Raw genomic sequence first — 66,317 nt, forward strand, 5'->3', positions numbered from 1 at the left:
AACAAGTCGTTTTCAGATTTTCTTTCCTTCTGGGGTTTCTTATAAACTTCAACCAAACCCTCTCGGGTCGAGATGTCTTTAATGCATCGTTACATGGTTCACGCCTTTAGCAATTATTTCTGATGAGACGGATCGATATAAGTCTATTTCTTTACATGAGCATACGTTGTTCTTCAACATAATTTGATCACCTTCAATGGTTCTTTGTGAAATTGATATCGGTGTAATGAAATACTTTACTTTTACTCTTGATTATCAATTAATTTGCTATGGACTTTACATGAGACCGCATTTAGTCTCATATAATATATTGTGTAGGTTGGTAAAACAGCTAAATATTTCTAATTATTCCTTTCATCTGTTAAGCATGTAATTTAAAGTTAGTACACTGAATACAATATATTCATTCACATATAATATCAAAACGAATTGCAGACCGACACATCCACTGCTTGCACTGTACGAAAAGAAAGTCGCACAATCATCCGTTCATCTAACTACTGGTTTGACTTTAGTGCTCAAGACGTGTGTGATACCGCGTTAGCCCTCCTACCATTACGGAAATTGGTTATTCATTACGTCGCTGCACTTACACTTGCACATACTGGTATACTACTACTACTACTACTACTCCTCCTCCTCCTCCTACTACTACTACTACTACTACTATTACTACTACTACTACTACTACTACTTCTACTACTACTACTATTACTACTTCTACTGCTTCTGCTACTACTATTATTACTTCTACATTGGATACACAGTGAAATAAAGTATAAGCCATTTATAATAGCAATATATCATGACAATTAGAATACTTGTTTTTGTCAATGGCAGAACTGCCATATCGGTAATTTCGTAACCTAACCATACTATGTTTTAATTCCTTTACAATTCGTGCTAAAACAAATGCACGATGATAACATCATTTGATATTCATTTATTTTAAGGAGTGCATATGTTGTTATGTTTACTTTTGCACTAACTTGTGTTCGTCGAATTAAGATACTATAAAACTCTAATTCTGATACGTATGTGTGTATGAAGAGAATATTTACAAATAAAAATGTTTATGTTACAATACGTTATGCTGTTGTTTTCTATTTAAATATATATGCTATTTTGTTTCTCTTATGATATTGTATGTTATAGACCCTTTTTTCGTTTTTATGTAATGAAAACACTCGACTTATGGTGTCCATATAATAATTAGTTTTGTTTGCAAAGACCAGGCTGTTTATTGCAAATTCAATTTATGTGATATTTCTAATAGGACAAACAAAGGCTCAGTTTCAACTACTGTGAGTTATATATTCATGTTAATCGGTGGGTTATGACGTTTTGTATAGATTATGATAAGGGATGGCAACGCATACCGATTTTGGTATTCGAATATTCCGTCATTCTTCCGAACGAATATTCGGATATTCGGCCAACATCTGTTGGAAAAAATCAACAAAAACAACTTTGTTTACCGTACCATTACTCCATACATTCTACTTTCGTTTTTACCGGAAGTGACTAAATATTGACACAGCGTTGCCGTCGTTAATTCGAAGTTGATTTTGTTGATTATTTTTTAAAAGATGTTGATCAAATATTCGTGAATATTTGTTTAAAAGCTTAATCGAACAAAGGAATCGGTTTTTTTTCTTCATTGAAAGGGAGATGGATAGGGGAATCGGCGAGTTGGAAGGTAGGTGGGTGCATTCCTGCGGGAATTGAACGGTAACAGCCACGTCTAGCTTCCAGTGTTAATACCGTCAAATATTTCAAAAATTTCATATACATTTGATAATTTTGGGTGACTTTTGTTTATTTTTATATTGAGACTGTTTAAGAGAAATTGTTAACATTGAATGATAAAAACTGTTTTTAAACTTTTAATATTGTACATCAACAAAAGAACGAGAAACATAATATTTACATGACGGCAAAACACATACATGACAGAACAGTTAGATCTAGAAATAATTTAATCTGAACTTAAACTTATTATTTACATTTAAACAAAATCAAATTTATTACATACGGACAAAACACCAACGATAGATACTGAAACAAGATGCCACTAAACACTTGATTGGAGAACGCGATTTACCTCAATCAAAAATCTTTTGCATAAGTTCTTATTTGTTTGTTAAACCAAGTCGGCTTTTCCTTTACTCATTTAATCTTTCATCATTTTAAATGCAATTCGAGTCATCAGATCAAGTGCGGGTCGGAGTTTATATTGCCAACGCGATTTGCATAATTTTGACACAAAGTGACTGTGTTTGATCAATTAAAGTTTCTTAAAGGTAGGCAATTAGCGGGATTAATGACACGTATCGCGCCTACCAGAATACAAACAATGATACGAGGAACAACTTTTTTGTACAATGTTTGATGCAAATTTCACGAATACAAAGTCTTTGAAATTACTCGATTTCTTTGATTTTTTTTCTTTCGAATATTCGATTCGGAAAATAGGATTCGATTATTCGTTGCGGAACCAAATATTCGGATAATATACTAAAATGTTGTATAACATATGACTGGCTACTCAATATATTTCAGTATCTTTGAGATAATGCCTAGGGAATACGTTACATTCTGGATTAATCAAGGCTTTCTCAAACTGTCAACAATGAATCATCCTGTAGAATTCCCAGTGGGAAAACAATTTACCATACACGTTAACAGTTTGGACTGGAAAGTGATCGTTTCCTTTTGGAATCTGCATGGAAAATGCGTGTTTATCAATGAGTCTAGTTCTTTACCAAATAGTACTGGCAGTTGATATGCGTTGGCTACGAAATTTTATGTTGCATGTTTTATCGACCAAATCATTACAACTCACGTTGTATACTGGATAAGTAAGAATCTGAACAAGAAAATAATGCAATATTATTTTTAATTGCAATATAGTGTGATATTTAACCACTGTAAACACCTGTTATTATATGTATGTGGTATTTATACTATTTTAGAATTAAATTTAGCCTCTGGGCTGCATACTTTTGAAGCTATGTGTGTATGTGTGTATCGTAATGCTAGCATTAACGAATGGAACTCATAAGTCACTGTTTTACATATTATTTATTAATACAAATATCAACTGAGTGTCTGCAGACATTATTTTTGATTAAGGCTTCAATCAGCATCCATTTCAGTTAAATGCGGTTTAAGTAAACTGTACAACATGACACACATTATTTAGCGACATATGCATATGAGTCTGATCATACACCGATCCACTAACATATAATTGGAACCATCTTTGTCTCATATAATTTTCTAACGATACTCTTGTCAGATGCTTTAACTTTGCGAGTAAACTGAACGCCGATTTGACATTCATCCACTGTAAAGATTACCAATATATATATTGTTAGCATATATAGAGAATACTTTGTTAGTGTGATTGTGTCCTTAAATTTATCCCACGAGTGAAGAAAGGTTTACATGGCGAGGCTTGCCAAGCCTTGTATTTGTAAGCCTTTCTGCGACGAGAGGGATAAATTTAGGTACACAATCACACTAACATAGTATTCTATTTATCCTACAAGATTTTTTTTAATTTAATTTATTCCTGATGCAATTAAAATAGTAGTCTTTATTGATAAAATAAAAGCAAAAAACACATTAAATTTACTGACTTTAAAATTGCGTAGTAATATTAATTGTGATCTTTCCCAAATACCCGTTTACGGAACTCGAAATAGTCCTTAAAAAATTCCACGCAAAAGAAGAGAAACGAGACAAACTATCGATAGACTCCTCGATTCAATTTTAATCAGCTTTCCAAATCAAATGTAACACACTCAAGTAGAACACAGAGTGACAGACGGTTGTGTTCAAAATACAATTCTTGTTTTACCACTGTAAAATACCAAACATAAAAATGGCTGCCATTTTGAAATTTACAAAATGTGTAGACACCTACGAGAAGCATGATTCAGCATTTATCCACGCCGATATTGTTAATTTTAGTCTATAAACAACTCTTCTTTTTACTCACTTTTAACTTACTGAGATACAAAGTAAAACATCTACTGGTTATTGTTCTACTCACCGAAGTTGTGTAAAAACCATGTTTATTTTCGTAAAGTTGAATTGCTTCCATGACGAGTTAAAATTCTGGACACATTTCTTCATCGCAATCCATCTTTTCCATGTTAAAGCACTGGATGTAAGCAGGCAATTCTTTGTGGATAGACATTCTGTGATCGACTGACAAAGGAACGACTTATTCATCAAAGAAATAACCCTTTTAATGCAATATCGATTTCCTTCAAAAAGTTAAAGAAAAATTCACTGACACTTTACAAATTTAATCCATCATTGTTCAGCAAAACATCACGTTACTCAAGTACATTCGACATTTATACGAAATCAAAAATGCAGTCTAACCAGTTTCATTCCAGTTTTATATCCCAACACTGTTATTCACATTGTAATATGATAATAATCCATCGTAAACACACACACTAATCGTTATATGCTTAAAAAATATTTAACTGTTAAATAAAACCCCTCCAAGTCCGAATTTATGTTGTCCTTAAATCAAAAGCGTCTAGCTAGTTCGTCATATAAATTACGTCACACGAGATACGTCATAAATTACGTAATCAATTGAATGAAAATAAAAGTACGGAAAGCTGGTTCTTCATGAATTTTAGTGAAGGATAAAAATAGTATGATTGTATGACTCAAAACATTTGCCCATCTATAATTTAGTATAAAAGAAAGATATATATTATAGACGTTAATACACGGCTGAGCCGGGCCGGGCAGTGGTAATCGGCCCCAGGTCGCAAACCAGGGTTATGCCCCCTGCCGACCGATATCACTGCCCGGCCCATCTCAGCCGTGTATTATCCTCTAAATAATCCATCGAAAAGAGTGTTTACACACACTTGTTAACTCGTTAAACGACTGCGTACCCAATGACCTGAATGACGCAATCAGGGGTGAAAGGCCAAAAAAGTAGTCCCTATGTACATGTTCTTAAAATAAATCGGATAAAAAAATAACCGTGGAGAAAACCTTATCTTTTCTTTATGAGTCGTATTTGTTCTATAAAATCATTTAGCTGTAGGATAAAAAACGATAAATGAATCGTTAATTATCACAGGCATTTCATTAATCCATAATAAATATATATACTATAATCAATCGTTCATATGATTGCTATGTGTCATATTTGCCGAGATTTACAGTTTATTTGTTATTCTGTCCGTTATTGTTGTTTAATGATGTAAGCGACATTTGCGCATAGAAAAAGCAATCGTAAAGTCCGACACAAGTTTGTTTAAAAAGTATACCTTTTTTCTTTTCCTTATTTTCAATACTTAACTATTAAAAATACAATAAAATAAATAACAAAACACAGCGTGTTTTATTTAAAGGCTCTATAAAGGTGACAAATCCAATTATTATGCATATCAAATGGTCTGATTTTTACCGGATTGCAGTTACTCTTGCATAAAAACTGCTAATAAAACAGCTTAGGTACAACGGTGTCAAGAATTATGGAAGATAAATCCGTTTCATAATTGGAAGAAATGTTTACATTTTTGCAACTAACGTGATGTGTAGCCTCAGAGCGGTGACATATGCTAAAAATAGCCGAAAGAAAATTCAATTTTAATTCAATTTTAAACAACTTTTAACCAGCAGAAAGTAACTTATTAGATCACTACAAACGTTTTAACCATTTAGAAGATACCTACTTTGTAGGTGATACCGGAAAACGTTAAAAATCATCGTTTTATTTTTGGTGACCTGAGTCACTTTCACTTTCTCTTTTCCGAGTAAACAGCGATGTAAATAAACTTATTGTTTGTAAACACAATTGACTTGGAGGACACTTTATTTTGAGCTGAAAACAAGTTGTATTGCTCATTTGTTTATTGTAATGTTCAATAGCATATATATATTGTTTTTTGATAACCTTTATGCATAAAATATGAAAAAAACATTTAAAAATCGGTTAATTATTACGGATCTTCACCTTTATAGAGCCTTTAAAATTGAATCAATGTAGAAATAAATGTTGCGATATAACATCGAGAGTTACAATTTCCACAGGGAGTATACTCGAATTTCCTCACAAGTCTCCTAAGAAACTGTCAACGACTTTACCGTGGAGGTGTACACCTTACGGATCATTTAGTGTGCCTGGAATAACAAGGCCAAACATCCACTATAATTATCGACTGATATTGACACGGGGTTAAACACGCATTAATAAATAACAACCGCGCTAATCTTCGAGGGGCATACTCTGTTACTATTCGGCTTAGAGTTTTGGTAAATAGGCAATTAAGATGGTATCAATAAGGGCGCGTGGCGGCTTTCATCTTTAAACGGGGAATAATGATGCCATATAACGGCGGCGTGGCACATTGCCACGCAAAAGGGTATTCGAAACTTCGAAAAAAAAACACTACCTCAACTTAATTCAACATTATTCGCCTGATGTTCATTGTGTACATTTTCAAAGGCAGGGTATGATGTGTACGCAATGTCAAATCAAATACATAAGACGCAAATGATAACCAAGTATTTTCGAAATAAACATTTAAGATATGTTCAGGCATTATAGCTTGGTAATAGAATAGAGAATAGACATAAAGGTAATTTCTATAAACACGGTTACAACCTCAATACCATATATAGTAGTTTTGGATTCAGTTTGACAAGTAAAGCCCGTATGGGAAAAAGTGGATACGCTTCTCCATAATTGTGAGGGCATTTCTGTGATAAGCTTTCACTTATATCAAGTGAACATGTTCGATCTATGCAAGTTTATATAAACAATACACTAAGCCACAATTTGGCTCCAGTTTATACTGCTATGTTAACAGAATGTCGTGAAATAAGAATAAAAAAATAACATCTGCGCTAATGAATTAATCAAACATAGACGTGTCTTCAAGTTAACGGAAAATTGACATCCGTATCAAATGTTCAGTAATATGTTGACATTCCCTCCGGTATGTAATTCACGATCCAATGCAAGGAAAGATACATTGCTACATCAACAATTTAAATCTTGCATAACAAAAAAGAATACTGGTGATGTCTACTTAGTGTTTTACATATACATGGAGTTCAGCACAAAACGTGTGGCCGGGCCAAGTAGACAATGCAATGTATGAAGGGTGTACAATGTAACGGATGGTACGTCATTAACACAACATAATATTATAAAAGCTTTCACCGATAACACAAAACCGCCGATCTCTCTGATTTGTAAAGCTGTGTCAAATGATAAAGAATGTCGCTTTTTGTGCACTTTAACACACACTAAATATCATGATACACCCTCTAACATTTTTTAAGGATTCATAATCGATAGAGCTGACATATCACAAAGAAGATAAGGTGAACGGTATAATGATACGGTGAAAGGTCGATGGTTTAGAATCAGAAAACATATTTGTAGTAGCTGATGATACATACGTGTTTAACCTGTTTAAACACTTCTATGTTGTCCTCAAACTATCATTACACGACATCAAGGGGTCTCCAGGGAGGTTGATAGTGGTTATACATTCGCAAAACTGCAACAAAGCATGTAGATATTGGTACCGTCTTGATTTCTACTTACGCTATATGTGGTTGGATATTTTGGTAACGGTAAGAGTACAATGTGAAATTGTTGACCACAAGCAAATTTATCACACTGTTAGGCGACACAACACCTGGTCTTAATGAAGTTGTGAAGGCATCGACCAAATGTGTCTCAGCATGCTATAGAAAGCCTGATACAAAAGAAATTGTATTACAAGACAAATCCTTAGGCCAATCAAAGTAGACTAGTCGGGTAAGGTTATGTTATTGCAAGTAACTGTGCAGCCAACGACGGAAGCGTTCTACGGAAATGTGAAACGTCCTAACATACAATCATGTATATTGTAACACGCATTAGATGGAGACCCAACAGATCCGAATCAATTTGATTAAGGTTAGCAGCAGAACAATGCGTTATACACCCTTGTATCAACTACAGAATCATCATATGTTTATGAAGTTCCATACACTGTACTTGTTCAATTATGTTTCTGCTTATGTAACTTAGCGCGACTATCGTCTGCTTTATTTTGTGCTTGTCATCAAGTTTAGTTCGACATTGCATTGCATTACTCAATAAAGAATGGCCTTTAGATTACTTACGTTTTCGATGAGAAAGAAAACAATTGAGACTTATTGTACATTGTGTTACAAACCACGTGAACTGAACTTATATCTACATTAGAACATCACTTTTTGCTTAACAACCCACATCATGATCTAAACTAGTACGTATACTACTTTATGTCAAGATGTTTTACCAATTTGACTTGATCGTGACTTTGGTTAAAACAGGTTTAAATATACGCATTAGTATTTGTCAATTGATATAACACGTAAAATATGACATAACGCCGATAAATGTTCACATAAAAACTCATCAATTCGATAATGTTGCTGTAATTGTACACGCATTTCTTTATGTCCATGTTTTTTCCGTATTATGCATATACATTATCAAAATTCGTTTTAACAGACACTTAGTGTAAAGCTAATTGCTATAATGTTAAAATAGTAATTTCTCTTACGTAGCCTTTTTGATTACGGCAGCAGTGGTTGCTGCTATCATTTTCATTAAGCTTTTATGAAACATGTTTACACCTCTGTATACCTATGTTATAGGTCAACAATATCAAAATGACATCATAAAACATGCAATAATGTATTTATATATATTTAACTAAATTGCACTGATATGGCAGCCATCCTGGAAGCCAACTAGAATTGTAATAAACCCACAAGAATTCAAGACAGACATCTGTTGGATTTGTCATCAGACACATGTCTCCGAACAATGAAAAGACACTTATTAAAAAATGTACACTTTTCTGACGGACTTAATGCATTTGAACTTTTGAAATAGAAATATTACTTTAATGAATGGATAACAAAATTTCCACTCACTTGTTGTTAAAATCATAGTTTCGTGATGACTACTAATGATACATTTTCAAACAAAAACAAAAACTATATGCATTTCAAAAAGTTTCATAAAACAACTGAATTCAATGTTTTTAATATATGTACAATTAAATATATTTACTCAAAAGTTAAGGCTGTGAACGTTAAAATATGACCGATTCAATCATAATGCAACTTCGAAATAAAAAGAAAAATTAATAATGAGGCGTATTTAGGTGGGGGGCTAGGGGGCTAAAGCCCCCCCAGCTGGCTGGCTAGATACGATTTAAAAAAATGAGCCCCTTACAGTTTCAATCCACTTGTGTATTTCCTGTCATATGCCCCTAATTAAGCCATAAACAGCTGTCGATTTGTGTGATTAGCCCCCCGGCATGTGTACAGACGATCTAACGCTCGCCAGCTAAACTTCACGCTTCATTGACTGTTAGTGATAAACTGCGCTATTTTATTGGCTGACGGAGATACATTCAACTAATGAAATTCATCGATACATTTAGCTATAGTTAAATGTTTACAAATGGCTGCCCCATGGGACTTTGAAAAACAATATTTCAATTTGTAGCAATTAAAGAGTTTAAACAAACGCAACGGACATTCATAATTAATTTTTCGGTAAGTTTCTTTGATGAATTTAAATAGGTAAATGTTTATAAATGGCTTCCGCATGGGACTTGTGAAAAACAATATTTCAATTTGTAGAAATTAAAGAGTAAAGACGAATGCAATTGACAATCATCATTAATTTTTCGGTTAGTTTTTTTGATGAATTTAATTGGTATTTGCTCCTGAGAGTTATGATCCTTTTGAGTAACAAGTTATTGCCATTGAAATTCAACAGCACACTTAATGAATGGCAATTAATTTGTTTTGTTTTTTACACATTGGGCTAACTGCTTTGATGTTCATCCAGTTGTTATGCTCCCGGTAGGGTGGCATATAGCAGTTGAACTGTCAGTCCGTCTGTCGGTCAGTCTGTGCTTCCGTCCGAAAACATTAACCATAACTTTTGTAATATTGAAGATTGCAACTTGATATTTGGCATGCATGTGCATCTCATGGAGCTGCACATTTTGAGTGGTGGAAGGTCAATGTCATCCTTCAAGGTCATAGGTCAAAAAACAAAATCCAAGGGAAGTAACAAACCTTAAAGGGAGATAATTTCTATTTTATATCATTTGGCAGGTACAGATCATTTACACAAGGAAAGTAATATTTTTTTAAAGGGATATAAAAAAAATTATTGAAAGCGGTGCAGTAGGGGGCATTGTGTGTTTCTAACAAACACATCTCTTGATGAAATTAAAAAGGACTCAAAAATAAAGAATTACTTGGCTAGTATGAAACTAAATCATTTTCAAAATGAAACACCAACAGGCAACAACTGAATCCATTAGGAACAAGAAACAAAAAACTAATGAACCAACTGAAAATGAGTCTGTTGCTGCTATCAGGTACTTTCTAAAAAATTTGATTGTGTTCAAATTGTACTTTTTAATTTAATGAAAAGAAAATTTATTGAAAACTTTGAATTGAATTACTTATCTTCGATTACTTTATCTATTTTCAGCTCTCCGGCACCCTCTTTAGTGGTTTGGGAGACATTTTGTTTACCACTGTCTGTCTGTCTGTGTGTGTGTCACACTTGATGTCTGAACTCGAGTTCTGTTTTGTTTTACATTCACTTTTATCATGCAAAATGCTGATTAGATGGCAGGAAATTGCATCATTTCAAGGTGCCATTTCCAAAAAAAAAATGTTGACTGGAGGGGACACCCCTCCCGCACCCTCCCCATGCAGTTGAGCCCCCCCTCTGAAAAAATTCTGGATACGCCTCTTATTATTATAATTTATTCAGATTTAATGAGGGACTAGTTTTAAGCAAAGGTCGCGACAGTATTCATATTAATGAAATAGATTCATTTGTCATGATTACTTTCGAGATGCTTTTTGCGACGCCGTATTGGTGTATACCTACTCTAGCAGTACAAGTCGTTAATAAACAATGCGGGTAAACTAATGTGCAATTTAGAATAGTTATTAATCGCTTTGAGAACTAAAGCCTGTTGCGGTTCCTTACACTGGTTGGTAAACTATTTTAAAGCTGATTTCCAACAGAAACTTAACACTTTCAAGTAACCATTTAATACATGTATGGGCATTAAATTAAAAAAAAAGCATTACCAATATAGTTAATTAGGCAAGCGCACGTTTGTTTATTATCGCTAGTACGTGCTAAACCATATTTAAGCATGTTGATTCGAAGAATTGCCATAATACAAAAATTTATATTTCTAAAATCCTTACCTTTTTATTGTTTAGTATTTTCCTCACACAGTAACTAATAAACGTACGAGTTATGCTGCACGTTACACTTTAATAAACATAATTATGAAGTTTGTAAGGACCTATTGATAACTTTAGCATGATTCAACACGTACGGAGAGTGCTATTTGGATTTAAAATACATAGGTTATAAACCGGTGTCAATAAATACAGTCTTTATACATCATGTACAATATGATTTACTCGCTTTTTGCAAGGAGTGTACGTTATGATCAATGTTATTCTACGCATGTCAACGCGTGATTATTTTAAATTGTTGAATGAAACCAAACATGTTGTTTGGTTTTGTGCAAATGAAGTCTGTTTACCTCTTACCAACTACATCACCGAGATGTTGTTAACAAAGTAAATGTAAACAACGTATTATGTTTCTTCGAGGAATGCTTTGACGTATTTCGTGCATACTTAATTAGAATTACCGAATCTTTAATTTCCGTCATTAACCTCCTACACGAGTTCACTCGTATTTGTCATACAAATCAGACAGGTTTTTCAAGAAAATGCTGTGCTAGATTATTTTCTACATTGAACTAAATTGCGTCTTATAATAATCCTGCTATCGTCATAAAAGAGTCGTTACCGCGTTGTTATATCGATTACAATGTTCCCCTAGCGGATGCCATATACATGTAAGGCATCAATATAATATTTAAGATCACTGTAGAAAAAATCACTTAAGTTTGTTTTAAAGCGAGACTATACGATTTTGTCAAATTTTTATTTATTTATATAAAATGTGTTAACAACTTATTCAACATATATTTCAATATAAATTAAAATAAAAGTTAAGAAGAACATGTATCAAAAATTGCGGAATAAGCCAGATAGTTAATTATGATATCGAAAATGGCTGTACAGACAAATTCGCCAGCATGTAAATCATGCATGTACGATATGAATCTAAATTTAGTGTAACGGTTCATTTTAAAATACTGAAACGATATCTATTCAAACGACACACAAACACTAACTAAAAAGACGAATGCTTCGGTAATTGTAGGAAAATATGTACGAAATATCTTCGTCACAATCGGCTCTGGGCGCTAATTTGTCTTTGCTGCATTTTATGAAATTCGTCTTCAATGTGTATTTTTTCTTGCCTATTTTATCAATATATTACAAATTAACACATAAAAAAATCGTATAATCTCGCTTTAAATAACTAAACGATGCAGTAGATCGAATAGATTCCCACACTATCTGCAGTTATACCGACGTAGGACCTTTACAATAAACCCGTATCTACCGCGCTTTTTAGCATGTACCTGTCGTGCAGAGTCAAGACGTTTGGAATAACCGCCAGTGGTCGAATGAAGTGTCTTTACTGGATATCGAGCATCTCGGCCTGTCATCAAGTGCTGACCAGATGCCATAGTAGTAAGCTTTCAAACTTACGCTGTTTGTGTTTAATAGTTATGTGCGTTTGTTTAATAAACAAAATATCCGTTGCACTTGGTTTATGTTGTTCCTTTTTTGGACGAGGATTACAAATATATGTATGTAACATGTTGATTGTGCAGGAGTCTGTTGTTATTTGTTATAATATGTTGCATATGTTCTTGTTTGAATATATGCCCTTTTTAAATTTCAGTGGTCAACACTGTGAACGTATCCCTTTAAATATAATTATGATTACATTTGTATCAATTAGTCGCCACATTTCACTCTCATTACATTTATTGCCCGTGTGATATTGATATTTATTATAGCATACAAAGAGCGTCAAGTATAAACATAATAACTTTTATACTGCGACTTCAAATACGGTATTACAAACTATTTCAAGAAAGTACGTTCCTTATGCCTCCACCCACTGATGCTAACTATATATAAACTATACCTTGACAATGCAGTTTGGTGATCCAAAGTTCTCTGTGTGGTCATTAAGAGACTATTTTATTTAATTGGACTTAAACGGAAAAAGCACGTGCAGTTTTACTAACATGATTCATTGCATCTTTAAACGTTATAAAGCAAATACATGTATGTATTATACTTACTGGTGAACTACAATTATGATATATATTTGATTCTAATAAATGATAAGTCCCTATTTTGTCACGTAAACAGTTTTGATAGCAATAAATGCATTTGAATACACATTTAACGTTTGAAATGTATGTTTTCTCGCCTACGTTTTACACTATGAATAGGGCGCATTTAAACTATTGACAATACACCATTAACAGACTCAATAACACGGTTATATTACGCAAAACTGTTTTGATTAATCTACATATAGTGTTTCACACGAAATAAAATAACGAGCAGTAAGCCATACATACGTTAAATTGTGAACGTAGCATGATTGAAATCAAACACATCGGGAATGTATTAATGTCCTTACAAACAAACCATATACAAAATGTACATAGCCTCCGATTTTCCAACAGTTTTCATCTTAAAACAGATTTAAATCGAAATTTAACAACTTCCAAGTACCATATAGTTTGACAATTGTCCATTATAGTTTCGTTCTGAAAAAAAACAACTTTCCATTATTTAAAGTAACAAATAGCATCATTACGCAAAACCAAAGCTGCAACATTTTAGTTCATGTTCACTTAACTTACAATCACAAAACATCTTAGTAAAATGTATTTTTCATTCCATGAACCGCCAAATTTATATAATTTGCAGTAGCATATGTTTAACTATACTAACGCTTTACGTGGTATTTTATTTAACGATTGTCAATAAATTGCGCAAATTCTTTGCATATAATTCAACACAATGGATTACAATAACCCATTCGCCTTTTACTGACCCTTGCACTTACACAGAAATAAAACTACACTTGAGGCGTTTATACGAATCAAGTCTGCAACCTTTATTGAAAACAAAATGTGTATAAATTGTGTGCTTAAGATAACGATTATCAAAACAAGATCGATGATTATATAAATGCATTAGTTTCAATATGTTAGTTTGTACAATATGTTTGACTACACAAAAATATGCTTTTTGTTATGCGAATACAAAAACTTGGTCAAAGATAACATTTACCATAATTCGCGAGATGCTTTGTTTACTTTGCATTTATTAATTTGAAGTCGTTATTATCTATCATGTGCCAAAACTTTTTATAATACATGGAATGCTACACTAAATTTGCATAAACGCGTGCCAGTATTGTAAAGTTACTTTACATTATTTAACGTCTCAATTATTTATTATTCGTATGGATGCGTATGGAGGACGATAACGTTTCTTCTGACGCTAGCGCAATCATCTCTCTAACCGACAAAACGCGCTTCATCGCATTGTGATTGTATTTGTTTCCACACTTATATTGACACGCTTAATGAGTGCTACGCATTTATTGATCACATGCCAAACTGAATAATATTTGTATTCAAGTCCACTTCACATGCAACTGCCTTCCCATCGTGAATAACCTAACGAATCTTTTGCTGATAACACATTCACGATGCAAGAAATTACATTTAAGTCTAAGTTTGAGGTGGGTCTTCCTGTATTATACTGTAAACCCAAATGCTGAGAAAGGCCATAATAGGAATATTTAGTATGAACCACCTCACGCACGCACTAGGATCATTTCTGGTTGTCGCGTTGATGGGAAATTGTGCTTGTGCTGAATAAATAGTTCAGTAATGACTTCGAAGAGGTTATTTTACGTTCCTTTCTTTCTTTGTGTATTGTTATGTTTACTCTACACTTATGTTAGTTGTGGTAAAAACAAGACAAATAAATTACATCGCTAAAATATTGTTTAGCAGTTTCTTCATACAATAAAATGATAAGACGGTAATGAAAAGCCATCAACAACTTAAAATTCTTTGACGGTAATAACATGATAAAACATATGAAATGTTATCCAAGTACATTATTGTGTCCGTATCATCTGCGAAATATGTTTGTTTAGAAATGTTTCGAACAATATATCGATATAACAGTTGTTTCAGGACTTGAATAACATCACTCCTGTTTAAATATTTTGAAACAAATCAAATCCACTGTATCAGAGTTTCAAGATAATGATAAGGGAATAAATGCTACTTATGACATAACAGTATATTTGTATTAAAATCTTAGATTAATGATTCCAGCATTTATATGAATTTATCTCAGGTTGATGATTCCAACGATCAAATTATGAGATTGTTAAATTACAACACTAGTAACTATGATTACTTGATTAACTACATTTCGCATATTCATATTTAACTTGCATTCGATATTAATGCAAGGTATACGACCTATTTAATATACAGTCTATAAATATTGTACATTAAACGGAATTTGTTCTTGATAACTTTCTCTTCAAAGCGTTTTGATGATCTAACGATCGTTAATCGCATTCAAGGCAATGAATCTGATTAAAATGCATCTGTTCTTCGTGAAAGCATATCTGTACGTTTGAGAGAGTCATATTCTATGAAAATATTCCATATGGCAAAGTTTCCAAAAATAAAGTGTAGCTTTTTTGTGTAGAACACTATTAATTGATTAGATTTTACACGCAGCGATGTGTTTGTGTTTGGAATCAACAACACACAGTTGTATATGTTATTTTCTATCTAATTATGTAAGAAGACATTCACTAAACGGTAACATTGTACACTTAAATTATTTTCATTTCAAAAATGAATACTTAAATCTCATCGTAATGACCTGTTGAACTGTTACTTAACATATTCGTTTTATTGCCGGTTGAACACAGAGAACCGTTGAAACGTACCACATTAATTAGATGGAAGTCGAGAAAAACATATTCGCATGTGCATCAAATTCCCATCCAAGTCTATTTGATGGGTTATCAAAATGCTAGTTATTAGTATGTACGTTAGTACAACAGGTAATTGCTTTTTAAACCCAAACTGTTTTGCTATGTGGTGTTTACGCGTCAATAATACGCTGATAAAATTACATACAATTGAAAAAGAATCCTCTTGTATAGCTATCTAGTATGCGGCGACTATTACTTTATGTTTTACAGCAAAGAAATGCATTATGGAATAGGTATTTAATAAGTTGAAATCATTTCTAATTTTCCAAACCAGAATTATTTATTTGATTGCTTTATAATGCTTATATTCTCGTACATATTTTGAACAACGTGGCCTAAAAAACAAAAACCTGATATGCTAAATGCTTGAACTAAGGCGAGCCTCGGTTGATATCATGTCGAGAAAATGTTCGCGCATTGCATGCTTTTTAAATATATGAATACCAGCCTGTTTAATGATGAATTCGTTACGGCTTATCAGCAATCAAACAATACGCACTTTTTATCGACCCAAATAATTGCATTTTTTGGAAATACGTAGTATGATGACTTCAATCGAATGTGTTCGATTTTATTAAACCCCGGCGTACATGGCATGTAAACGATTTTTAACAATACACTAAGAATAAATCGTAAATAAATGGTAATTTATGGGGAATAAAATACAAGTAAATTTTCTTTCTTACTGAATAGCCTTTAACAATAATATAAATAATTGTGTGTAAACAGTTATATAATTAATTGTGTACTTTGTATCGAGGTTCAAATAAGAATACGCATTAGATGTTTTGTTTCAGTTTGTGTTATATTAATCTTTATACAATATCAGTATAAATGCGTGAACAACTAGCCCATACACATACTATGCTATAAATTATATTAACGCATAATATCAACTGACTCTTTGTAATGATTGTATAAGCAATTACTTCAAATAAAATTGTGATTTATAAAAATTATATACGACCAATACAACTTCTGACAAGCTGAAACTCTTCTACACATGTGATAATATAGGCATCTACATAAACCATCTTTGCACTATTTGTAAAGAAATATTAATTTTCATCATCATTAAAAATATAAGAAAATAATGTACATTACACTTAAAAAATAACACTATATACTAATATTTCAAACACACAAAACTTCATCCGAATTAAGTACACACTTGCAGAAATATAAAATTGATTAAATATCGTACTTTTAATGTTTCTAAACATGTGACAACTGAAATCGTAAATAATAGAATTGCATCACATCCATATCCACAAATTAAATCCTGACTTTCCTACAATTTTGAGAAATGCGTCTTTAATAATGCGGTCCTATTAAAAATATACATCTAATCATTGTCTCTTTTATTTTGTCTTAAAGTATTACTATTTTAGCTTCGCAAATTACATTTAGCATGATGTTACTTGTTTAACATGAATCCCTTCACTTTGAATATAAATCAACAATGCATACATGAACACTAGTAGCATCATACCCCTTTGAATGCTGGGAAATTTGTCTTCTGCTAAAATGTCGTCTGCTGAATTTCTAAAATTAGCATTTTCTTCGATTTTTTTCAAAGAATACTATCAAAATAGCAAACAGTTTGGATCCTGATGAGACGCCACGCTCTGGATCCAAACTGTTTGCAAAGGCCTTTAAAATTCGGTTCCAACACTAAAAGCATACTTGAGGCAGACCATATAACATCTTTACAATATAGTAATATGCCGAACAATCATGAAACACGCAAACAACTAATACTAAATGAATCGCATATAACTATATTTCAACTTAAATGTTTCGAACCCATGTTCTTTTACATGATAATCATGTACAAGCCGATAACGCTTCGGTGTTTTCATGTCACTAACATCTACATGTAATTGACTGATCATGTATTGGACGAACTAAAGAAGTACACAAAAAGCAACAACACGAAGCTCATCGTAAACAGCTGCATGCGATACATTAAAGACTCTTATTTTCATAGGTAAGATATTCCCTAAATAATGCAAATACTATTTTCAGAAGACTGTGTGTTTTAAGTTCAGCTGAATATAAACTTTCCATTAGAAAGTAGTCACTGTTTGTTTTTAAAACCAATGTTTTATCAATACACACTTCCAAAAGACAGAAGACCTTTTGCTTTTATATTCGACGGATTTATAAAATCAACGTAATGGAAGTAGAACAAAACAGACGACATATGTATTAGGGGTTGCTGAGAGTCTTGTAATAATGCCGAATAAGCATGTCGATAACAGTTGTATGAAATTCAATCAACCATGCATAATACATTACAATTTAATTATATTATTTAAATGTTTTTTCCGATGAAAGGAATCTATTAAATTCGTAAGATACATTGACTCTTCCAGCATTTTTAAAATGATGTTTAGAAAACTAACCGATATTCTAAATAAGAACCTTGCGTCCAAATTAATACTCCTTAACAAGTTCTACGCAATAGATTCCAATTTCTGGAAAATATGTTTTGCAAACCAGATGACTTGAAGTAGGTAAATTATAACAGTGTGACGCATGTACCAGACACGTGCGTACTGTCTGCGTATAAACATAAACGTATTTTGAGACAGAATGTTTTTTGTTGAAAATGTGTCTATGGTTTGAATAGAATGACACCATATTTACGGAAAACAATGTCCTAAACACATCCGTTTTCAATCACTTTTTCCATTAAATATGTGTTTACAAACCGTCATAGTCACCTTTGTTGATTTGGCATACGTAGGAATTTATAAGCATATTAATCGCGGTTTGTAGAATTGACAAACGTGCAGATTACACTAATAGTGTGTAATCTATTTCAAAACAAACATGTAATCGGAAAATAAATTATCTATTTATCCGTCATACTTCATTACGTCAAAACCAAATTAAGAACAAAATGCGTATTAAAAGTTTAAGATGTTCACAGTTTAACTGTTAATTCTGGTTGCACATGCACTTATTTAAATAGCATAATGTACATTACGTAGAAAGGATAATTAAAAATGGGGTTGTCTTGTTATCATTATTATTTATTTTTATAAATCACTTAAAATTAATTGAAATATAAGCATAAACAGTGCCGCATATTATTCTTTTTTGTCCATAATATTAAGTATAGCATAAAGCGTTAGTAATGTTGTTCTTAAAATGTATTTAAACAAGTGAACTGAAAACAATGTTAATATGCGTAACCAAATGACAAAGTCACTATGAAATTACGTAGGGTGTGCAAACATGTGATTTAAAAATAGTTTTATATGGCACAATATAAAGTATTAAATTATAAACAACTGCTTATATGATAAATATTTTTAATACAATTAAACGCATTCTATTAAAATGTGTTTACTATAACTTCCATTTATCTTTGTTGGTGATGTGTTCGTTAAAGATCACTTGTTATATTTAAATAGCATACAACCGTGTAACTAACCGACGTAAGCAAATACTTCAGTGAGATATGACAAGACTTGATTGTTTACGTGGAAAATCCAGTTAAATCAAACCTACATAAGTGTATTTCATTACTTATGAATAAGAAAACGTGTCAGTGATCGAATAAAAACAATTGTATAAGTATATCACCGAAATATATTTTATTAAAGCAAATAAAAAATGCATGGTTCACATATATTGATTAAATGCGCTAAATTATATATTGCTACTAAGGTCCCTCACTGGACATTACCAAACGATGTTTAACTGGAAATATTTGCGTTTACAAGTTCAATTTTGTGTGATATGACCTTCAAAATACATGTGTAATTTGCGATTTGCAAACATTCTTAGTTTATGTATCAAATAACAGAAATTAAAATCAATTTATAAAGCTGGATCATCATCTTTCCATTGGTATCGGGACTTGAATTTCCCTTTATTTATATAATATATTGGGACTTATAATATAAACAACTTATCTGCAATAATTGGCATGTGTTCGCAGACAGTTTGCATTACATATGTTCTGTCAATCAATTAGTTCTACTATACTGTCAGAAATTACTAATATGATACTAGTCAGTGAGGAATGATGAGTGAGGAATATGCACTCGAAACATTTTCTCTGCCTGCATCGATTGCTCACACGTTATAGAAATGCAATATTAAACACGGCTATATTTTTTTCTCTGCACGATCTGTACAACTGTAAGTCGCCTTTTGATGCCATCCCCCGTCGAAGAAGAAGGGGTATATCGTATTGCTGGATGTCGGTCGGTTGGTCTGTTTGTATGTCGGCCTGTCGGTCTGACGGTCGGTCTGTATGTCGGTAGACCTGTTCGTTAATAATTAATATTAAACGTATTGACCAATTGACTTGATGCTTCCGATGTAAATTGGCCTCTCTGGTATAATACCCCTTTCAAATTGCCGTCACAAGGTCAAACATTGAAATCAATTTCAAACTAAGATTGAACATTATTTACGATCAATAACTTGTGCACGGTTTGAACGGATAACTCGATTTGATACTTCTCACGTGCATTGGCATTTACCAGTAGATCGCCCCTATTAAAATTGGGTTCACTAGGTCGAATATCAAGTTCATGGTCGCAGAAAAAGTTTCAGATCAATAACTTGTGAATGGAGGGACCAATTTAATTTATAATTCCAATGTGCATTGGTGTCGGGCAGTAGATGTCCCCTATTGAAATTAAGGTCACTAGGTCAAATGTTAAGCTCACTGTCACACTTCAACTGAAAATTAATGTGCATCTAACAAATGGAATCCCCATACTAGCTTCACTTTGCGCGATATATTCGAATCAATATTTAGGGACATGAATCTTGTGCATTCCGACTGAGTAGGTTGAATTTTAATTAGCATCGATAAAAGTTTTACGATAAATATATGTGTGAATTTATTCCACCTATTATTTTTATGATGAATGCGGAAATTTTATTGGTTTTAACACTTATAATTAACTTTAATAGCATACTTACTTTAAGGTTATGGATTACATTATTACAACGACGACACATGCATTATGAATGGTGATATATGAAACGAGGCTAGCCCATTTTCTTGTTGTAAAATATTAATATTATAAAGCATTTTATGTTTCTTTTATGCCTATCAACAAATCGTGTGCCAATTGCAGCTGTGACGTGTTTTTATTTTAACATACCATCGGGTGTGGACCGAATACACAAGCTTAAAATGAGATTTGAAAATATTTAAATAGTTGTATTTTGCATTCTAGTAATGAACACAATAATAAAACGCATCGATTAACTGGCCTTTCTGATTTGAATTTCATTTTGTATTTTCCTTCCACTTCACACACGATTTCATGCATGCTGAGTTATTGTCGAAACCTTTCAGGGAAATGATTATTGAACACATGAGGCATGGACAAATATATGTGTCGGGCCCACAGGAACTTTTATCATCCGACGTAAATGTATTGTTGAATAATTAGAGAGAGCGAGTGGGTGGGTATGGGGATAGACAGAGAGAGAAAGAGAGAGAGAAATTATGGTAACAATAAACAGCCGAAACAGCACACATCCATGCTTATTAATTACAATATTATAAAATGCCATATTATAATATGAATACATTAAATTATATAATATGTTTTCAAGTCATATATTTTAGATAGCGCGTTACATTGCCGTGTGTGGCTCATTCCGGCTTGCATGTATGCCTGTGTTCCAACATCTTCTAGTTTTACGTGTGACACGTGCATTCAATAGTTTTATAATAGTGCGAGTGTGTTGTTCATTTGTTGAACTTTTATATAACATTCAATCTTTTTTTTAAGTAGTACATTGTTACAAAAATGTTTAATAATGCATTATGTGCATATCCGAATCAAACCGAACTTCATGTCGAATCGATTGTTTCTTTCATCTTGTGCATGGCTGTACTGTTCACATGTTAGATATTATAAAACATATATTATTCTTTAAAAACAATACAAGACTTAAACTAAAGCATTTTAAATTAATGTAAGGGTTGTGTGGTTAACTGAATATGTTAAGGACCACAGCTTACATAGAAAGGGTATATACATGGTAAACAAGTAAAATTACTTACTTATCGTCTTATGCATTCGTGTGAGTAAGCATGCAATTAAATGGGTATATTTCCGAAATATCATCTAACATCTAAACAGAACATTGTGGTATAACACGGCTATTCCAAGTTATAATTAAACTAGGGTACACTATTTCTGTACCAATACTTAAATATCATCAATCGTCCTGAATGAATTAACCGTTTCAGTACTTTTAAACAGACGGGACTTTATATAATAGAAATTGCTTGTTCTCTAGTTCACATCGCCCTAAGTTCAACTATTACGATTGTAATAATAATCTATTGAGATTTTGTCTATATTAATTACATTTGTTTTATTACATCCGCCTCAAAGCGTGTTATTTACTAAACGACATTTCACGATTGATAAATGTAATGATTAGTTCTTTATAATGCGATGCAAATTAATAACATACACCTGCGCTCCGCGATAGCGTATCTTTCTATTAAAAATAATAAATGAGAACACGCCGGGTTAAATCGTTATTTAATATGGGTCATAATTTCAACGCAGCTGATATAAATGTGTCCATGTTGGATATGTAAAGTATTATTGTTGCATACACGCGTTGTATTAACACAATTTATTGTGTCAACAACAGCGATTTTTAATTTCTGTATACACACGTTTACTGTTTTTTTTTGGCTAAATATCGTGATTAAATTACACCTGCTACATTACAAGTAAATGCGAAAAAAATCTTGAAAATGAGTTTCATGTTTCAGAAAATGTAATTAAATGACTGTTATACAGCAGTTGCAATCCAATTATCATCAATGTTAACTAAATGTTTGTTGTCTGGCGGAATGGGTAATAATGATTTTGAAATACATGACCTTGTGATCGAATCCTTGACAAAAACATGCATTCACTCCGCTTAATATATTTTGTGAAACCTGTCAAGACAAACTATAATATAGTTCAGCTTAATATGCAAAGGTTTAAGTAGTCCGCTATATGAGTGAAATCATGCAAGTTGATTACTCCACATGGTTTTTGCACTCCGTTAAGAGATAGTTATTAAAAGAAATCAGCTCTTAATGGACAGTATGCACACATCCTATCAATAATGTATTCGATAATATGGCGAACCGGGGTAACATATTATACCCACCTCTATGTACATATCCTGCTATCTGCCATAGCATAACAATAACATAAAAGTGATATTATGCGCATCTAACAGTATATGCTATGTTTATAGGTGTATATCGCAACCGTTATCTATTTTTGGTGTTTTCACTTCATATACACTTATATTTGTTAATGCAACATCAACATACTAAAACAATATCCCGGAAAGAGAAAAATAATGCATTTAAATATCAACCGTACTTTCGCTTTGACATCTTACGACAGAAATGATTCGATGTACGATGTGATCTAAATTAAGTTTTAGTGCAGATTCGTTCATACGACACAAAGACACACTTTTGTTGAATATAATATAAATGTTTTATAACAACTGGTAGCAAGATGAGTTGTAGATAATTGGTCAGTAACCACATTTTAACAAACTCTTTTGACCTGTTAATTCTTTTCAGCTCAATTTAACAGTGACAAATGCACATAATATCGCTTTAAAGGGATCTTTTCACGGTTTGGTAAATTGACAAAATTGAAAAAAGTTGTTTCAGATTCGCAAATTTTCGTTTTAGTTATGATATTTGTGAGGAAACAGTATTACTGAACATTTACCAAATATAGCCACTATATGTATCTTTTGACGATTTGAAAACCTAAAAATTATATAGCGTTGCAACGCGAAACGATTGAATAATTAGGCGAGTTCTGTTGTTGTCTTTTGAATTTACGAAACTACGAAGATTGCTTATATAAGGTATAAAATACTTAATTTGTGTTTACCTGGCGGAATAGCCGAGAGGAATAATGCGTTATTACTTCAGACTAACTCCAAGACTCCAGGGGTCACTGGTTCGAGCCCTGGTACCGGCTACTTATTTTTCCTTTTTTTAATTTTATTCTTGATTTTTACTGGAGCTTTTAAGATCCAATGTTTACATTTATCAATATAAAGCATTTAATGACAAACTTAAAAATATGCCAAAATCTGTGAAAAGGCCCCTTTAATATACACACTCGAAAAATGTACCTAAGTGACTTTTGCTCGCAACAATATTATCCACCCTTGTACCCTACCAGTTGAGGGATGATCAACATGCGTCGATTAAAGGGATCTTTTCACGCTTTGGTAAATTGACAAAATTGAAAAAAGTTGTTTCAGATTCGCAAATTTTCGTTTTAGTTATGATATTTGTGAGGAAACAGTAATACTGAACATTTACCATGGTCTAATATAGCCATTATATGCATCTTTTGACGATTTTAAAACCTAAAAATTATAAAGCGTTGCAACGCGAAACGATTGAATAATTTGGAGAGTTCTGTTTTTGTCGTTAAATTTTGTGAAACTACGAAGATTGCTTATATAAGGTATGAAATACGTCAAGTATGTGTACTCGACGGAATAGCTCAGTAGGCTAAGGCGTTTTTACTTCAGGATTCTGGCAGGACTCCAGGGGTCACTGGTTCGAAACCTGGACCGGGCAATGTTCTTTTCCTTTTTTAAATTTTATTCTTGATTTTTTACTGGAGCTGTTACGATCCAATGTTTACATTTATCGATATAAAGCATTTAATAAATAAGTTAAAAAATGCCAAAATCTGTGAAAAGGCCCCTTTAATATAATCATTATCAATGGGTAATATATATTTGTAATGCACAGTATATAATCCACGAGTGAACTCCATAGTACCATTGTGTACATGATACACCATGATTTATGTGCCATGGTGTATGGCACCGTTCTGTTTAAATACGATTTAGTTTTATCAATACATTTGTCTCTGTTTTGTTTGCAAGACATGTAGATAGAAACACACGGTGGACAAGCACGGGCTGATCTCAAATAATGTGTATATAATCGAAGTGTCAAATCAAATCAAAATGCTATTTCTTATTTTTCTTCTTCTTCTTTTTCATACTCTTATTCTTCTGATTAACACTCACTCTTAATAGAATAGTTTGTGCCGGCAATTAATATAATCACACACTATGCTACAAATATCTTCATATTGCTACGGAAGTTTACTCCGAGAGGCAATAATTGGGTAATACAAGGCGTGCCTGGCGTGCTTAATTGACGGTTTACACAGATTAGACATGCTTAAGCGTTTCGGTGCCTCTTTACGTACTCAAATAATGTCTTATATATTTTGTTATTCGTGTATTATATATATATGTATGATATATGATAACTTGTTTAAATGCTGTCGTTACTGATATATATATATATATAATTGCGATGATTGGTATACGTCTGAATATGGTACGTATACGTCTTTGTAGGGTATTGATACGTAATTGTGGAGTGTGGTACTTCATGTTATGCGGACAAATTTGTATACGGTGTAGTTAAATCGTTCTATGGCGCGAAAGTTTATTGATGCGCACGCAGTTAATTCGTTACATTATGGAAATACGTCTGGATATGGTGTTAGTGATCTAACGCGTTGCCCGTTTTGCTGGTGTATGTGTATGCTAATGTGTCATATTTATTTTAATAAAGACACAATGCTGATTCATAGCAGTCACTAAAAAGCTTTACAAAATGTATTGATGTATGCTTTATCGTTTAATGTAGACTTATATTAAATTATATAATCTATTATTTCAAACTAAAGCAAGTGGTGCAACATCTTGTAAGAGTGAATGCAATACTCTAGTGGTTTTCAGCAAGTGACTACATTTCAATAAATGCTAGCAATGCCAACCAGATCAATTAAAAGAGCTGGATAAAATGCATGCGAATGCATTCCTTTTAACTCAGTTAACGTTTAATGCACGTGTGTGCTTGCCAAATGTTTGTATATGTTTGGAAACATTCCAAACATTACGTTAAAACAAAAATCTGGTCTCAAACGTACTTTTCAGATTTCTTAATCAAGTTAGATATATTATTTTCAGACACGTCCACAGTGCGTGGGTAGTGTATTTCTTAGCAATGAGTCCCTCAGAATGTACGCATCACATGTGTTAACATAATTAACGGCGATGCGTTTGATCGCACAAATTAAATAAGACATGTAAATGTATTAAATTAATATATAGTCGTAATCTTACAAAGACGTTTGGAAACTTGTATTATGTAAAACCATGTTTTAATCTCGAATTCGTGGATGATATTAAACGGTTGTTATAGGTTGCATTTAATTGATAAAAAACACGAATTGTATGTAATGTATGTGGTTTGCAATGGTCGATTCCATTCACATTTCGTTAGTGCACTCAAACTTATAAACTTCAGACCATTTGCCATTTTTTAAACAGTGCCTAAACTAATGTATCTTGTGTTTTCCGAGTAGCAGTTTGAGTATAGAAGTGGATGTTGCGTCAATGCAAGTAGAACAGAAACAAAGCCGGTTGTCTTAAAAAACTATTTCTTATATAATAATCAGTAATTTGTGAGTTAACTTTCCTTTTTTCTCAATATTTGATGGACTTGATTCATTAAATTTGTTTCAGTGATAAAACGTGAGTTAATAATACGTGATTTTTTGATAACTTTTATAAAAACCTAATTATTACACTTGTTTTGACTTATGCATTCAACTGGTGTTATTATGTATTATTTATGGCTTAATAGAAAGTGAATGCCCAATAGCTTTTACGTGTTAAGATAATGGTTGTTGTAGTTTAACCTACTGTAAAGGCTTTAATTAATCTAACAACGCTTGACTTCTTAAATGGCATGTGTTAAACAGGCGCAAGTGATCCTTACCGCTGCCCACGATATTTATAACGGAGAGAAATATTGGGAAGACCGCCGCGAATCATTTTTTATGTAGCTCTGTGTTTGTCAAAGGTAAGAAAATTATGAATGTAAGCGTTTATTAACAAGTCATTATTGATAACAAGAACGTAAATGCCGACGGATATAAATGAGATTATTAATGCATATAGTCGGTGTTGTAAGCCAGTGATATATATGCATGTACAATATTCCACACACACAAGCTTAATTGTTCCGACTAGCTTGATTGTTACGAAGGAAAATGTATAAGCTCGGCGCGATGTTTAGTTCCCGTCTTTTCACGGCGTTTTCTTCTGATGGAATAAAAAACAAATCATCGCGATTGGACGTCCCAATATTGTGTACAGTGTTAAATAAACCATTGTTACGACGGCATATGAAGACATTCTGGGCTTTTTAGATTCCGATTTTCTCGGTGATTGATCGTTCAGATTGAAGACCTTCAGAGTTCCACAAAGTTATGGAAGACCTTTATTCAGACCTGTGCTTATTTGCATACTGGGGTTGTGTGTGTGAGTTTAAAAGTAAAAAGTTCGGTAAGAAATGGCAATTCAGTGTGTTTCTTTATAATGGAATGAACTTAAGAGGGGATCCCAAAAGCTTTTCATACAATTGTGTTTTTTTGTACAATTTGTGTTCGCCTCTATAAATTTCTTAATGGAACGATATTGCCTATATTTGCTTAACACATGGTGCAAATGAATTAAAGGAAGCTTAACATAAAATTATATATTAGATGCCACAACAAATTCGCAAATAAATGAAGACGCATATTTAGTTTAAACCTATTTATTTTACCTCGATTGCATCGAACGCCTAAGGCTTATAAAACGCTCTCGAGTCCGTTTCCTGGGCCTAGAACCAGTAGTTGGTGTCTTTGGGGAAGATCTAAAGAACGCTCCCACGGTGGGGATCGAACCTGTGACCTCCCATCGCTAGGCGGACGCCATATCGATTACACCACAGCGTCCTCGCCCATATTTGACTTCATTCATTTGGTTGCTTGTCATTAAATCGCATCAACAACAGTATACATCTGGGTCATGTATACTGCATGCAACTAAGATGGTAATATGGCAAGATAATAATGCTAATCCTACTATCGTACAGATATTTAAGCGAGCATTTTCCCAGCAAGCTTAAACTCTACGTAATTCAGTCTGATGTAAATGTATCACGAAAGGTGTATTTTTTATTTCATCCGATGATGATGACAAACACAAAATGATAATTAAAAGGATACTTGCTAAGTAAATTGTGAACCATCCGTGTAGTCCAATAATAATCACACGCGCCTACACGAGAGGCGAGCATCAAGAAAACCGCGCGAGTCTCAGCTTAAAATCAACATGTCTTTTTTCAACTCACTTATTTCATAAACAGTGAACTGCAATTCTGTTGATACAGACTAATAACATTCACTTGTTACCGGAGCCGCACAATTAATATCGAACAGTTCTGGTTCATTTCTGATTGCACACATGGTATATTTTATCCAATTTTAGCAAGGCATTCACATGTGTTACTTTATCATATTTTATAGACGCTTAGAAAATCGTATCATTGTAGTCTTCATTGAATTACTTAAGGTTCATGTATAGGCTTCATTTTGAAAAATGTGGGACCCCTAGCATTGAACTCAAATTTGACTAAAGGATGAGTGCCACATTGAAAATGTATACATATATGCTTGAAAGGATGTTTTTCCTTCAAACTGCTACCAATTTTGTACATCAACGTATCATAACATCCACAAAATCTATCAAACTACAAAGCGATTTTAACACTAAAATATACATTATTTTCAAAAATCTGAATCATGTTTATTCCACGTATTTCGGCGGAAAATTATATAACTAGTGAATAGTATCGAAATTGACGAGGGCAAGTTACGCTTAAATAGTAAAAAAAGTTAACATATCTAAAAATATCAAAACTCGAACACATATCATTTCATCACCATGGGGGCAGCCATTTTTAAATTAATAAAATAGAAAGAAACATGCTAAAAACTCACTCATCGCTTAATTGACATTCCAAACGGTTGACGATGACAAATGCATTGGATTGTAATCTTTCCTTTGATGTTTGCAAACTGCACGATCAGACCTCATAAACACTCAAAAAAATAACTATGTAAGAAGCATTTCACCAATGTTTACAATCGTTGTCGAATCACTGTACTTATATTATTGCGCATAAAATAGTACGCTTACAGACTGACAGAAAGATCGATACATAACTCCGTTCAATTCATCACGGTATACAATTCTATCAATAATATATAATAATACATCGCTTTAACAATCTAAAAGTAGAAATAATTCTTTTAAACGGAGTTATTAATAACGAAAGTGAAAACAACGGAAGTTGGAATGGATATTCTGTAAGATGCACTTCGGCTACAGAAAAACAAAACAAATAAACTAAAAAAGACGTGTGGGGGACAATTTTCAGCTGGAAAATATTTGCAATAGGGTAAGTGATGATATCTCTGCGTGGTCATTTCTGTTATTTAGTGCGATCTCTTGCTGATTAATGTTAATAGTTGTTTTACTAGTACAACACAATTGTCAAAATAAGTACATGTGTTTTCTTAGGTATGTGTATACACATACCCGGTTTTCTCACCACTGCACGTGGTTTCGACCGATTTGTTTTTTCACGTTTTTCTACGGATCACAGCGATGGCCACGCTTTTAAAATGGGTAGAAGGAATCGAACTATAAAATCAATAGTTTTGCCAATTTCTTTATTCTTTTACAATTTTATATGTCGTCTGCAATGTATTTCAATTTGAGATGGTGTAAAATTTGCAATTTGGTTGAGAGGTAAATAACAAAATTGTTAAGCCTTTGAAATATAATTGTGACTCTTATTATCCACCGTACCTGGATTTTTAAAAAGTAGTTACGTTTTAGTTATTTATAGAACTTTGTTTAGGATATTTATCCAAAAAAGGCAGTTGAATAAAAACTCATTTGTTGTTTTATGACAATTATTTTCTGTGAAATGTTGCTAACTTGACCTTGTATATGTATATAGCTTTGTATTTATTCAACTTAAGGTAGTGCATATCCTTCCTAACTTTAGATTGAGATTTTGTAAATTAGTGTAAAAATGTATTGGTTTTAAACCAAAATATGAATAAAGCACACACATATTGAATGTCAAACATGTGTTTATGTTATTCTATCCGTCTTTAGCTTTAAAATGATATATAGTTTGACCATATTGTACCAAATTCGATGAAGAAAAACCAAAGAGAAGTTTTAATGAAATTTATCCCCCCACGAACCTTAATACATTGTAAACACAATATCAGAGATCACGTTTTACAAAGCACTGGAAACGGAAAATGTATCACGTTTACCTACAACTAAATTGTAATCATTTGCTGTGTTGCAATCTTGAGTGACCCTGATCAAGATATATAAGATATGTTTATAGGTCTATTAAATCTTCGTCATTAATAAGTATATCAACACAATTTAAATCAAATACATGTATTGATGAAAAATTAAAGCCCATTGATAGAAACGTATCATCGCACGTCTAATACCTTATCAGTTATTGCTCATCTTAATTTGAATAATCTTTTTTTTATTAAAAACTACATATTTCGTTTTATAAAAACATCTATTAATCCTCAAGTACATTCTTATATATCACATGAACTCTTTTATTATTAAATCCGAAAACAAGTTCGGACATATTGACCGGATATGTTTATCACTCTGGGCTAAATCATACATACCAATAGTATGGTTTACGTCATTTATGAACACAATGCACATAATTTGAGATAGCCTTCCACCTTGTTTAACAACGACATATAGACACAATTAAAATACAATATTTTGGTACAATTTTGTAATAAGACCAATATAAAAATATGTTATGTTTTAATAGCGCATCGTTAATTACTATGTGATTGTGTGTATCGCATTGAAAGAATGCTTACGCCATCGTTGTTATTTTGACTGCATTCACGTAATACACAGAACTGGTGTCGGTTATACAACAAGTACATCTGAAGCCAATGCATTATAGAGCCGTGCTCTCTTAATATGGGGTTTAATGCATGTGCGTAAAGTACCGTCCCAGATTACTCTGTGCAGTCCGCACAGGCTAATCAGGGACGTCACTTTCCGCTTTTGTGATATTTTTCGTTTAAAGAAAGTATCTTATCAGAAAAAATCAAATTTATGCGCAAAGTGACGTCCCTGATTACACTTTGCGGACTACAACATGCATTAAACCCCCTTTTTTCACAGAGCATGGCTTATGTATAGTAATATTTGCGACATGTATCAATGGTATGAATTAGAGCTAGATAAAATAGTATTGAACATGTGTAAGCTATAGTTTACTGGATAATTGTAATTCGAGATCGCTTATAATATCATACAATTGAAACATATATGATGTCAGTAGCACGGTATATATTGTGACAAATTATTTGAAGTGCACTTTTTTCTACAGGTTTTGACATGATGAAGCGACAGCGATGATAAGATGGCGTGTTCTGCGCTATGATAAGCGAATTATATGGGCCGTTCTTTGTGAATAGGAGGTTTAATGCATGTGGATAAAGCGCCGTACCAGATTAGCCTGTGCAGTCCGCAAAGACTAATCAAGGACGACACTTTCCGCTTTTATGATATTTTTCGTTTAAGAAAGTCTCTTCTTAGCAATAATCATTTTTTTGCGGAAATTGTCGTCCTTCATCAGACTATGCGGACTGCACAGGCTAATCTAAAACGACATTTTATTCACGTGCATTAAAACCCTTTTTCCATAGAGAATGGCTCATATGTATAGTAATATATGCGAACATAATTGTATTTCGAGATCACTTCTAATAACATACAATTGAAACTCATATGATGTTAATAGAAAGATATATAGTGTGACCAATTTTTAGAAGCACATTTTCCCCAAGATTTTAGCATAAAGTAGCGACAAAGATCATATGATGGCGTCTTCTGCGCTTTTATAAGCGAATTATACTTTCATACCACGTGATTAAAATGTTCGACGTGCATTATAACACAGCTGTTCAATTTTACGCACTGAAATTAAAAGCAAAGTCATATCAAAATCTAAAGAAAGTAGTGCGATAATGTAATGCCCGAGAAGAAGATAATATCATCATTTGCTGATGTTTGTATTTAGGCAACTTTTTGACAACGGTGTTGCAAATATAGGAATTTCAAAACGAAATCTTAAGAAACTTAAAAAATATTAACAGTAGAGACATGTGTTTATGATCGGGTCATATTATATTCAAACAAAGTGTATAATTGACAAGTGAATATGTCTATTCAAAATAATGTATATCCGTATTTAAAGTCCGTTGTCATTAGTTGTATGTTGTCTTTTTTGTTAACATTTATTGCTGTTTTCTTGTAATATAATAGTTAACTGTAAACACAAGTTAACACAATACAACGGTACTTAGTTAGTATTTATAACAATAAAATAGTATAACACTGAAACACACACATAAAGCAGTTACACAAACAACATTCATCATATCTTAAATTGTTCTTGCAGCTGGAAATTACTTGCCATTCAGATATTTGCAACTTAATCACATATGTTATACTCTTTTATAAATTGTGTTGCTGTTTGAGCCAAGCATTAAATATCGCTAGTTCAGTTAAAAAATAAAAGTTGTCTTTAACAAATTCTAAACACGAACCGTCCCGGCTGCGTACTATACTTTTTGCTTATAATTATATGCGAGGATATCAATAATTGAGGTTATTTTGAGAAGGAAATTACATACTATGTGTAGGTCTTAATGAGATCCATGTTTGAACTGTTAACAGTCTGCGTAAGTATCAACCATGACATCAATATACCACCTTACAAGTGACCGGCTAAAGATGCTCATCCCCCAGGTAATACTATCAAATGGTCGTGTGCATGTGGTACTTGTACCCAAGCCTCTTGTGAGGTAAAAGGATAACCGCGATAGGACTGTCACACAATCCAAATAAACAAGCTAACCTCAGTATCGTCAAACTAAGTTGCAAATTATACTAACATGTTTTAGCCAAAATATTTCATGGATTGCATCGGAAACATAAGACTTGCCACGCAACCAGAAAGTCCATTTTTTGCAGAAGTATTTGTTGTCTTAAGGGGATAACATTACAAGTCTGTTATAGTGGACATAAAATCCGAAACTTCTTTATGTTTGCAATGTGACATTCGTCAACTACGCCATCGAGTTTTGTTCGAAAATCCTTGAACCAGTTGCACACCTTCTTTTAAAACGTGCAATGACCAATATAATTAAATATATATATATATATATATATATATATATATAAACACGTATTGTCAGGTTATTGACAACAATACAATTGCTTCAGCCCAATGACTTAACGGTATTTGGTGTCGTTCAAGATATAAAACTAAATAAAAAAACATTCGTATGGAAAAGCACACTCATTTTGATTGGAAGAAACGTGCATTGACAATTACAAGATTGTGTACATAATTTATTTTACACAAAAATGCACATCATAATAGCATGTATTTTCTCTGCGAAGCGAGTTGATATGGTTGTTGCGAATAATGTTCATTTGGTTATTTTAAATAACATTTAGAATTCACGTCGATTGACAAGTGCTTAACATTTACACACGGTAAACTTATTATTATTAATGTGTTTTCATATAAACTTGACTTATATCAATTATTATTTTACAAGTTGGCTGTTTTAAAAATAGAGAAAAAGTAAATAAAGCTTGTTAAACGAGATAACGTAAATAAAAAAATCCATGAATAAAAATATTTAAATAAATAAATAAATATATAATTAGCCCCATATTCAATCCGACAATACTATACACAATAACTATATTGATTCAACATGAAAAAGGAGCATTCAAAATATAAAAAATACGTATACTTATCGTACAATAGGCATGCTTTGGCATTTGATAACTTTTCCAAGATCGTCTCTGAACGACTTGTTCATAAATGCGTAAATGAAAGGATTCGTCGTATGGTAGATAAAATACATATAAAAGATGACTTGATTGTAGTCCAGAATGGCTAATCCCATTAACCAGGCTGGCAGAAACGCAATAAGAAACACAATTGTGACAACAAACAGCATTATGGCTGTCCGAATATTTGCCATAAGTGTTTTCTCTTTTATGAACATCGCGCGTGGATTCGATTTCGCTATTTGACGCATAGGCTGCAATTCCGGCAAGCACTCGCCATCGCCGTCTACCGCCTCACCGTTTTCAAGGCTGTTAGAACTCCGATGTTTGTTATGGGGATTAACATGTGTGACTGCCGTAAACTGTGTTTCAACGTTGGAGAATTCAATCTGAAACGGTATGGCAATCTGTTCAATAGTATATGATTAGTTGCTGCTATTCACAGATACATCTTTATATCGCAGTATATTATGTACATGTGAGTATGTTTGTTCTGGTACACGTTCTAAATAAATACTAGTTAAACAGCTGGTTTCATGTTAATAGTAAGCAAAATGTGCATGGAATACCTTAAACAAAAACACAACATTATTGTCTTTTTATTGACTCATTTAAAGATGAAACGTTTAAGTGAGAAAATACCACATATTAAATTTACTCTCACTAAATCGATGTTATTATCACTCTCTCTAATATTAACGAAAACAATTTCTTTGTAACTGCATTTTTCTAAACAACAAAATATGTTTTTATTTTACCCTACCCCAGTTAAAGGATAAAGGCTTGATCGTTTCCTCTTGCTTCGCTTCGCTCTATGCTTATGTATTGACCTATAAATGAGGCCATACAGCACGAACACCACGATGAATGAGAGCAGATACGTCCCCGCGTAGACTCGTTGATATGTGCTAAGGAATCCTGGACCGATGAGAATATCATTTGGCATGCATATGCCGTTATGAATTATGTCTTCTCTTTGGATAATCGTGTAATTTCTGTGTGCGTTATCCTGTTCAAGGTCGATTAACGAGGCGTTGTTTGCGTATACGTTATTTAAGTACGACACATACAAAGTTTCGTTTGCAGAGTGATTGTCAATCGGCATCTGTGTGAAGGATACATTCAGATTGTTGTTCAGTTGGGGAATGTTTACTTTCTGAATTACAGTGCTGTTAAAAACCCCGTAACTATACGTCCCATGTGCAATCGCTGTTATAAGCCCAAAGGCTGAGGCAAGTATCAAGAGACAAACCACAATAACCTTTGCACGGACGATATTTAAAACGTGCCAGAACGGATGACATATACAAAAATATCTGTCAAATGCTATTGCGACCATAATAAAAGCTGCAAAAGGGATATTGCACGTTATGAAGAACATATAAATTCTGCACGCGACGTCATATTTCAATTTGTATTCAAGAAACACAACCGCCTCCGTAAACGGCATAATGAACAAACACGTAAACAAATCGGTTCCGGCAAGACTCATGATGAATATGCCGGCGGTAGATTTTTCCTTCTTGTGCGAGTAAATATAAAGCACAAGCGAATTACCTATTGTTCCAAGTACGGCAAACAGCGACAACATAAACATGACAGTTACTATTGAAGGGTCTTCCATTCTGTGTAACGTTTAGAAAATAAACAAATATGAACTTCAAGCTGATTCTGTATTTTTCAAACGAATCAAATAGCCCAAAACTGTGTCATATTGCGTTGTCGAACACCCTGAAAATAGAAGAAAACGATACGTTTATACATATTTCAGATTACAAGCTGTATAACATTGGACCAGTCGAAACGTCAAATCAATACTTTAGTGTACCAGTTCTGTGTTAGCACATCTATTTGTGAACGAGGCATGCAAAGATTAACTACTTAAGCCTTGGGCAATCAATAAACTAGTGTGGTCATATATCCAAACATTTCCAGCTACTGATCAATGAATCGAATGTTTATTATCAATGTTGCAGCATAACGTATGACTATAATGTGTCACTTTCGTATACATGTTCGTGACTTTATTATTTTATTTTTTTCTCAAAATATGTACATGTATGTATAAAGTTGAGCCATATATAACACATATATGTGTTTGTGTTTTTATTGCCCCCTTCGTAATGTAGTCAGTCTGCACGCTGATTGTACTGAACGTCGCAGTTTTATATTAAGCGACGCTCTCATTTCAAACTGTTGTCCGCAAATTCAATGTATTGATACAAAATAATTATTTTAATTAAGGTTGTTTGGCGCTTTGTATTCAAGAAACACAACCGCCTCCGTAAACGGCATAATGAACAAACACGTAAACAAATCTGTTCCGGCAAGACTCATGATGAATATGCCGGCGGTAGATTTTTCCTTCTAGTGCGAGTGCATTGATGTGCGAAAAACAATATATAACCAATCGATAAACATTTTACAGAACTAAAGGAGCATTATTGGCGTCAACCTTGTTTGTCAATAAAACATGTTACATTAGATGTAACCGCAACGCAGAGTCGATAGCGTCATTATTGTCTGAAAAACATAAACTTCATTTACGGAAATGAATGAACTTCGGAATGTTTTGCCGACAATTTACTAATTAAATGATTGCGCACTAACGTATACGTTATAATTGATATTCCCATCACCAACACATGCGACCCATTATTCGTTTATTCGTTTAATCATGTTCGAGCATTTAAAATACATTCCGTGAAAATAATTCTTGGACGAAGATTATTTTATCGAGTTTACCGGGGAGTTTAAGACATAAACTACTAAATGTGATTGTATGTATATAATCTTATAATCATGGATCATTATTTCATCCAACTGATCAGTTCATTGTGACAATAATGCATTGCATAAATATAATACCAACATAAAATATAGTTTCATATCGTTATTGTTAAAAGAAATACGACAAAAACAGCAATTACTCTATGTTTTCGGACACTTACAAAAAAATATGTTTTTCCGAAACTTAAGATACGAAAACTATTCAAAAAGCACGATTGTCTGAAAATAAAGAGACATACATGTTCTGTGCGTTTGTCAATTTTTATATTGAAATAAAACCAATTAATAAATAAATGCTAGTTATTTTATTGTGATTTACTCTTTTCTTTCTCCTCTTTTAAATAAGAACAACTTCACATCTTTTCAATATCATACCTAAAATGGTACATACAAATGATATTAAAAACAACCAAATTATAATATGGATACGATATCATTTGTTGGGTGAAACCGCTGTAGAGTACCGGAATATATGGTAACCTATTCAATAACGTGATAATCCATGCCCCTTATGGCATTTGTCTGCCAGGCTAATGACCTTAAACCGGTTGTAAAACACCAAGATCGAAAGGTCCCCAGATAATAAAAAAACTGTGCAGAAATCTAGTAAATTGTCATGTGTAATACTTACTTTACAAAATGCCCTAACCAATTCCAATGGACATTAGTAAAATCACACAATTAACTAAAACCCTTTAAACCGTGGTTTTACACATATCCATAAAAAGCACAAAATTAAACGCGAAAGTTATGCGCACATATTCAATATACTAACTGCTTTATGCATATCCAAGCAACAACAATTATTGGCCATGTTTTCTTCTACCGGTTATGTGAGAACTTAGTGGCTTGTACAGCCAACGGAGCGCGTGTGGTATTGAGATTATTGGGCACGGCGTTTTATTCAACTTCCAGCCACGTGATAGGATAGTGGCTTAAATGCAAAGCGAACTATTTCATTGTCATTATTCGACGACGGTTAAGGATTTTAAAACAAGAAACTAGGACAGGCCCACACTATTCCTATTTGTTGTTTGTTTGGGTTGTTTTGCTGATTATGATCTGACTGTATTAATGTTGTTTTTACGCTCGCTTTACTTTTGTGTTACGTCTTGATTGTAAAGCCTTTATAAATGCACAGTTTTAAATGATTTAAATCATTCTTAATACATCAAAGAATACTGTTTGTGTATGTGAAAACATATTTAAATGATTTAAATCATTCTTAATACATCAAAGAATACTGTTTGTGTATGTGAAAAATATTATATTATATATATATATATATATATATATATATATATATATATATATATATATATATATATATATATATATATATATATATATATATATATATATATATATATATCTAAAATCTTATATGCTATAGAATAATTATATATAATGTGATATTTGCTATATAATATTATATTGCTACTCTGTTATACTCTATTTAATGCGATTATATTGTTATGTTCGAATATATTATATTCGATTATTTGTGCGATATTTGTTTCTATTCGATACTATTCCAATCTATTCAATTATATTCACTTTTTATCGATCATATACGATACCTTGCGATACTGTATGCTTCTATTTGAATTTTATGTCTATTAGATTATTTTATAATTTTTTGGATTCTATTTTAATCTATTCGATTTGAATAATTGATATTATATAATATAATATCATGATGTACTACTTTATATAAATCGAATATTTTTTATTCGATTATATTTTATCAGTATTTGAGTATATTATATAATATACAACCCTTTCTTCCATACACATAACATTTATCTGAATAAATGAGCTAGACTTATCTCCTTATTTCGTTTCGGCCGGGTTTTTTCCCACGGAGAAGACGAATATCAATTGTATAATTGTACTTGTATCTTTAAATGATGTTGCCCTTATTGACCTGAGTACACATACTCAAAACGGTCAATGTAATGGGCATTCCTTTAAACAATACATTTCACAGCGCAAATTCGTCAGATTAAATGTAGTTACTGGTAGCAGACTAGCAGATGTTAAAAGGGGGTTTAATGCATGTGCGTAAAGTGTCGTTCCAGATTAGTCGGTGAAGTCCGCACAGGCTAAGCAGGGACAACACTTTCCGCCTAAACTGGATTTTGCTAAGAAGAGACTTTCTTTAAATCCCAAACGTTCACATTTCCCGAATTATGATTGAGATTCGTTCGGAAGTTTATGAAAACATTGCGTGTAAGAAATACCGTAGTATCAACACAACTGGGGAAGGAATGGTGCATTTTATATTCATCCATTAAAGCTGCTACTATTATGTACGTATAGGCAAGTTTATATTCTTAGTAAAAATAAAAATGACTCGTGTGCATTTTACTCATTTACATATGTAAAAGTATGTTGTTTTTGTTGTTGTTTAAACATAAATCATTCGATCGATTTTTAAATCGAATTTGCAGTCAAATTGAATCAGTATGATATATTTTGAGAGAAATAGAGGTTGTTTTTAGCAATTTTCTTTGTAATTTACTTAATTGGTTAACTTAGTACCTTTTTTGATAAAAAATATGCTGAAATAGGCTTCTTGTTCAAGTGCGAATAAAAAATGAACACCACCGGTGACCCATGATTTTTATTTTACTTTTCTATCCACAATAGATGGTTCTAGCTAAATACCAAAAATTATCAAATTCTAGATATAACACAACTTTCATTGCAACATACGTCTTTAAATATGCTATAACTATAGCAATATTTTTATTAAGTTTTTCAATTAAAGTCCTTACTACTTCGAACAATGTTGTACTTTGGTTAAATCCCATGTTTGTAAAATAACGTATACTATTAGGAGAAATACGTTTCGTTAAAAGAACAAAACTTTACTTGTTTTTCAAGATAAAAAGTACCGAGTTTACTAAATCGTATTTTGAAGATGAACAAACGAGTATATTGCGATTCTTTATAAGTAAGAATGGTAGGTATGTTTCACAACGGATATAAAGATTGTTTAAGAGAGTAATTAATAAGAATAGTTTCAACGAACTATGTTTTCAATTATAAACACATAATGGTACATTTATTGAATGCCGTATCATTCGTTTGATGTGCAATTACGAAGCGCTTGGTTCCTTGTATAATTCACAATATATGTTTTGCTAAAAGGCTCACGCTACTGTTTATTTCGTGTTCTAAAATGAACTAAAATATTAGTATCAATAGGTCATTCAACGACATAAATTCTTATAATAATGATCTCCTTTGGGTGATATATAGTCTCTCTTACAATGATGGTAACTTATGTGAAAAATACAAATAATAGTTCACTTGGGTAGATAGTGAATCGCAAGAACAAACAAGAATGAATTTTTAGAAGATAATACCGTAAATTGAATCGTAATACAAAATCGATGGTTTCCGGTTCAAACCAAGCTTGATCCTTTATGTAATTATTATTTACTAAAGATTTGTATTTTGTGGAATAGCACAGTTATTGTAAGTAAAACACACCCGTTTCTAAATTAATGTTTTCTTAAAAAAATAAAATAACACACACACACGGGCCATACATGTACATAATTTCTGGGCAGATGAAACGCCGTTATCATGGATTTTTTAATATATTTTTTTCATAAAATGTTAGGTTGATGCGAATGTTTTCAGAGCGATGTTAAGGCTAGTATCACGTACGAGTCCTTCCACAAGGTTGTTATGTTTGCATTAAAATGTGCCGTCAGATATGGTCATGCACAAAGCCGACTTGTGAGAGCAGAATCCACATGTATATGCTAAATAGCGTAGGCATGCAAAATATAACGGTGGAAAAATCAAATGTATGCATATATACGCGATAATTGTTAATGATCAGTGCACTGCACGGATAGACTGATAGCGTAAATGTATTATAATCAACACTTGAAGATAACTTAACCTGCAATATTAATAGATGAGTCATTAAACTCAGTTAGGTTGTGTATATGTTTTTATTTAAGGGTTGACAAACTGCTTAAATGCGTGTCTGTCCCATATACATCGCTTTCTCGTGAATGGTACCATTTGTTCAGGAAAGATTAAACAACAAACATATTTCATAATACCCATAGATACGTTCACATATCAAATAAAATGTCATTGACAAGTTAATTAGCACGATGAAAATATCAAAAACATAGGTAATAAAATATACTGCAAACATGCTGATACTGTTATAAGTTCAAAGGGATTACAATCACACAAACGGTAATGGCATTTGGTAATATATGTTATTTGGCATGATTGGGCATGCTAGGATAAACCATAGAAACAAATCGATCGTCTAAAATACAAAACATGTCTTTCAAATGCACACAATTTGTATTATTGTGTACAGAAATTGCGAGATGAATTATGCATGATTAAGACTATTGTGATAACTTTAGAATCTCTGCCAAAATATGCAAACGGAAATCAAACAAGTGCATTATGTGCATTAATTTCTTTTAAAGATCACTCGTGTATATGTATATGTTTCTTTGTAGTATCACCATGAATTAGGCATTATACTAAATACTTAAAATGTTATTTAAAATATATTTACCGATCAATGAAGTTGTTTTAATGTATTTCATGTAACGACGCGTTGTTAAATTCTTAAATGCTACAAAATACTTGACAATGACCATATATGAAATACGAATCCCTTGCCAAAGTAAAGCATCATATACATGCCCGGAATTAGTTGCGTTGATTGACCTGCCGTGAAGTTGTGCAGGACTATTCAAAAGTGATGTACTATCATTAGAGTGTTCCATTCCATTGCAAACAATCGTGAATACCCGGGTTAAATATCGGCGATTGTTCTATCATACATGATTTCATAAATATCTTAACGTGATGTGCTGTCATGAACATGTTCCGGATATATGGGCAGTATCGTGTATGTCAGAATCAGTTTGCGAAAACTAAACAAAAACAATATATCGCATCTAAGTTTATAAAAACAAAGTTTATAAAAAATAGCAACGCTGTAACAAATTATGGACACACAACATGCTTTGAACTGTGTTGTTTTAGTAACGGGCATTTGAAATGAGTGTGCAATATTGGAAAATAATCATTGAGATATTACGTGCAATCCATGGTTGCTCTAAAAAGTTAAACCGCCAATCAACAGTAAAACAATATGTATTGGACAACGTGAACAATTATAACACGAATGATTTAAGAAGCTGTTATTGAATGTTTATTATAATTATGCTGTTTAAATACTTTAGGTTAAACTACAATAATGATTATAAAACAATTGGTGATGATTATCCAGTTCATGGTTACTATGATAAGACAACGATTTAAATAAACATAAATTGAAAAAAATAATAATTGAAATGATGATAATGATTGCAGTGATAATAATCACGATGTTGTTAATAATAATGATAGTGATGATGATGATGATATTAGTGTCAAATTGTGTTTTGTAATGTAGCCCTGAAGTATTTAGATAATTGATCACTTCAAACAGATAGAACGGTTTTGCAGAAGATGTTTACAAGAACGAAATTTGTGCTAAATTTCTGGAGTTATATTATTCCTTCACTCAATACATGTACAGCCTAATATCATTTGTTCACTATTAAACAGCAGTTTATGTTAAGCCTTATTATAGCTTGTGTTCCTTGTTTGCATGAAATTTATTTCGACCTGGAAAAAAGTTGTTTCAGGGCCCACTGTTTAGAGCGACGCAGAAAAATTTAATCACACATGCGGATATTAGCTTGTCTGGTTGCCGAACATACACAGTCAGTATTATAACATTAACATAACATTACATAAGTACATATAATTATGCCCGTATTGTATTAAAGCCATACCCATCATATATATTTAAATGACCGTGTCGCTGTAATACAAAGCAAAACTTCATTAACGTATAAGGCAAGGCGGATTCGACTTGAGTCCTAAACAAGTTAAACGAGTTTTGTACGTGATACTCATTTCCCAAAGCCTATGCAACCAATATTGGATGTATATACAAAAATACACTTACATATCGGCATTCAGATGCATTCCAGTCATTTAAGCCCGTGTCCTTATGTCGATCGATTAGTGGGCCTGTTCCAAACCTGTTCCGGACAGTAAATCCCCAATGCGTGTTCAAAATAAATACATGTCGTGGCGGAAATGTTTACTTATCTGCGACAGTGCGTCTCGCATTTCAATTCAACGAATCACTAGTTGAATTCATAACAGTGTAACAAAATAAAACAGATCTGAACTATGAATAAATTTAACGAAAACAGGATCAACAGTATATCTTCTTTGAACAAAGAGCAATTACTACTAAACCCTTAGAAAACATTGATACAGGATCGTCATTTCCTTAAAATGAAGGCAATTTATAACTGAAAAATGCAATTAGTTATCTTAAAACAATATTATGCCTAACCGTTGAAACAGAACAATTAACACAATAGATTAAAAAAAAACTAAACACAATTTTTTAACAATTTTAATATTATAACACGATGAATGATCTTAAGTATTATTGACAGAGAAGACACAATACAAATCAGTAGACACATTAAATTAGTTAAACAAAACATCTGAATAATGATGCTTATTAAGTGTCTACAATCCGGAAAATCCCACTTAAAAGCATGCATGTACATGAACTTACACAGGGCAGTAACATACAAATGCGACTGCGTTGCTTGCGGATATATTGATATACATGTAATTCGATATTTATATATAGGCTTAGGTTGATATATGTGCCATAAACGAAGTTAATCATATGTTGGAATCGTGCAAAATAAACACACACTATGGAAACATTATCTAAGTATGCGTGTTTTCCTATCTCATCAAGTCATGTCTGTCGTATTGATTGTGTCTTTACTTGTACATGGTATATTAGTAGCCAAACAGGTAACTAGCATTCTAAAGCTCAAATACCTGCTCCTGAAATAGACTGTCGGTCATGAAGTTTACTATCATAAACCAACGTAGTTTGACCAGTCGGTGAGCTGCATGCAAGAGTGAAGGATTAATGACCGTTTACAAAGTGATATTTGTTTGTTAATACATATCATGGGCAGGGTTGTTTGACGTAAATTGAGAACAATACATAGTGTATTAGCCTTTCGGCGTGTTGACTCCGAACGAAGCAATAACTATTTAAATATCATCATAGAGCATTGCAGTATGGAACAACATAACACACACAAAAACAAATGTATGTTTATATAAAAAAAAAACATATGTATTTGTTTAATGTTTAGAGCAGTTGTTTATTGTATTATGTTTCAATGTTGTGTGAATGATAAGTAGTTGATTCTTTACACCATGTAACACATTACAGACACGAGTTGGCATAAATACACATATGTCACATTAAACATGCCGTGCTGTGCGAAAATGGGGTTTAATTCAAATGCGTAAATTGTCGTCCTAGATTAGCCTGTGTAGTCCGCAAGGCTAATTAGGGCTGAAACATTTCGCTTTTATGTTATTTTTGTTTTAAAAAGTATTTTCTTAGCAAAAATCTAGATTTTGTTTTCGGAAATTGTCGTCTCTGACTAGCATGTTGGGACTGCACAGGCTAATTTGGATCGACACTTTAAGCACATGTATTAATCGAATTTTTCACTGAGCACGACTCAAATAAGTTAACAGCATTGCGCAGAACGACATAGAATCCATCAACACATGAATGCGACTCGAGTCGTTGTAATGCGACTATGATCGGTATATGTTCAATTGTTTCAATTGTAATAGTGTTTACAATAATCATACTGATACTGTGATAATATATGCTGAAGTAGCTGCGGACTACTCATTTTACAAATATTCGGATATTATTTAAAACTGGGTTTGATTCCATAAGATAAGGAATAACACAAGCAATATACGTTCATTATGGGATAACTCATTTGGGCATTACACAAACAACTCTAATCCACTGAAGGGCAATTTTTGGTCATATTTGTATGATAATATTGCTGTGTGTGTGTACTGCTATAGGAGGTGCTGTGATTTTGTAAAACAAAAACATATATACAAAACAGTGTTACATAGGGTCTTTAGATATGGACGATACGAACGATTTGAGTCGTTAAAATGTTGTTTTTTTATTAGAAAACAAGCAACTGTTCGAAAAACGAATGTTTACCCATTAAAGGATACACTTTAAAAGCTAAAGAGTAAAACGAAAATCTCATTTTATTGTTCACATGCTCGCATGCGAGTTATATGAAACAATATATCGTATCATGGGCATAGTTCATGTCACAACGTAAATGAAGTATGGACATAATGGCAAATATTAAGTGCATATCCAATGCAAACACAATGCGCGGTATAACATTACGAAACGTGATAGGAAATTGGGCATACATATTAACCATGTAAACAATAAAAAAACAGGGTAACGTAAATGTATTGGATATTGAATACTTAAATAGTGCGCCAAGGCAATTATACGATTAAGAGTGTACATATAGGATAGAGGTTTCTTATAACGTCAAATATGGAACGACCATATTAAAAAAATAAATCTGTATATGGAATGAGATAGTTAACAAAAGACGCAAGTGTATTTTAATTTACGTCTTTGATGAGTATTTAATTAATTAATTTATTTGCTAATATACTCTGACAGTTCCTTGTTTAGTGTCAATCTTTGTTAAAGCGTGTTTGTATAAGTTTCATCCTAAGGGAATGCGTATGCAAGTGTACAACCTTTTGGCGTTTTTCATTAATTGTAAAAAAAACATTTATACGACAAAATGAAACGTATTTATTTCTACAAATGCTGGTGTATTCCATTTATCCATTATGGTATTTTAAACTAATAAACATGTTATCACAATGTTGATATTTATTTTTATGATCACTATCGAAGGAAAACATATGCGTTCAATATGTTAAAGCTTATATAAGGCTTAGTTACGCATATTTGCGTTTTAACTAAGATACAGTAGATAACACAGTAATACAATCATATCCCAAACGGAAATACTTTCATATGCATTAAATATTACAAATGGTGCTTACATGTATGTACCTTCACACGTGTCATAACGTGACTAATCCACACTCAAATGCCGTCATATGTAAGACCTAATTAAACCTGTGTGCATAAATAAATTGCCTATCTAAACAATTGGTAGTATGTCTTATAATTAATCTGTATAAAGGACATTTGACATTAACATACGATCATATGAAGCGTAATGATGTATGTTATAGTTCACTAATTGTATAAACTATGTACTATGTTATCATTATAGTTATTAAGGTCGAGTGCCTGAAAATTGTATCGATCAATTAGCTAGCACACGTCGTAGAATGTGAAATACCGTAAGATAAGTAATTTCAATGTTGAGAAGCCATTTTACAATAAAAGATCTGAACAAATATTTGACAATGTTAAATATTCCTGTCGTGTGTAAAATAAAATTAGTTTATGTCGCTCCTAATATATATTGTAGTCTTCAAAAAAACCGAAAACGGTATATGGACTGCGGATTTGTTTTATTCACAATTTAGTAACACGGCTCATAACTGTTCTAAAAAGCCTGCTAGTTGCATGATTCTTCTTTTCATTGCATTTGCATTTCGTATCAAAATATATAGCTTACATCGTGTGAACATTTATTTACCAAAAACGAAAGTTGTAATTTACCCGAAGGTCTGAACCTTTGCTAAATGTATACTAAGGAATTGCTAGCAAATTAGCAAATATATGAACACGAATAATGAGCCCTTCAACATATAAACAAAGCAGCAGCAAACCAGTGTTATCTAACGGAAAGTGTCAGGTTATTTAAGACCAGCTAAGCGTGATATGGTGCCAAGAAAATGATTCGTATAACTGGAAACAATGATAGGCACCAGGTTAACAAACGCTATTTACAGGTGGATCACCATCGCCAATTATGTTTTACCCTGTTTAAGAATTGCAAAACATGATTGAAGGTTTATCTTTAACAATGCTCAAATCTCTTATCTCTTATCTCTTATTTGATCAGGTTTCATCAATAATGATGCTATTTCAAACTAAATGAGATTAAACTTAACTCATTGTAATCGTCTGGTGTCCGCAAATTAATGTATTATACTGACTAATCTTGCAACATCGGTTACAAGAAGGCACTTATATTTCATTATGTTCATGACAAAGATTAATCAATACAAATGTGATACTAGAAACGCGTGCAGCAGCACAACAATTTTGTTCTGAGTTATAATCAACTACTGAATGAGCCACACGGAAAACGCACAAACAAAGAATTAAATCGTGATATATGTGTTGCAATTTAAAAATGAATCCGGTAACCAGACACATTGTTCTATGGCCAGGTTTGCATTATATCACATGGATACATAATACCGCCTTAAAACTCGCTCTCTTCTGTTCGCAACAACAAGCTCCACAACCGATTTCAACTGTATACAAAGACATGTAAATATAATGCGTATAGGAAGGATATTATGTCTTTGATATACAATATTACATATAATAAATTACGAGCTTTACGACCATGAGGCGTTTATTTTAATAAAGAAGCACACGTGCGCATTATACAACATATGAATTTATTAAATGAATGCATATGAATTCAAATATAACAATAACAAACACAAACGAATACAATACGGGTTTTCATGTTGATGACCTCATGTTGGTATAAGTAATGTTAAATGGTGTGCGTTTTTTCCTGAAGTGGATATGCAATGTATCATGGCCCTTGAATAAATTAAAAAAGCTGTAAACAAGAACGCGTCACTCACAATGCACTGTACTATTCATTAATCAATGCATCCACAGCCTCATATACACTTCCTATAATCGTGTGGTAGAATTATTTACATGCATTTGTAAGCATTCAGGTCCAACGTTGAGTTCAAGTCTTTCCAGAAACTGTATGTACCTCTGTATTCAGAATTGAACTGACACACGCATCAGTAAAACTGTTATCTGCCAATGGCATATGATATAAGTGACAAGCCTTTATGTCAGACCATGCTCATGTTTTAAAATTATATGTATATGTTTATATTAGTTAAATTACTTAAGTAAACAAATGCAACGTAAGTTGACAACGAAATACTGCATTACAAGGGATGGACTGAATTAACCGGAAGATGCTTATTGTTTAAAAGATGCATTTACCGATTTTAGTTTTGCGCCGATATTAAAGCATATACTTGCTGAAATGTTGTATTTGTTTTGTCTGGCCCAACAAACAGGAGTATAGAGCATATGCCAATATAGACGACAGACGTATTTACATTAAAACGCGTGGTTCTGTAAAAAAAGCGTGTCAATTATTAACGTGTTTAGTGCATATGAAATGCTTTGTACATGTTTAGTTCGATTTTAACTAATAAAGTTATGCTTAGTGAGCATCAACAATATGGAAACTTAGTTGCATGTTTACATCAAACCATGCCACACGTATAAGTATCATCAATATGATATGTCACCAACTTTGAAATTTCACTACATAATTATGCAAGGCATTTTCAGATATCACCAATTGTGTATATACAAACAGAACAACATGAATAATATCGCAATAGAGAACCAGACGCCGATAGTTTCCGAAGCTAAATACAGCATGGGGTACGATTCATCATCATCATAATTATATTTCCGATTTCCGTAAGTTCCCTTTCGAACAGCATTTTGACTCTTCTAATAGCGTATTATTTCCAGTTTCAGAGCAGTTCATATGATTAAAAACATAACGGCTTCATTAGTCCTTACCTAATCACACCGTTTAGAGTAACGCCAATCTCAAACGCGCTTATATAGTTATTTAAAAACGTTCAGCATTATCGCTTGCGGTTGCCAATCATATAATATAAGACTTTAATCTTAGAGCAAAACTACATTTGATAAGAACGTACTATTAATGGACATGTCCGTATTGAATTTTATTGGATCACCATGGTACATTTATAAATGTCGACATATTACACACACAGAAAATGATCTGCGTTGATGCGAAATTAAAGTATTTCGCATCCTCATTATTACCAACGTTGCCCACAACACAAACAATCGATGTATAGATGAGTAATAGCAATATTTTCAATCACGTTTCTTAAATTGAACAATATAGTGATCACTTTAAGAAATAATACAGTGTATTTTTTAAAGTGTATACATAACTATTGGCATTTGTATGTAAAAGAGTCGATTTGTACCTTTTCCGTCTGTAGATTTTTATGTCCCAATCCTGTTCCGGAAGGTAACTTACCTTTGTACTGAGTAGCTTAAGGAAACACCTTTGCGCAACTATTCACCTACTTGAGATAGTTTGTGGCGCTCAAGATTTCCCATTAAGTGACTAAATAGTTTGATTTAAACAATATAACTCTGTGAAATGAAAGTAAGAACGCTATCAACAAAATACCGTCTTTGCTTAAACATGGGAGAGTACTAACACTTACACGTAAAAGTAACATATGCCAATATATTGTTAAACGGTTTTCCTTACATGGACCTTTTCACGTTTTTGTTAATTGGTTTAAACATATTTATTTCGGAATGTATATACATGTTTAATATACACAGTAATATGTGGATTGACCTGGAAGCTAAACTAAGCTTATTGTAAGTCGTTCGACGAGCATGTAGAAAAACGATGCATTAGGCAAGAAGAATTTCAATTGATACAGATGTTAATGTCGAGTGGTTAAGGTGGAATATACTTGCAGAAAGAGATAGGGAAAGAAGGGAATAGATAGAGAGATGGGAACTGACTAAGTGTAAGAAGAACGAGGTTGGAGCAGGAGTAAGAAGGGAGTTGGGGAGCACATGAAGATTATGAGAGAACTTGGTACCAAAGGCGTCGGCGTCTTATCGAAGCGTTTAGATTTGTCAATAAAGGTATGTACTGCTGCAAAAATATTGCAGTTGGCCTCCAAAGAAAGAAGAGGATTTCCAAAAAGCAATACCTTGGTTGAGGGTATGCAGAAGTGTGATACTGAATTCAAGAGCCGCACTCGAATGGTCGAGTACAATGGACAGTGCACACAATAATGGCTAGCTGTTTCATTCTTCGCCACAGGAGCAAAGAGGTGATTGTATTATGTTTTTACTACGTAGATCTTGTGACAGCACACTGCAGTTTGTGCGTAGTCGCGTTTGCATTATCTGGGATTTACGTTTGCCATAGTAATAGTATTTTGGAATTTTGACCACTGATGATGGAATACCTTTTCGAAATGAGATGATGGAAGTTGCGTTCGAGATTTCAGTTGGAAGGCTATTGTAAGCACGAGTAGTGGATAAGATAAAAGAGTTGTAGTAGAGCTCAGTTCTAGCTCTTGGGGTGTAAAGTGTGTGAGAATTCCTTAAATTATAGCGGTCGTTGGTATTCATGGGTGTACACAAGTCAGAAAGATAAGATGGGTTAGGTTATTATTCATTTTGTAAAAAGTATTGAGTTTATGTTTTGCTCTACGATAACTTAGAGTTTCCCATCCGACTTCTTGTATAAGCTTTTGAATTGAGACTAATTGCGTTGCACCGGTGACTATTCGCGCATCCTAAATTTGGACGCTTTCAAACGTTTCTTGGTCTTGTAATGAGCAGTTCATTATTCGAGTAAAGGACGTATAAATGATAAGTTTATTTTTTCCAATGAGGAACGGTCTTAATTAAATTTTAACTTTTTAATAATGTTTATTCTAGTGTAGGCCTTATTAACAATGTACTCAATATGGGTGCCCCAGTTAAGGTCTTTAGTTAAATTAAGCCCTAGGTGTTTATTTTTTGTGACTTCGCTAATTGGGACGTTATTCATATATACAGGGGGATGTTGAATTATGCTTTTCTTGCGACTTATAATCGTTGACTATGTTTTCTTAGGATTGAAACAGACAAGCCATGTTTTAGCCCATTTGTTGATTCTTTCGAGATCCGAGTTAAGTGTAGCTGTAGCGTGAGCTGGATTGTCGACTACAACATAAAGGCTTTTGTCGTCGGCAAATAACCTGATGTTGTCTTTAATATCTATAACAATATCATTAATAAAGATTAAACAAAGCAGAGGCCCTAAAATAGAGCCCTGTGGTACTCTAGCGTTGATATGAGACAATTGGATTCTGCGGTTTGTAAGGTAAGATTTGTACAAAGATAAAAGACTGCCTCTTATGCCTATATTGTTAAGCTTGAACAATAATCCCTTATGCCATACACGGTCGAATGCTTTGCTAATATCGCAGAATATAGCTCTGACCTCTTTTCCAGAGTCGATAGTCTCGCTAAAGAAGTTATAAAGAAACGTTAGCTGAATTATTGTTGAGTCACCAGGAACGAATCCAGATTGTAACGGGGAAAGAGTATGAAGGGTGTTTAGAAAGTTAAATGTATGTTTGAATACAATTCTTTCAAATACTTTTCCAAGTGTGCTTAGTAGAGAAATAGGACGATAGTTGGCTGGGTTAGATGAGTCTCCTGATTTGATATTGGGGTGACACAAGCTTCTTTCTATGGTTCTGGGAATACAGAGTTGCGTAAAGAAGTATTAAAAACATCACTAAGGGGAACAGAGTGTTCAGTTCAAAGTTCTCTTAGGATGCGATTGTTGACTGAATTTGGGCCAGCAGCTTTGTTTAAGGGTAGGCCTCATAATACTGATTCGATTTCGGTTGGAGTAACCACAAGAGAACTCAGAGATTCGTTGTTCTGATAAGTGTAGTAGCTTAGGTTAGCTGCTTCTGACTCGTCAAGGAGCGTTTCTTCAGTAAAGAAGTAGCCTTTTGTGTGTCGTCTTCAATTATTGAATCTTTATCGATAAGTGAGGGTATAGATGAATTCGCATTAGGTCGAATAAAGATTTTAAAAATGACCATGACCATGATCTAGAATTTGGCGCAGATTGAATCTTTTCAGGCAAATTTTCTTGGTGATTTAGTTTAGCGCGTCTAATTTCGGCAACGATTTTGTTTCGCATAGTTCTGACTTTACCCTAGTCGCGTTCAAAGGGTTGTTTGTTTGGCTTTGCGAAACAACCGTCGTCGACACCGAATCAGAGTTTTTATGTGTAGGTTATCCAGGGTGGTTCAAATGGGCGAATTGTTATTAGCCTGTTTGGAATATGGTTTTTCGCCATAGATATTATGTACTTATTTTTTTTGAATATGTATTAAGGTCGTAATGCTTCTTTGCGTCCCAGTCTGTATTAGCCATTACTTCGCGGAGCGTTTCGTAGTTGCCCTGATCGAAAAGCCATATATGACGCTTAAATGTGCGTTTATGTGCCTTTTTAAAGTTAAGAAGACCATAGATAGGACAGTGATATCTAATATTTGTATCAAGATAGGGGTCTTCAACCCCCGATGAGTGAATAAGATAAGGATCAGAGGTGAGTATAATATCAATTGTTGAAGAGGAACTCTCGGTGTAATTGGTAGGGTTATTAATGGTTTGGTAGAGGCCGCATTGGTTGCATAGCTGTTTGAGTTTGTTGTTAGGGTCATTGTGTCATCATCAAGATGTATAGAGTTTTCTATAGCTGAGTGTATATGTGCCGATGTATCTGGTGGTCTGTAAAATACACCGAATAGGGTACGTTTGGAAAAGGTACTAAGGTCGATCCAGATTGATTCAGTACCATTTATTTCGAGGTCAGTGCGTCTTTTGTAAGATAAATTACTTTTAACGTAGACTAGGACACCACCGTGGCTGTCTCCCGCCCGATCTTTTCTTTCAGGGGAGGTGGAAAATCAGATCTTGTGTTTGGAACGTTTCGTTAATCCATATTTTTGAGGACGACAACATATCAAAATCCTTAAATTCGGTATATTAAATGTCTAATTTGTTTTAGGATACTTTGGACGTTGTAGTACATAAAGGATAAATGGTTACTTACATCAACTGATTGAACAGAAGGGGTAATTGATGTTGAAGCAGACTCTGGGTTCTTTGTGGAAAAAAGGACCGGGATTAGGGCCGATGTCACCACATAATAATAATATAAGTAGGAACATGAAGGCGATAGCAGACCCGAATGAAGAAATCAGGAATTTTAGAAACATGCACGTCAGATTGATATTGTATCGGTGAGTTTCCGAGATTGTGGTCTTTGAATGGGTATACGATGTTAATGGTCTTGCGACCGTGATAGTTTGCAGATGATGTAGGATAGAATACATCTCTACAGAAAAGAGGACCATGGTGAAAAAGAAAGAAATTACAAGACGCCATTTATATTTGAGTCGTATGTTTCTCGTGCAAAAACAACACTTACTAGACATCATATTATTCTTTCGTTGAAGAATTCACTGACGTTAGGCACGAGAAACAACACCGAAACCATCGGCAGTTTTGATAAGTATTCGAAATTGTACCAGACGCAATGAGGTGCTCCAAGAAGCATAGTGTAGGGGGACAGGAACAGAAAACAGGAAAACAGAAGAAAGAAGCGAAGAGGCATGTCTCGATTAAAGTAAAAGTGTGCGGGTATTAGGAATTGGGATGTGTCTAAATTTTGGCATCAAGCGTTCTACTACAAATAAGATACCAAAAGGCCAATTTAGTCGAGTTGGGTTGAGTAGGCATATGAATTATTAGGACCAGTTTTATAAAAGAAGTGCCGTTTACCTTGTGTAATATTTTGGTCCTTTTGATATTGGACCCGTGTCATGGCAGCTCTCTGACATGTAGTTAAAAATAATGTTCCAGATTCGCAAATGTTCGTCGCATTTATGATTGTGTGAGAAAACAGTAATACTGAACATTAACAATGCTCTTAAATATCCATTATATGCATATTTGACGATTTACAAACCTCAAAAGTATTAAGCGTTGCAACGCGAAACCATTGACTAATTTGGAAAGTTATGTTGTTGTCGGTATACCTTGTGACATTACGAGGATTGGTGATATTTATTATAAAATACATCACATATTCTATGAGCAAAGATGGCCGAGTGGTCTTAGCGTTCGACGTTTACTCCAGGTGTCAGTGGTTCGAGCTAAGCTGAGGGTTATTTTGTTTCTTTCTTTAATTGTATTTCTTGTTTTGTACTGGGGCGTTTTAAATTCAATGTTTACATTTTTAATATAAAACATCTAATGACACACTTTATTATCTGCGAAAATCTGTAGAAAGGTCCCTTTTAAGTTCAAGTTATTTGTTACTGAAAAATGCACATTGTAGTGTTTATAAACTGGTATTCGTTACTAACCGTTACAAAGAGACGCATTAACAAACTATATGCAGTGAAAAAAATATTTTTTAACAAACTATTATAGCTCGATGACTGATATTAATTAAGCGGACATAACAAATAAAACATTTCATCAGTTCTACAAATATGTGAATAATTATGCTTATTATTTGCTTGAAACTATTAATAACCCAGGTATACATGAATGTAAAGGCGTTTACATTGAACACTAGTGAAAAGAAAATATTGCATCAATTAAGTATATATTTTGATATATATATACCGGGGCTTAGGCTTATACACGGGATATAAACGACATTGATCATAGGTTGAAGTCGTTAACAGTAGGTACTCTGTATGCGAACATGATATACAGTGCGCAGTCATGATTTCCTATTTCATCGAGTCATGCGATCCTCATTTAATCGTGTGCATACGTGTACAATATATTGTAAGTAATTAAAACAAGTTACAATCTTGTTGCTAAAACTCAAATACCTGGTCCGGAAATAGACTGGCTGTTGTATAGTTTTCTACGATTAACCACCTGAAAAGTCGGTGACGTGCAATGAACAGTCGAACAGAGGGTGGGATTTAACACCTGCTGATTTAAATGTAGTTTTATTTTGTTTATTAACTTCATATAGACGGTTGTACGACATTAACTCATAAACAAATATTTCATATAATATTTCCTTATAAAAATTAACCAATAAAAAGCAGTGTTTTTATAAAATCAAACGTTCGACTCTAGATGTGGTATGGTAACATCGATTTAACTAGATTCAAAATGCTCGTTATTATGTTAGGTGTCTGACAAAATGTTCCATGTGAATTTTGACGACGTTAACCGCACATTTATGAACGAACGCGCGGACATACTAGAAAACACAGACAAGTGCGCTCAAATGTAAAGGTACTGATTTCAGATTCATGTAAACACTTAATAACTTTTATAACGCATCACTTTTCAAACTTGAATATTTCTGTTATGAGTTAAGATTTTGAGTTTTAAATGTGATCATTTGACTTAAGTTTTAGCAAGCTCACAATCAAATGATTCATCCGTAACGATCGGACACTTAAGCGGGCGAGGTATGATTGGTTTCATCTGTTTGCATTACGTGGGACTGGTGAAATGCGATATCATCCTTTATTTATTTTATGTATTGCCCCTCATACACTTGCATTTGTAAATGCTCTCGTTTCTTTTGCTCTTGTTGAATCGCTAAGAGCAGTACGTCCTCGCTTGAGCGACGCTTATTCATGACATATGAATATTCATTAGAACTCCGTCGTGGTTTCGACGCTGCCCGAAGCCAATCGCGCGTTCGTAAATTGATTTCAAACTTATTGTATATTGTTTAACATGGACATAATGATAATGCAATAGTATCTTCTGAAGCACATGTTGACTACACATGTTAACTATATTCGTCCTTAATGTAATATATATTTGAGTAAATAAGATAAAGAACAAAACAATCAGGACTAACTCATTAAGGTACCATGTGGAGCTGGGGCCATACTTGTGTGTAAGCGTTCTTGTTTACTTTAGGCTGCACGAGTGTTTTTTTTTTGCCAGAAAACAAAAATTGTTACATACGGTAGGCTGTTGTGATGACAATATTTAAGAGTCTGCCATTTAATCTTGAGAGTTGTGTTTTATTTAGCTAAGCTCCTGTGTTTGTACAAGAAAAGAAAGGGCAGTTCGAAAAATACTTGTTTACAATTGATAGCAAACTCCTTATTAGCTAATCAGTCATGATAAAACCATGTTTTTCTCACAGACTTGCATTCGAGTTATATGACACAATATATGCTATCATCGGCATAATTCATGTCTAAACGATCATGATTTATAGACGAGCAGGACGGACATTAAGTCAATGCGATATGCGAACACATTGTGGTATTATACAATACGAATCGCAATAGAACCTTTGTCATAAATATTGACAATTATTTAAACACTGTTATAACAAGGGTTACGTAAATGACTTGACTTTTGAATGCAAGCAGATTGTACCATTGGGAACGACTGTTTACAAGCGTACGCGTGATTGTGGTATAAATGCATCTTATTTCGTCATACAGTCAACGACCATATTTGATTAAAATCCTTTTTTGATGGAATGTGAACAGGTTAACAGAAGAAGTGACTGTACATCATAATGTACGTCTTTGACAATATACTGGTGTATGCACCAGCAATTAATTGCTAATATACGCTGGCAGATCCTTTTTATGCAAATCTGTGTTCAAGCGTCCGAGTTAAATATGAATCATAATAGTATTGCCAGCTTATAAAAGTGTGCAACGATTCGGCGTTTTTCTTGAAATATAAAAAACATTCCTACGACGTAACGCTAGATATATCAAAGGCAATGATTATTACACTATAACATAAACGGAATACATCTTATTTTAATTGTTTGATCGAACGAATGCTTATTTATGTAATACGATTTCAAAACTGTTTGCATTTTATCTCCGATACATACGATGACAACGCAACACAATCAAATATTAAAATAGAGATGCATAGGTATACACTGAATATTAATATGGGACAAACAGGGAATTTATTTATTATGTGTCATAACGTCAAAAGTAAGTGGAGCGTATGCTTTAAAACATTATTTAAGTGCTATTCATAGATAAGATCTTACTAAACCTGTGCGTAGCAGTAAATTGCATGTCTTAACAGTATAGAATAACTTTCAATTTTAAACCATATCGGTATGCGGTATTGCTATTTTAGAACTTTGGGCATTGGACAGCAGATTACGTTTTGCATTAATCGTCACTAAAATGTAACGTTTGTTTTGTTAAGCTTTATATACTTTTATAATCAATGCAAGACATTAATTTGATGCATTTTGATTCGCTTATGCACGACATATTATTCATTTAAGAGTGAGGCATTTGTAAATGAATGGTGTCATTGCAAAACTCGCTTTGTACAATAATTTGAATTCATAATATGTTTTGTGTTGACCTTCATTAAACACCACCATACATGCTTTCATATCGTTCAATTTCAAACAACATGTTTAACAAAAGTTGCATGCAGTTTAAAAACAGTTAATATTATAATTTAAGTGTGTATTTTTTTGTACGAGTTTGTCGGCTATTTGTATTGGTAAGAAATTGCTTCAACGTGCGTTCATATGCACACTAAAATCTGACTCTCAAGTTCTACGTTTTACCAAACAAGGATGTTAATATCACAACAAGTACAAATGTAAAAGTTATAAAGCTAGCACTGTTCTGGATGTCAATGTGTGTTGGTTCATTCAAGCGTTTGATGAAATCCATAGTAAACATGTGATGTATTTCATACCTTTAGAGTTACTTGAGACGTGTCCAAAACAGGTCAACATAAATAGTTCGGGTAAATGTCATAATTATATTTGCTGATAACGAGAATTCCCGGTTTGGAGATTAAGATGTGCATGCCGAAGTGAGCAGTTATATCGCACTCACAATATTGATGAAGTCTATAGTATATGACAATATCATAGTAACTGGATATTTCGAAGAATGATATAATGTTGATAACCGTGTCAATACAACCTTATGTATGTGTCATATTAACAAGTATTGAGTCGTTTTCATCGCTTTTTGTAGATTGACAAACATCTATTATAACTTGATAACTTGTAAGAAGACTTGAACAGTGCACCCACTGTGTTATGTTTGTTTCAGATTGTAACAACATGGGAATAGTTGCCACGATCTTTGTTTCCAATTAGTTACGCGGAGTGGTAAATTAAATTGATGCAAGATCATATCGCTTGATGTGTATTACGATGAACCTGATACTTTGATGAATAGGCACTCATAATTGCATAGTTTCTGTGTCGTCAATAGGTAAACCACATTGTCCGTTTAAAGATCAAAGCGCGAACATGTTAAAGGGATCTTTTCACGCTTTGGTAAATTGACAAAATAGAAAAAAAGTTGTTTCAGATTCGCAAATTTTCGTTTAAGTTATGATATTTGTGAGGAAACAGTAATACTGACCATTTACCATGGTCTAATATAGCCATTATATGCATCTTTTGACGATTTTAAAACCCAAAAATTATAAAGCGTTGCAACGCGAAACGATTGAATAATTTGGAGAGTTCTGTTTTTTCGTTAAATTGTGTGAAACTACGAAGATTGCTTATATAAGGTATAAAATACGACAAGTATGTGTACTCGGCGGAATAGCTCAGTAGGCTAAAGCGTTTTTACTTCAGGACTCTGGCAGGACTCCAGGGGTCACTGGTTCGAAACCTGCTCCGGGCAATGTTCTTTTCCTTTTTTAAATTTTATTCTTGATTTTTTACAGGAGCTTTTACGATCCAATGTTTACATTTATCAATATAAAGCATTTAATGAAAAAGTAAAAAAATGCCAAAATCTGTGAAAAGGCCCCTTTAATTGCTATACAGAAATATCACACCAAACAGAACAAACATATTATCGGTTTCAATAATACATTCGTCTCTTGGCGTCAATACAAAGACTTGCTTGATTGCAAGTTGTATTTAGGTATTTGTAAATATAGTATGTGGGAAGACGATATATCAAAATAAAAAACTTATTCTATGTTACGAATTAAATGATGAAAAATTAACTATGATACCAACTAAATGAAATCCGATCAAATGGTTTATTTAAAAAAAACAGTCGAAGTAGATTTTATTTACTTGAAGAACACCATTCGAGTCAATTGTTTCTAAAATAATATTTCCAATAACATACGCTTAAACAAACACATTATATAATATTTTAAAAGGTTATACAATGTGTTTATTGCGGGTTTTAAATAATCTATTTATCCTAATAAAAACAAGACTGTGTTATATCGTAAATACTCACTGAATTGACTATGATGCGATTCCCAAAATAGTAAGTTTTAGGCTGTTATCAACATATCATTCTAATACAACGTAGTAATTTTGCATAACTGTACTCCAATTAATTATACCATGCTCAGGCTAAGTCTTCATGTCCTGCGTGGAACGTAACGTTGTCGCATGCAATTTCGAAGAAGCGATATCAAGTTAACTACAAACGTTGAAACATTGGTTTATATATACTTGTTAGCTGACACAATTGTTTGCCATCAGAACATGTGTACGAATGTACGGATACTATTGTTTATTATTATCAATAAAAATTTAACCTGCAGTATTTATGCTTAAGTCGTTACAACAATCAAACTGAGCAATATAGTTTAAAGATTGTACTTGACAGGGTTTGAAAACACGTTTCCAGTATGTGTGTCCAATATATGTTATTTTTAAAGAGAATGATACAACTTACTGGCATTTGATTCAGAGCGAGGCCATTCTATTTACTTTTTATGTTGTCCCCTGTTACAATAAATGAAAGTTGCAATGGCACAGTCTATGCTCAATCGTAAATGGAGTACACTTTGTTGTACAAATAATCTAATTATTATTTACTAACACGATATATTAAATACTTTCTTTCCCAAATAAACGAGTATTATATACCTTATAAGCTGGATTGTATTAGAAGTGTATGTATGATTGTAAATTATCGCCAATATTGTGTTAGTGTATACATTTAAAACGTTTAGACATTTATTGGTAAATATAAAAATAAATATTTTATACCTTATGATTAAATATGACATTTCTTCAGAGACACAACAGCAGTGGAAATAAACAAATTGTTATTTTCACCGGTGTAAATAACACATTTTCGGAACTACGTTTTCTACGTTTAGACTATCATATCAAGATTTTATGATCACGAGTGAATTAAAATCGGTATTCCACCGAATCCAACACATTTCCTTTGTATTATATGCCTTTTTTCACCGTTTTTTTTACATTGTTTAAGAGTTTAACTGGCGAATTTCGCTGGAATAGTGACGTCATTTCGTCGAAAAAATAACGTCATTTTGGGTATTGAAAAGTATTGAGGCCACTGAAGAAAGGGTAATTTTTTCAGTCAAAGGGAAACAGCTTTTATAATTTTCCTGACAACGGGGCCTAAAAGAAACAGAAAATGTGTTCATGTCAGTGTGAGATCGTTTCTTATTTCACGAGTGATCATAGATTATATATGTGACGTCATCAGCGAAAATCAGTCTTGTGTACGCTGACGTTTATGTCGGGAAATCGCGAGAAAAAAATCTTGTACTAAAATGCGCTTGATATTTCGTCTTTTTCATACAATTTATCGGCTCATAATTTATGACATGCTTTGAAAATTTCAACAATATAGCATGAATATATCCTTTAAACACTGGCATAATTGGTGGTTTGTAATCCGCTTTTTAATTCAAATTATTCCCTTTGAAAGACAATGTTTCGTTTGAGCAGTTCACAGGTAGCGCAACCTGTCTCGTAGTGTTCAGTTTCAATGGCTTTTAAACGCTGTGAATCAAAATGACATCTTGTACTAATGGATGTCTTCAATCGAAGAAGGTTCGGAAATGACATGTTCACATGCTTAAAATAGGTAAGTGAAAGATATATGTGTATTTTGGCTTTGTGATTAATTTGCGCGACTCGCAAGTTTGACCCGGAAGTAAACTGGACGATAGCAACTGAATTGTTTACATGAAATGGTGGAAGATTTAAATTTGACTTTAAAATATCATGCCTCAATTTATTATTATCATTAGTATTATTATTATTATTAACACTATTCCATGTGAAATTTCACAAGACAAGGACACTTCGTTTTTAAATTTAAATGATTTATCGAATGTAAATGAACTTTATTTTGAAACTTCTCGCCCCGCTACTCAAGATTTGTTTGATGTGGTAGATGATTATGAAAATGACCTTGAGTCAAACCATGATGAGTCTGATATTGATATTGATGTAGAAAAAAACATCAGATACTGCGTTTATTGAAAAGTCTGAACTTTATGTGGCAGAAGCTGATAAACAAAACAAGAATAAGGTTGATTTTTAAAAATGTTTAAGCACAAATTTAATTAATAGTTATTATAATAAAAAAGTGTTATGTAGATAAATAACCAATAATTTGATATTCTACAGGTTGGGAAGTTATTTTGCAAGACCCCGAGGAAGTGTGAGGTGTATGGAATCAGCTGTGAAGGATCTGGTATTTGAATTATGTTAATATCAGTGCTATCCACACACTGAATCAGTTTAAATGTAATCAACTACCAATTGATAATTTACTTTTTATTGTTGTGTGTGTGTGTACGTGTTTGTGTGCGTGTGTGGTCTGGAGGATATTATTCTCGTCTAATATCAATCTGTTATGTTAAGATAATAACCATGCATTATCTAAATGTTTCAAACCACCTATTAATTAATTGGAAAAAACAAACTATTTGGGTATCTCTAGTAAGTTATTACGGTTTATTTATTAGTCTTCTGTTTCACAGGAAAGCAGGTGTTTTAACTCGCAGACGAAGGCCAGTCACATGGTAAAGGTGCAAATGCTGTGGTCAGCCAGGTTCACCACTACCTCAACACATACGGTCTTGGCGAACAGCATGCTCACTTTAAGTGTGACAACTGTTGCGACCAAAATAAAAACAACATAGTCATCTGGTACCTTCTGTGGAGAGTTCTTGTAGGTAATAACAAGCCATTAGTTATTGTGTTTCTGATAGCTTTTTTTAATGTTGAGAAATTAATTTAGCTAAACCTGTTGTTAAAAATATTTGTTTGCAGTAATGCAATTGCAAAATGGTTAAGCATGTTGATATGTAGTAAATATGTTAAAAAAATTACTCTGGTATCAATCCCAAAAGGAAAATTCTCTTAAAATAATATATTGAAATGAGTCAACATTTTTAAGTCAGTCAATTACTACAAAATACATATTCTAAATTGTAGCATGACCTTTTTTAATAATTATTTTTTAACATTTAACGGCCACCGGAAAAACTTTGCGAAACCGAAATTTCGCAAACTTAAGTACCCTTTTTCTTGAAGGTTTGCTTATTTGTGATAAAGTATAAGATAAAAGTCTAACTTGTGATTAATAATTGGTTATTTTTGCTTGTTAAATGCGTTTTCTTCACTATGAACTTTATTTGCAAAGTTGGGGTTCCCATGGGATTTTTGTAATATCCCATGGGATTTTTCATTATCCCATGGGAATTTTGGTTTCTCCCATGGGATTTTTCTCCAGCTTTTTTTATGGGAGAAAAAATCCCATGGGATTTTCAAAAACATAAAACACGTTCGTTTGTGCTTAGTTATCGATTTTAAGCATTGTTAAAGCATTTGTGCTTATTTTCGTTCAATTTACTTTGATAGAAAAAAAATCCCATTTTTTTATGGGAAAAAAAAATCCCATGGGATTTTTTTCTGATTTTTAGAGATTTATTCATGTAACCTTCAGAAACACTACCTTTTAACAAATGATGAGCATTTCTCGCGATTTCAACGCGTTATATCGTGTTTTAAAATAATAAAAAAATCCCATGGGATTTTTTGTCCCATGGGATTTTTTGTCCCATGGGATTTTTTTTCCCATGGGATTTTTTGTCCCATGGGATTTTTTTTAAGGTATAAGTTTCTAAAAGCTATATAATAATAATAATAATAATAATAATAATAATAATAATAATAATAATAATAATAATAATAATAATAATAATAATAATCGTGCTCAATATGATGAATTTGTACTTTTAAGCGACTAACATTTTTATTCGAGCCGATCGTCGAGTCCGAATGGTGAGTATAAGAGCAATTTACCAGTACAAATAAATCTCACTTGTGAAGAGAACGCTACCGTACTATAAAATAATCTTGATAATAAGTCATATCATTTCTCGACAGAAAATGAAAACAGTATCCATATTGATGTCAGCAATGTCCCCTGCTATGATAAATATTGACAAAATGAAAAACCTTGACAATAATTTCGTGTCGAATACGCATTAGATTATAGCAATCAAATTCATATAAGCATTGATAAGATAATTTGCGAAAATGGGTCTTATGTCAAATACGGCAAGCGTAGCTCCATTCCATAATGTCCGAGATTAAGTCACGTCAAGTTTCGTGGTCGAATTATAGCATAATAATCATTTTCACATTACGCGAATCATATGAGTTTCCCTACATATATTGTGTTAAAATTTATGTTACACTAATGTGCGATGATTAAAAGGGGATTTCGGTAATTCTACATTCTCCCGCTTAGTACCGAAATCCCCATATTTACGCCTTAAAGGGTCAATATGTCATCGGTATGAATGGTTTTTGACTTCACATGAATGTTAAGGTGCAAAAAAATGATATTAATTTTAATTATTAAGCACTCTTGACAGCATTAAGTTGCCTCTCAGTGGGGATTTCGGTAATTCTACACTAGAACTTAAACGCGCGCCGGTACCGAAATCCTGCTGTACAAACCTTCAAGTGTCAACAAAATTATTATAGTGTTTTTTTCATTAGCAACCAGTGACATGTATTATCTTCCATTCGGTTACTTCTTTTGGAAAATAATTAGCGGGGATTTCGATACTGCTACATTCGTACGCCCAGAGCCGAAATCACCCATGTTTACGCCAATCCCCCATATTACGCCTTAAAGGGTCTATATGTCATTATGTTTGGGTTTTGGCTTTGCATTAATGTTGATTTGTACACAATCATATTAGTGTTAATCATTTAAACACTCTTATCAGAATATTTTTTCCATTATTAAATAGTTTATTAATGTGAAAAATGTGTAAACGAATGTAAAAAAGGTAAAATGTACATTTAAAACATTGGTTACACAAAAGTATATGTAAATATAACATGACATAGTAATAATAAGTCTTCAGAAAGTATTTTCCAAACAAATCTGATGAAACAAATGATATCGTACTACCTTATTTACAATATGCTATACACTTTTGCAATTTAGTTATCAATGTTTAATCAAAGCATAAATCAGGATAATATGTTGCCTCTTAGCGGGGATTTCGGTAATTCTTAACAAGCACATAAACCCGCGCCGGTACCGAAATCCCCGCTGTACAAACCTTCAAGTGTAAAAAAATACTGATTTAGGTTTAAATAAAGGGAACAATAGTATTTTTGGCCACCAAAAAGCACTTCCGCGTCAACAAAATTGAAATTATGTCAGAAACCCAGCTTTTCATTGTATATATTGCAATACACCATCGGCCGCCGAGAGCGGAATACTGCGCTTGGCCGCTAAACAATGTGGATTGCGTCAAATTAAATGTCAATTTTCGATTTTATTACAAAAATAAACACTGCCTTTTTATAAATATGTCAAGCACGTACACTTAACAAAAAAATCGATATATCTTTATGTAATGTAGAAAAGTAAAGCGCTTTATATATAACAATGTTTTATAATGTCTCTCTGGTTGAGAAAAAAACTAAACAAAACCATGTAGAACATATATGTTTTCATAATTTAAAAAAAATATTTAATGATGCACGTGATGTTTTATAATTGATATAAGTTCACGTGTCATTGAACGAGTTAAGGGAGAGATGCGAATTAAATTACACATAATTAAAAAATGATACTATACTGTCAGCTTGATTTATAAATTGTGTTCCATCGCGCCAATATATTCATTGTTTCATGAAATTGTGTATAAAAGCAAAACGATTGAAATTATGTCAGAAATCCTGCTTTTCACATGAAATGATCTATAACACTTTATTTATTCCAATCAGGTAATTAATAATAATAGGGGAAGTCTATACTGTGTATTAGAAACTTGTTGTGGTGATCCCTATCTTATCCGCTCAATACACATCCACCTGGCTACTGTACAGAAAAAATTAGATTTACTTCCAAAATAACTGATTTCATTAATTGCTAACTTGTTGTCTACATTTTAAATTAACAACGATAATGGATCAACATCACCGTTGCACAATTATTAAGTTCACAGTAATCTGTACTTTAAATAGATAGCCTAATTAAAGACGGTGCTAATAAAGAACAAAGCGTGAATGTGGATATTAAGAAATTAGATCCTTTTTTGCATGACACTGGCAGTATATCATTTTATCTTATATAAATAAGCCACATTTAAGACATGGATAAAATTAAAATAAGACACATTTGCATCTTTCATTTCTTGAAAAAAAATAAGCACGCAGTCACATATAAATAAGATACATTGAAGACACAGAAAAAAATAAATAAGACACATTTGCATCTTTCACTAAATTTTCTTAAAAAAACATGTGAAACTGAAGAAAAACATTTATTACTGACACATTATTCTAAAAGTCGACTGACAACTTAAGTTCAAAGAGGGATTTACAATTAAATAAGATCCATTTTCGCATGATGCTGGTTGTAGAGCAAGCAATACATTTCTTACTGACACATTATTCTAAAAGTCGACAGGCAACATAAATTCAAAGAGGGAACCACAATTAAATAATATCAATTTTCGCATGATACTGGTTGTATAGCAAGTAGTCACATATTAATTACAGCTTGCATTAGTTGCATTAATTTCGTTAAGTGCGCGTGCTTCTGAACGTTGCGTTAAGCGAGAGTGTTGTCATTTTGTTAGTTTTATATTTTGGTATTATGTATGATTATTGCTTGTTTTGAATTTGAAATAAACGCTTTCTGGCAAATAAGCATCGTCTTAATTTTAATACAAATAATGAACATTTGACATACAAAATGCCCAATAACATACCGGCAATAACATTATATATATGTTAATTTCTGTGCATGTTTATACCGAAATTATAGCCGACATCGGCAGTTAGCGAAATTTAGTGACACACTTTAACACATCAAACATGCATGATAGTTCTTTTTTCATATGATATTCCCCTGGTTGCTTACCGGTGTATTGGTGCAGTTGATAACCCCGCCGGGACTACAGTAGGGTGCTAATACACACGTGTATCGTGTTCAATACAATCGTCTTAATTTTAATACAAATAATGAACATTTGACATACAAAATGTCCAATAACATATCGGCATTAACATTATATATATGTTAATTTCTTTGCATGTTTATACCGAAATTATAGCCGACATCGGCAGTTAGGGAAATTTTGTGACACACTTTAACAAATCAAACATGCATGATAGTTCTTTTTACATATGATATTCCCCTGGTTGCTTACCGGTGTATTGGTGCAGTTGATAACCCCGCCGGGACTACAGTAGGGTGCTAATACACACGTGTATCGTGTTCAATACCCGATCCATGCTACAACGTGTAAGAACGGGAATTTCGGTAATTCTACCTTTTTAAGCTTGCGCACCTCTAATGGGCACATATCAAAATATAATTTAATTAATTATTTTCCTAATCAGCATCATTTCACTAAACTACATGCAAATTTGTAGGTAGCTTTCCATGCTTAAAAAAAATAAACCGATTTTTTCAAAACCACCCTCACGCTCGGCTTTTGTCCAGTTTATTTTCACCCCTGGGGTATATA

At 33.0% G+C, this 66,317-nt stretch overlaps 1 protein-coding gene across 1 annotated transcript; it reads right to left on the reverse strand.

Moving 5' to 3' along the window:
* Positions 1 to 33,900: 33,900 nt before the first annotated feature.
* On the reverse strand, positions 33,901 to 53,380 carry LOC127849994 (cholecystokinin receptor type A-like). Its single transcript, XM_052382728.1, has 4 exons — positions 53,322 to 53,380; positions 37,050 to 37,081; positions 34,704 to 35,545; positions 33,901 to 34,329 (listed from the first exon to the last, which is right to left on the reverse strand). Exons 1-4 carry the CDS (start codon positions 53,378 to 53,380, stop codon positions 33,901 to 33,903), a joined length of 1,362 nt encoding a protein of 453 aa, XP_052238688.1.
* Between the last annotated feature and the right edge of the window lie 12,937 nt (positions 53,381 to 66,317).

The sequence above is a fragment of the Dreissena polymorpha genome, chromosome 11 (genome assembly GCF_020536995.1).
Source record: "Dreissena polymorpha isolate Duluth1 chromosome 11, UMN_Dpol_1.0, whole genome shotgun sequence".
NCBI lineage: Eukaryota > Metazoa > Mollusca > Bivalvia > Myida > Dreissenidae > Dreissena > Dreissena polymorpha.

Coding starts and splice junctions, on each gene's coding strand:
- LOC127849994 (XM_052382728.1), bottom strand. CDS start 53,380: ATGTCAGAGAGCTGCCATGACACGGGTCCAATATCAAAAGGACCAAAA. Junction 37,082..53,321: donor GGACCAAAATATTACACAAG/GTAAACGGCACT, acceptor AAAGATGTGAAG/TTGTTCTTATTTAAAAGAGG. Junction 35,546..37,049: donor AAAAGAGGAGAAAGAAAAGA/GTAAATCACAAT, acceptor ACCCTTCAATAG/TAACTGTCATGTTTATGTTG.